Source organism: Bombina bombina, chromosome 3 (genome assembly GCF_027579735.1).
Source record: "Bombina bombina isolate aBomBom1 chromosome 3, aBomBom1.pri, whole genome shotgun sequence".
In the NCBI taxonomy this organism is placed as follows: domain Eukaryota; kingdom Metazoa; phylum Chordata; class Amphibia; order Anura; family Bombinatoridae; genus Bombina; species Bombina bombina.
Genome location: NC_069501.1, coordinates 494638972 through 494711060, shown reverse-complemented (window position 1 = coordinate 494711060; position 72089 = coordinate 494638972). Strand labels below are relative to the sequence as shown.

At 38.6% G+C, this 72089-nt stretch overlaps 1 protein-coding gene across 1 annotated transcript; it reads right to left on the bottom strand.

The window, feature by feature from the left end:
* Nucleotides 1-25796: 25796 nt before the first annotated feature.
* Nucleotides 25797-63446, bottom strand: SMIM29 (small integral membrane protein 29). Its single transcript, XM_053706850.1, has 5 exons — nucleotides 63113-63446; nucleotides 62353-62523; nucleotides 58115-58140; nucleotides 27931-28030; nucleotides 25797-26199 (listed from the first exon to the last, which is right to left on the bottom strand). Exons 2-5 carry the CDS (start codon nucleotides 62461-62463, stop codon nucleotides 26131-26133), a joined length of 306 nt encoding a protein of 101 aa, XP_053562825.1. The 5' UTR covers nucleotides 62464-62523; nucleotides 63113-63446; the 3' UTR covers nucleotides 25797-26130.
* Nucleotides 63447-72089: the final 8643 nt, after the last annotated feature.

Genomic DNA, 72089 nt, shown 5'->3' with positions numbered 1-72089 from the left:
AATCAAACAATGTTGTTCGCTATAGTGGGGGGTAAAATATGCAGATGTTAAAGAGACATTACAATATTTCCCCCTTTATTGTGTTCCAAATTATCAATTTGAGATGCGTTTCTGGGGGACTCCTCCCCCTTCCTCAGATGTGTCTGGGTTGCAGTCCAGAAACACGTTGTGGGGATTGTCTAACCTGGCCAGGCAAGCAGACTTATTGTCTTTCCTCAGTGTTTTTCAGTAGTAATTGTTAAAAGCCAAGTGTTTTGACTTGCTGTTTATAATTCAATCCATGCATTTAAATTATTGTATACAATTTTTGTGACAATTTTTATTTTTTAACAATAAATCATTTTTTTAAAATTGTTCCTTGTCTTTGGCGCTGTCAATATTTGAACATCTTTATATATAGAAATATGTATTTATGAATAACTAGAACATATTCTTCTATGTAAGGAACATTGGAATGATAAATATTAATATTTTATGTAGGGTAAGCGCACTTGAAAAAATGCAATCGTGTTTCTGCAACTTGTTGGGTGTTTTTCAACTTTTCACACTCCATTGAAGCCTATGGGAAATAATCGTGGTCGCGATATTTGCACTTTGTTTTTTTTGCACACAATCAAAAACATTTTACTTTCAACTTGTAATACAGGCATCATTTGACGTGCAAAAAGACAAAGTCTACCGCTCCACTCGTAATCTAGCCCTCTGTCTCTCTGTCCAAGGTTAGCCATCTTTCAGCAGCAGGAAAAGAGAAGAGAGAGAAACTAGTTTGGTTTTCCAATTTTATGCCCAATTCACTAAGGTGTACCCTATTATATGCCATTTAAAGTCTATATGGGAGTATCCTTAGACTAGCCCAAAAGCCTTGTCTAGGTTACAAAGGTGTTTAAGGGGGGGTAAATAGGAAAGTTGTTTAAAATTGTATCCTCTTTCCCTTAAAAGCCCCTATCTAAAGTAAAGTAAAGTGGAAATCATGCTAGACAGGGAATACCACAAGTGTGTTTCACCCCTTAGTTACTCAGTGTGAAAAAAACTCACACATGATTTACAACGTTGTTTATTAATATTTTAATAGAAATTTGCATTTTTTTATTTTTTTTAAATCTTGTATAATCGTCATGATATATACTTATATACACAATAGTATAGTGGGTTACTTACTGAAAATGATCTACAGTAGTGCTTAAAGGTGACCAGATTTTTAAAATGAAATCCGGGGACATTTTTTTTTTATTGGCAAATGGTAAAAAAATATTTTATTAGCATATTTTCCTCAAATTATATATGCAGTGTATTAGGTATGGGTTTATGAAGTGATTGTATAATATATATACGTTATTTCTCACACACACACAAGCATACATTTACACACAATCACATACACAAGCATACATATACACGCATGCACACACACAAGCATACATACAGTATCTCACAAAAGTGAGTACACCCCTCACATTTTTGTAAATATTTTATTATATCTTTTCATGTGACAACACTGAAGAAATGACACTTTGCTACAATGTAAAGTAGTGAGTGTACAGCCTGTATAACAGAGTAAATTTGATGTCCCCTCAAAATAACTTAACACACAGCCATTAATGTCTAAACCGTTGGAAACAAAAGTGAGTACACCCCTAAGTGGAAATGTCCAAATTCGGCCCAATCAGCCATTTTCCCTCCCCGGTGTCATGTAACTTGTTAGTGTTACAAGGTCTCAGGTGTGAATGGGGAGCAGGTGTGTTAAACTTGGTGTTATCACTCTCACTCTCTCTCATACTGGTCACTGGACGTTCAACATGGCACCTCATGGCAAAGAACTCTCTGAGGATCTGAAAAAAAGATTTGTTGCTCTACATAAAGATGGCCTAGTCTATAAGAAGATTGCCAAGACCCTAAAACTTAGCTGCAGCAAGGTGGGCAAGACCATACAGCGGTTTCACAAGACAGGTTCCACTCAGAACAGGCCTCGCCATGGTCGACCAAAGAAGTTGAATGCACGTGCTCAGCTTCATATCCAGAGGTTGTCTTTGGAAAATAGACGTATGAGTGCTGCCAGCATTGCAGCAGAGGTTGAAGGGGTGGGGGGTCAGCCTGTCAGTGCTCAGACCATACGCTGCACACTGCATTAAACTGGTCTGCATGGCTGTCGTCCCAGAAGGAAGCCTCTTCTAAAGACGATGCACAAGAAAGCCCGCAAACAGTTTGCTGAAGACAAGCAGACTAAGGACATGGATTACTGGAACCATGTCCTGTGGTCCAATGAGCTATTATAGATGTGTGGTGATATATGTGCAGGACTCAACTGTGCAGCCCCTAATTCTGATATGCTCCCAGTATCAGAAAGTGAAAATCTAGAACAAGTGGGGGGAGGGGTGCGCTCAACTACAGAGCTGTGAATGGGACTTATTTATTATGTATGACTAATATATATTTAGACTACCTGGTGTAGGAACATATGATATAGTGATAACATACAATTGAGATATTTCTATTATTTTATATATTCTACCCGTGGTCTCTTATGATTATAAGGTGGGAGAATATTAGATGTGAATCCTTATATAAGGTATATGTGTGTGTGCAATGATTATTATAAATAGTGCTACAATATGTTGCAATATGTTGCAAGAAACAATGCTTGAAGTGCAATATGTGCAATAAATACAGTGAAAGTAACGATATGTGCTTCTTAATAAAACCAACAATAAAACCAACAATATGTGCTTCTTAATTAAATGTGCTTCTTAATAAAACCAACAATATGTGCTTCTTAATTAAAACAAAACAAATGTACAATTGACTTATTAATCAGTTTATATAAGTAAATAAAAACAAATAATAACAAATAAAATGGTCATATCATTGCATTGGAATACAATAACTGGTTCACTGATTGTGTCGGTGAAACTGATTTATCAGCATAGACAAAAGTACTGACATTGGTCAATAGACACTTGAAGACAAAATTGGTCCTTAAAAAGATACGATGATTATAGTTCAGCTTAAAGTATAAAAATTATAGGTTAAAAGTTGTGGCCACAACTATTTGTAAAAGATCCAAAAAAGCTCCAAAGAGCTGTTTCCTGTTGGGATAGCTTGTGTAGCTTGTAATGTCCCGTTATAAAAAAGTAGTAGTATGAAATTCTTATGGTGCTCACCCCTACCGGACTACCGATATCCCTTACCTCCTCTTGTACTAGCGTGGGTTATGGGAAGGATTGCAATTAACTCGGGATATGTCTCAGTTCGGCGTTTGCCGTGTAGCTGTGGTAGTGTGTGAGCGTCTCACCTTCAAATTGCCCGGTCAATCCTTCCTACCCTGACGTCTACGTTGAGTAGTCACGTGGTCCTCGGAGGTCCAATCGGATAGCCGGGTCGTTGGGGGGAGTGGTGCGATAGCGATTCTGTCTGTTTTGCTTGCTGGAGCCAAATTCGGTCACACTGGATTGTCAAAATCTACGCGTTTCAGCGCTGGATATGCGCCTTTATCAAGACTTCCTATTATTGTGTGAGATCTGTGGCTCTATTTCTAGTATTCTGGGCGTAAAAAAACTCCTCCCATAGTGTCATATTTCAGGAGATATTATCGCTTACTTGTCTATGCCTTTATTAAATCAGTTGTTATATAAAATAAAAACTAGTAATAACAATAGCACATTATTGTGTACTTAAAACGACAGTTTTAAGTACACAATAATGTGCTATTGTTATTACTAGTTTTTATTTTATATAACAACTGATTTAATAAAGGCATAGACAAGTAAGCGATAATATCTCCTGAAATATGACACTATGGGAGGAGTTTTTTTACGCCCAGAATACTAGAAATAGAGCCACAGATCTCACACAATAATAGGAAGTCTTGATAAAGGCGCATATCCAGCGCTGAAACGCGTAGATTTTGACAATCCAGTGTGACCGAATTTGGCTCCAGCAAGCAAAACAGACAGAATCGCTATCGCACCACTCCCCCCAACGACCCGGCTATCCGATTGGACCTCCGAGGACCACGTGACTACTCAACGTAGACGTCAGGGTAGGAAGGATTGACCGGGCAATTTGAAGGTGAGACGCTCACACACTACCACAGCTACACGGCAAACGCCGAACTGAGACATATCCCGAGTTAATTGCAATCCTTCCCATAACCCACGCTAGTACAAGAGGAGGTAAGGGATATCGGTAGTCCGGTAGGGGTGAGCACCATAAGAATTTCATACTACTACTTTTTTATAACGGGACATTACAAGCTACACAAGCTATCCCAACAGGAAACAGCTCTTTGGAGCTTTTTTGGATCTTTTACAAATAGTTGTGGCCACAACTTTTAACCTATAATTTTTATACTTTAAGCTGAACTATAATCATCGTATCTTTTTAAGGACCAATTTTGTCTTCAAGTGTCTATTGACCAATGTCAGTACTTTTGTCTATGCTGATAAATCAGTTTCACCGACACAATCAGTGAACCAGTTATTGTATTCCAATGCAATGATATGACCATTTTATTTGTTATTATTTGTTTTTATTTACTTATATAAACTGATTAATAAGTCAATTGTACATTTGTTTTGTTTTAATTAAGAAGCACATATTGTTGGTTTTATTAAGAAGCACATTTAATTAAGAAGCACATATTGTTGGTTTTATTGTTGGTTTTATTAAGAAGCACATATCGTTACTTTCACTGTATTTATTGCACATATTGCACTTCAAGCATTGTTTCTTGCAACATATTGCAACATATTGTAGCACTATTTATAATAATCATTGCACACACACATATACCTTATATAAGGATTCACATCTAATATTCTCCCACCTTATAATCATAAGAGACCACGGGTAGAATATATAAAATAATAGAAATATCTCAATTGTATGTTATCACTATATCATATGTTCCTACACCAGGTAGTCTAAATATATACTGTGGTCCGATGAGACCAAGAAAAACTTATTTGGTTCAGATGGTGTCAAGCGTGTGTGGTGGCAACCAGGTGAGGAGTACAAACACAAATGTGTCTTGCCTACAGTCAAGCATTATGGTGGGAGTGTCATGGTCTGGGCCTGCATGAGTGCTGCCGGCACTGGGGAGCTACAGTTCATTGAGGGAACCATGAATGCCAACATGTACTATGACATACTTGAAGCAAAGCATGATGATCCCCTCCCTTTCGAGACTGGGCCGCAAGGCAGTATTCCAACATGATAACGACCCCAAACACACCTCCAAGACGACCACTGCCTTGCTAAAGAAGCTGAGGGTAAAGGTGATGGACTGGTCAAGCATGTCTCCAGACCTAAACCCTATTGAGCATCTGTGGGGCATCCTCAAACGGAAGGTGGGGGAGCGCAAGGTCTCTAACATCCACCAGCTCTGTGATGTTGTCATGGAGGAGTGGAAGAGGACTCCAGTGGCAAATCTGGTGAACTCCATGCCCAAGAGGGTTAAGGCAGTGTTGGAAAATAATGGTGGCCACACAAAATATTGACACTTTGGGCCCAATTTGGACTTTTCCACTTAGAGGTGTACTTACTTTTGTTGGCAACGGTTTAGACATTAATGGCTGTGTGTTGAGTTATTTTGAGGGGACAGCAAATTTACACAGGCTGCACACTCACTACTTTACATTGTAGCAAAGTTTCATTTCTTCAGTGTTGTTACATGAAAAGATATAATAAAATATTTACAAAAATTGTGAGGGGTGTACTCACTTTTGTGAGATACTGTATATACACATACACAAGCATACATATACACACATGTACATACACACACACATACATACAAGCATACATATATACACATTCACAAACACACAAGCATACATATACACACATACATATACACACACAAACATACATATGCACACATACAGACACAAGCATAGATATACACACAAACACATACATATACACACATACACAGACACAAGCATACATATACACACACAAGCCTACATACACACATGCACACCTATATATATATATATATATATATATATATATACACACACACACATATATATATATATATATATTCACACACACATAGATACATACACACGCAAGCATACATATACACACATGCACATACACACACACGCATAAATATACACAAATGCACTTACAAACATACACACACAAGAATAAATATACACACATACACAAGCTCTTCCCTCCTGAACTGCGCGCTGCCTGCCATACGCTGAGACGATAGTTTAATTAGGTTTATTGCATTGTGGGGGGTGGCAGTTTAGGGGTTAATAGTTTTAGTTTAGTAATAGCGTAGCAATGTGGGGGCCGGCGGTTTAGGGGTTATTAGGTTGATTTTAGTAGTATCGATGTGGGGGCCGGTGGTTTAGGGGATAATAGGTTTATTTTAGTAGTAGCGATGTGGGGGGCCGGCGGTTTAAGGGTTAATAGATTTAGTGTTGTTTATTATACTATTTGCGATTTGGGGATGGCGGTTTAGGGGTTAATAGGTAGTTTATGGGTGTTAGTGCACTTGGTAACATTTTAGTTAGGAGTTTTGTCAAACATTTTTGTTTTGCAAAATTCATAACTACTGGTCTCAGATAACGGAATGGATTGCGTGGTATAGACTATAACTTTAGTGTAATAGCCGGACCGCACAACCTGTAATACAGGCGCAGTGAAAATCCCTCACTCAAAAGCCATTTTTTGAGTGCGGAATAGAGAGTTGCGTAAAGGCTAAAACGCTAGCAGTATAGCCATACATAATACGGAAGACCTGCATATTCTGCATGCAATGGCCAATTTTTCAGCGGTATAGCTGTACCGCACAACTTGTAATTTTGCGGATTGGTAGTAACAGGTTAGTTCAATAAAATGAAAATCAGCTTTTCATAAAAAATTTTAGTATAAAAGATTCAGGGCTACGTTACTAACGTTAGCGTGGGCACATATACACACACACACATATAGTGGAAAATTTTCTTTCTATTTTTAAATATATACATATTATTAAATATTAAAAAAAATGTGTGCTCAAGCGCAACATATGAGTCACAAAAACGATGTTTAGCGCTTCCACACTATCCATTGAAAAGAGATTCTGTTTTACCATGGACTTGAAATACAAAAGCACCCTGAGCTATCAATAGAGCTCCACTTGTACTCTAGGACAGAATGGGCTGAGCTTGTAGGGAGAGCAGACCTCATTATCTTATCTGTCTAAATTTTAACACAAAGTCCCCTTATCTTATTTCTCATTGCTCACTCAAAGACCAATCCCTTGATATTAGCCAAATTTTTAAAATTCAGGAAACAGAAACACTAGACATGGAAGCGCAAAAGACTGAACACACTTAAAGGGACAATTAACACTAAAATTGTTATTATTTAAAAAGATAGAGAACGCCTTTACTACCCATTCCCCATCTTTGCACAACAGGAGACTGCTAATTCATGTGAGCCATATAGATAACATTGCGCTGACACGGTTGTACACAACACAGCACTAATTGGCTAAAATGCAAGTCAATAGACAATAAATAAAAAGTCATGTGATCAGGGGGCTGGAAGAAGGTTCCTAGATACAAGGTAATCACAGAGGTAAAAAGTATATTAATATAACTGTGTTGGTTTGTGCAAAACTGGGGAATGGGTAATAAAGGGATTATCTAACTTTTTAATCAATAACAATTTTGGAGTTAACTGTCCCTTTTAAGCATATTATTTTTTATCCAAAGCTAAAATGTTAAAGGGACAGTCTACACCAGAATTCTTATTGTTTTAAAAGATAGATAATCCCTTTATTACCCATTCCCCGGTTTTGCATAACCAACACAGTTTTATTTATATACTTTTAACCTCTGTGATTATCTTGTATCTAAGCCTCTGCAAACTGCCCCTTTATTTCAGTTCTTTTGACAGACTTGCAGTTTAACCAATCAGTGCCTGCTCCCAGATAACTTCACGTGCATGAGCACAGTGTTATCTATATGAAAAACATGAACTAACACCCTCTAGTGGTGAAAAACTGTTAAAATGCATTCTGAAAAGAGGTGGCCTTCAAGGTCTAAGAAATTAGCATATGAACCTCCTAGGTTAACCTTTCAACTAAGAATACCAAGAGAACAAAGCAAAATTGGTGATAAAAGTAAATTGGAAAATTGTTTAAAATTGCATGCCCTATCTGAATCATGAAAGTTTATTTTGGACTAGACTGTCCATTTAAAGGGCCACTGTAAGTAAATATCTTCTATGCCTGTTACTAACTAACTACCCCAAATACGCTTTTTATCAATAGCATTTCATTAACATATCGCTACCGTATATCAGAAATCTTGTCTGCAAATTTAATTGTTTTCCAAACCCACTCCATGGGTATCCTTTGCTCTGTACCAATCCGCTTACAATACCTAGGTTTCAAAATGGCGCTTTAAACACAAAGTTATTGGTTTAAGTATTTTGAACAAGCAGTGCTGAAAATAGTGGGCAGGATAACGTGACATCATCGGCGAATAAAAGATATAACTTTTAGAACGTTATGAAACTTCGTTTTGGAGAAAATATAGGTCAGTAGGTTTTAATTAATGTTTATTAACTTTAATATGTTAGTTATTTAGCTTAAAAATTATAACAGAAAGTAATCCTTTAAGTAGACTAGTAGACTAGTAGTCAAAGAACTCTTTCCAAAATTTCCAGGGGCCCCCATTTAATTCACCAGCATTCCCATGCAAAGGCATCATAAGGATGCTTAGGTGTCATGGTATAACTCCAAATACTCACAGAAAGAGAACCATTGTATCTGTTGATGCCATCACTGAGCAGGGATTGGTTCATCCTCAGACCAAGCATGGACAAGATGCAAATCTGGCAGTTTGCCCAGCTGCCCAGCGTCCCAGCCACTCACCTTGAGGTTCCTCTCCTGTCACCCTCGCCTACCTCTTTTTATATCTGCTACATCTCTGCTCATTCTGCCATTATTCCAGTCCTCATGCTTGAGGCCTACAGCACAACAATGTACAGACAGGAACATGAGCACCACCAATCTATGTGGTGAAAGTGAGGTACTGCAAGATAGCAAAACTCCCAGTGAACCTACAACTGCATTCACTTAAAGTGATGGTAAACTCTCCCCTTTTTAAAATCAGATCTGGGATGTAAGTGCTATTTTAGATGGAGTTTAATTCATTAGCTGTAATGAAGATGCGCTATAACTTAGTTATTAATATAGATATGAAATTCAAATACTGCATGCTCCTCCGCCCACTTCAAAAGTAAAAATTTCTGTGAGCTAACAGATTGAATTGATGTCCAATCAGCGCTCTCCCCATATGGCACTTTTGTTGTAGCTAGAGCATTGATTGGAGAGTAATTCAATCATTTAGCTGACAGGAAAATTGACTTTTGAAGTGGGTGGTGTAACATGGGGTATTTGAATTTCATATCTATATTAATAACTAAGTTATAGAGCATCTTCATTGCACATGATGAATAAAACCCCATCTAAAATAGTGCTTACATACCAGATCTGATTTTAAAAAGGGGAGAGTTTACCATCACTTTAAAAAGGATCTATACTTGGCATTGGCTCTAATCCTACTAGGCCACTCCCAGAGATGGTGTATTCTTTGATAAAACTCTGCAGCTCACTCTAACAATATGTACCTGTGTTATTACATGGATTCCTGACCTGTCTTTGTTTTCCCTATACATCGTCCCCCTGCTTGCTCCTTTTGTATGGAAGCCTTGTTTAGACTGTCTTCCTGTATATGACCCCCTGACCTTTTAACTGGACTTTTTCTCTTGTTCCCTTTGTACCTAAGCTTGTGCAGACTGATCATCAGTGTATTACATAACCTGCTGCTCTGGACTGTTCTCTGCTTTACTATGTTTCTTCAGCACAGAGGGACCATCACCCAACACCCTACATGTCAATCACCGCTCAACCTCACATTAGATGGTATTTGGCTGCCTTTTAGAAAACATTCCAATACTATAGAAACGTTGTCTGAGTTAGTAAAACTATTTTAATTAATAAACAAAATAACATTGACATATAGTAATATTATATACATTTTAAAGCAAATAAGAGAGCGCCACATAATAAAATGTGCTAAACCTAGAGTGAGATACTAGAATGAATAACACAAATTCCTAATACAGGTGGCCCTCGGTTTACAACGGTTCAATTTGCTCCGTTTCAGAATAACAACCTTTTTTTTCAGTCATGTGACTGCTATTGAAAAGCATTGAGAAGCAGTGCATTGATTAAAATAGCCAGTAGGTGGAGCTGTCCGCTTGTGTTGCAGCAAAGATATGCAAGCCAAGCAAGCTGAAATTAATCAGTTTAACCAGACCTGAGCTATCGAGCAGCTTGCAACGGAACAAGATCTTCCTGTCTATAAATCAGTCCAGATTGGAATGCATAGAAAAAACTGTTTGCAGAAAAATGCAAGTAAAGTCTGTGTTGTGTGATTATTTTATTAGGTTTATAATGCTGTTTAGCAAATGTTTTTGTTCATTTAACTTAGTTTAATTATATATTCTGTGTTGTGTGATTATTTTATTAGGTTTATAATGCTGTTTAGCATTTAAAGTCTTCATTTCAAAGCTTTAAAAATAATGTATTAGGTATTACTTAGGCCAATTTTGAAAGGGGCCTGGAACCTAACTCCCTCACTTCCCATTGACTTACATTATAAACTGGGTTTCAATTTACAACAGTTGCGATTTACAACCATTCCTTCTGGAACCTAATCCCGGCGTAAACTGAGGGCTACCTGTATTAGCATTCTGACTATTCACAATTCCCCTGCTGAACTGGCTAAATGTTTCACACTGACCCTTTGACGAAAGGCTCAAAAAGCAGAAACCAGCAGCCCAACAGCCTTGGAGGTGAGCAAATAAAGTACCCCATGCATGCATTGATGATAAGTTATCATCTCTTGGGAATATTAGTAAAGCATATATTTATTTAGTTATCGTCTCTTGGGAATATTAGTAAAGCATATATTTATTTAGTTATCATCTCTTGGGAATATTAGTAAAGCATATATTTATTTAGTTATCATCTCTTGGGAATATTAGTAAAGCATATATTTATTTAGTTATCATCTCTTGGGAATATTAGTAAAGCATATATTTATTTAGTTATCATCTCTTGGGAATATTAGTAAAGCATATATTTATTTAGTTATCATCTCTTGGGAATATTAGCAAAGCATATATTTATTTAGTTATCATCTCTTGGGAATATTAGTAAAGCATATATTTATTTAGTTATCATCTCTTGGGAATATTAGTAAAGCATATATTTATTTAGGTATCATCTCTTGGGAATATTAGTAAAGCATATATTTATTTAGTTATCATCTCTTGGGAATATTAGTAAAGCATATATTTATTTAGTTATCATCTCTTGGGAATATTAATAAAGCATAAACTTATTTAGTTATCTCTTGGGAATATTAGTAAAGCATATATTTATTTAGTTATCATCTCTTGGGAATATTAGTAAAGCATATATTTATTTAGTTATCATCTCTTGGGAATATTAGTAAAGCATATATTTATTTAGTTATCATCTCTTGGGAATATTAATAAAGCATATATTTATTTAGTTATCATCTCTTGGGAATATTAATACAGCATATATTTATTTAGTTATCATCTCTTGGGAATATTAATAAAGCATATATTTATTTAGTTATCATCTCTTGGGAATATTAGTAAAGCATATATTTATTTACTTAACTCTTGGGAATATTAGTAAAGCATATATTTATTTAGTTATCATCTCTTGGGAATATTAGTAAAGCATATATTTATTTAGTTATCATCTCTTGGGAATATTAGTAAAGCATATATTTATTTAGTTATCATCTCTTGGGAATATTAGTAAAGCATATATTTATTTAGTTATCATCTCTTGGGAATATTAATAAAGCATATATTTATTTACTTATCTCTTGGGAATATTAGTAAAGCATATATTTATTTACTTATCTCTTGGGAATATTAGTAAAGCATATATTTATTTACTTATCTCTTGGGAATATTAGTAAAGCATATATTTATTTAGTTATCATCTCTTGGGAATATTAGTAAAGCATATATTTATTTAGTTATCATCTCTTGGGAATATTAATAAAGCATATATTTATTTTGACCTCTCCCCTGTGCCCAGTGTATTAAAAGACCAAGAATATTGGTTCTTATGGTATTCTAGAAAGTCACAAACCTTCTGCTCTCTGAGATTATATTGATTTGGCATCTTTCATTTAATTTACTGATATGACTATGCTTTATAGTTTGTCCTGAATCTTTGGGTCATGACTCCTTTCATAAAACCTATGATTCACCATCTGCAAATAAAAAAAAAAAAAAGGATGCATTATCCATGAAACTTAGATATAAACCTGTTGTGAATACTCAGAAATTCTGAACTTGATATTTGACAATTTGCTATAAACTTATAGGGACAGTCTAGTCAAAACGAAACTTTCAAGATTCAGATAGGGCGTGCAATTTTAAACAACTTTCCAATTTACCTGTATCATCAAATTTGCTTTTCTCTCTTTGTATTCTTTGTTGAAAGCTAAACCTAGGTAGGCTCATATCATATGCTAATTTCTAAGCCCTTGAAGGCTGCCTTTTATCAGTGCATTTTAACAGTTTTTCACAGCTAGGCAGTGCTAGTTCATGTGTGCAATATGGATAACATTGTGTTCACTCCCAAGGAGTTATTTAAAAGTCAGCACTGATTGTCTAAAATGCAAACCTTTCAAAGGGGGCAGTCCGCAGAGGCTTAGATACATTTATAATCACAGAGGAAAAAAGTATATTAATTTAACTGTGATGGTTATGCAAAACTGGGGAATGGGTAATAAAGGGATTATCTCTTTTATTAAACAATAAAAATTCTGGAGTTGATTGTCCCTTTAAAAAGAAAGAAAAACAAAAATGAATTACCTGGATGAATGGAAAAAAAGCAGATACTGCAGATATGTATCATTTACTGTATGTAAATATAAAATACAATGTAAAGAAATATAATTTACTAATTGATTAAAAATAAGGTATTGCCAACAACTACAATAATCTAAGAGTGGCGAAATAAACTAGGAATCTGTGGAGCTCCCCCCCCAGATATGTATCTTTGAATTTGCAAGAGATCCTTATAAGGTGAGGTAGAAAGCCAGCCCTACAATAAATTTACTGGCTCGTGCATTTGCCTGATGAAACTGCGTTTGGATGTGCAGAGAAACGCGTTGCCGAGCCTATGGAGGGTGAGATCCTAGACCCTCAGTCAATATTGATGATTCATTGTTTTCTAATAAGTCTTTTTATTTATTTTAATAAATTGTTTTTACATTTATATACATTGGACCTTGTAACTATTATTGAGCATCAGCTACCTAGCTTGGTTGAGTACTGCAGCTTTGGATTCCTGTGATCCTGTGGACCGGAACTCAGCAAGCTGGTTTGCTGTAAATATCCAGCATGTGTTTATAGCACTACAGGGTTCTCTGTTCAAATGTGAGTACCCTGTGTTTGATTGTTTATATTGGTGATGATCCTCTGAATGATACACACATGGGGCGCCTCTTTCTATTTGAATATTTTTCAGTAGTGTGGAATATGTCCCGCATGTTATGAAGCTATGGACTATCATCAGCTAAGAAGGAAACTACTATAGGTTGCATGTATCAGCTGTATTATGACATGCAAATATTGCCTAAATTACTTAAAGGGACATGAAACCTCAACATTTCCTTTTCATGGTTCAGATAGAGAATACAATTTTAAATAGCTTTCCAATTTACTTATATTATCTAAAACGCTTCATTCTCTTGGTATTCTTTGTTGAAGAAACAGCAATGCACTACTGGGAGGTAGCTGAATGCATTGGGTGAGCCAATAACACGAGGCATATATGTGCAGCCACCAATCACCAACTACTCAGTCTACCTAGGTATTTGTTTTATAACAAAGGATATCAAGAAAAGAAATTAGGTAATAGCAGTAAATTGAAAAGTAGTTTAAAATAACATGCTCTCTCTGAATCATGGGGGGGGGGGGGGGGGGGGCAAGATTCATGTCCCTTTAAGATATTGTTGTTTACACTTTGTCACATGCCCTGTTCCATTTTACAGATATTCCGAAAACCAAACCAGTCAGTTTGGATGAAAGGTTTTGTACCTGGATAAAACTCCAAACACTATGTTGCAGTCATACATAGACATAAGGCTGATCTTATTTAAATTTGTGTGCAAGATTTATAGATTTATATTTAAATTTGTATGAAACAAAAACATCTGGTTTATTTACATGTGAACTGAGCTACTAACCTGATTTCCTTGTTTTCTCCAATCTGGTTCCACAATAATACAGAAAGCTTCCAAAGTGTCTGGCTGATTGGGTTTGCTCTGGAATTTTGATAACATACACTCTTAGCTATGCTTTTTAAATGCTGTGATGGATGGAAGATATTTTCACTTGTCTTCCTTACTTTGATATCCTTTAGTATAGCACAGGTTTCATGTGTAACATTTGTTCTCTGACAGGTCAGCTTTCTACCCTACCAGTATTAATTCAGTGGAAGAGATTTCTATACTTCTCTTTCTCATTCAAGAACACTCATCAAGCATTCTATTGCTTCTTGAGTTTTGAAGTCTCTTTAAAGGGACATAAAACACTAAATAAATGCTAGATAGAATGGTGCATTGAAATAAAAGATTAGTCTGAGAATAATACCTAGATGTATTTTTTTTAAAGTTTCATTAGTTGTTTAAATCAGTGATTTTCAAACTTTTTTTTTGCCAAGGCACATTTTTTTACATTAAAAAATCCCACGGCACACCACCATTCCAAAATCACATACTGTAGCCTAATACAGTATATATATATATATATATATATATATATATATATATATATATATATATATAAAACAATTTAGTAAATGTTATTCAATTCAGCTTTATTAGCATGGCAGTTACTACAACTTTTTTGCACTTGTATGCCCATTTAATTTCCTTCAGAACAGTCATTCCCAATTTAGATCAGTCCCACTTTGATGTTAGTATCTATTACTTTGCTCCACAAAGAGTTCCACCTAGTGACAGACTTACATGGAAGCTTCCTATTCACAGCAGTTCTGTTCTCCCTGTCTGTAGCTAGAAGCCATGGTTCTCACACCCAGCACCAGAGGGTTACTTACTGGGCTTAGCAAACCTTCCCGGCAATGTGTTAGCCGTTTCCACCGGCTAGGGTAGTACTGATAGAGGCTCATGCACAACATCAGATGGCTTGAAATAATCTGACCACTGTATTAGACACAGTGATGTGAATTTGTGACTGAGTGCACAGAGACAGTAGTTTAATTTACCGGTAATCCGGATTCCGGTCCCCACAGATGTCACTCACTCTGATCCACAGTACACAAATTGCTTGCTGCCAACCAGCCGCCTGCTGTTCCGCCCTCTCTGAGTTCCTCTCCTCCTCACAGTTGCGCATACGCAGTATGTGCGTAGCACTTGCTCCTCCACCCCTAGCCTGTTCATTCATCTCTAGTCACATTCCTCACAAGGTGGTGGACTGGTGCAGCAGCGCCAGCAATAGTTGGGAACATGACCGGTCTAGAGCGGAGGGACAGACTGGTCTGGGAGGGTGTGAGGCGATTGATTGCTCATGGCTGGGATCTCTGAGATGGTGCCAGTGGTGGGGCCATGATCATCGATAAGACTGTGCGTGAGTCCGCCAGCTGCCATGTGTGTGCGGGGGGCGGTGCTGTGCAGCGCACACTAAAGTAAAGTAATATATTAATAATATAATAGTTTAATACAGCCAGGCAGCTTCACAGTGCAGTCATGCACAGCACTTGACTCATAAACGATAATAAAAGTATTATATACAAATTAGTCTTGATGGTGTGTGAATCGATCGCAGCATGTTCTGCCTTGAGGGAAGGGACAAATTCACGGTGGCACAACTGATGATCTCTCACGGCACAGTGGTTGAAAATCACTGGTTTAAATAGTGACAAAATAAGTGTAAAGTTTTAGGGGCCGATTTATCAAGGGCCAAATGGCCCCTGATGCCTGTTTCCGTGCGAGCCTTCAAGCTCGCCGGAAACAGCAGTTATGAAGCAGCTGTCTTAATACTAAACTAACTAAATAACTTGTCTGCTGCCTCTGGACTGCAGTCTGCAATCTGCCCGGTCCTATATGATCGGGTTGATTGACACCCCCTGCTAGCAGCCGATTGGCTGCGAATCTGCAGGGGGCAGCATTGCACAGTAGTTCACCTGAACTGCTTGTGCAATGTTAAAATGCACAGCATATCATGTCGGACAGATAATGATAAATCGGCCCCTTAGTGTCTAAAAAAATAATGGGAGCTGCCATGTTGTAACTTAGGTTACTTACTCTGCTGTGACCAATTACAGACAGTTATAAATAGGTCACTAGAGTGTGCAGCCAATGGGGCCGAATTATCAAGCTCTGAATGGAGCTGGATGCCCCTGTACCCGCGCAAGCCTTCAGGCTCTGCGGAAACAGTAGTTATGAAGCAGCGGTCTAAAGACCGCTGCTCCGTAACTTGCCCGCTGCCTCTGAGGCTGCTGTCTTCAATCCGCCTGATCCTATATGTTTAGGCTGATTGACACCCCCTGCTAGTTTGGCCGCAAATCTCCAGGGGGCGGCATTGCACAAATGTTCACCTTTTTCCACTCTTTAGCATAAGTTTATCAGAAGCAGATAAACAGTCTGTATTAAAAGGACATTATACACTAGATTTTTCTTTGCATAAATGTTTTGTAGATGATCCATTTATATTACCCATAAGGCTTTTTTTTATTTTTTTTAAATTGTATAGTTTTACTTATTTTTAAATAATATTGCTCTGATTTTCAGACTCCTAACCAAGTCCCAAAGTTTTAGGAGAATACCGACGTATACCTACTCCAGCTTGCTCCAGTTTGTGTAAAGAGAATCTTTTCATATGCAAAGGAGGGGGGAGTGTCTGATATTTCCCACTTGCAGTGGGTGTTCCAGCTACCTTTTTAACAGAGCTAAACTGGGAGTTTCTAAGTAAGTTTTTAAACAGATTTATACTGGATTTTTATATCAGTATCTGTGCATATTATTATTTATAGGGGTGTCTATCACATGCAGTTAAATGAAAATTGGTATATACTGTCCCTTTAATGATTGACAAATACTAGGCGACAGGAAGTCCCAACTAGAATTTTACTTTTTGCTTTTGTCTTGTAAAATAATTCTACTCTACATAAATTAATATACCCTTGACTGTCTCCAATAAAAAGATAATAAAAAATTGTATACCTTACTCATCAATATTCTTGTTGCTTTCTAAATTTAAAAAATCTTTTAGGCATAGTTATGGATTATATTAAATACTTAGGAGTCTTAGCAAGAGATGCTGTTTAAAAAAAGGACATGAAATACAAAATTAATCCTTTTTGATTCAGATAGAGCATGACATTATAGAAAACTTTTCAATTTACTTTAATTTATCAAATCTACTTTGTTCTCTTGGTATCCTCTGTTGATAAGCAAAGAGTTCACAGTTCATATAGGCTGTCGTATGAGACAGGGGATAAACTGCTTTTTACCTGAGACACGTTAGGGCTACAAAAAACAGAATTTATGTTTACCTGATAAATTTCTTTCTCCTACAGTGTGTCCGGTCCACGGCTTCATCCTTACTTGTGGGATATTCTCTTCCCCTACAGGAAATGGCAAAGAGAGCACACAGCAAGAGCTGTCCATATAGTGCCCCTCTGGCTCCGCCCCCCCAGTCATTCGACCGACGGTTAGGAGAAAAAGGAGAAACTATAGGGTGCCGTGGTGACTGTAGTGTATGGAATAAAAATTTTCAAACCTGACTAAAAGCCAGGGCGGGCCGTGGACCGGACACACCGTAGGAGAAAGAAATTTATCAGGTAAACATAAATTCTGTTTTCTCCTACATTGGTGTGTCCGGTCCACGGCTTCATCCTTACTTGTGGGAACCAATACCAAAGCTTTAGGACACGGATGAAGGGAGGGAGCAAGTCAGGTTACCTAAACGGAAGGCACCACGGCTTGCAAAACCTTTCTCCCAAAAACAGCCTCCGAAGAAGCATAAGTATCGAATTTGTAAAATTTGGCAAAAGTATGCAGAGAAGACCAAGTCGCTGCCTTACAGATCTGATCAACAGAAGCCTCATTCTTGAAGGCCCATGTGGAAGCCACAGCTCTAGTAGAGTGAGCTGTAATTCATTCAGGAGGCTGCCGTCCGGCAGTATCATAAGCCAATCGGATGATGCTTTTCAGCCAAAAAGAGAGGTAGCAGTAGCTTTCTGCCCTCTCCTCTTACCAGAATAAACGACAAACAAAGATGATGTCTGTCTGAAATCCTTTGTTGCTTCTAAATAGAATTTTAAAGCACGGACCACATCTAGATTGTGTAACAAACGTTCCTTCTTCGAAACTGGATTCGGACATAGGGAAGGAACAACTATTTCCTGGTTAATATTCCTGTTGGAAACTACTTTTGGAAGAAATCCAGGTTTGGTACGTAAAACTACCTTATCTGCATGAAATACCAGATAGGGAGAAGTACACTGCAAAGCAGATAATTCAGAAACTCTTCTAGCAGAAGAAATAGCAACTAAAAACAGAACTTTCCAAGATAGTAACTTAATATCTATGGAATGCAAAGGTTCAAACGGAACCCCTTGAAGAACTGAAAGAACTAAGTTTAGACTCCAAGGAGGAGTCATAGGTCTGTAAACAGGCTTGATTCTGACTAACGCCTGTACAAACGCTTGTACATCTGGCACGGCTGCCAGACGTTTGTGCAACAAGACAGACAGAGCAGATATCTGTCCCTTTAGAGAACTAGCTGACAGACCTTTCTCCAAACCCTCTTGGAGAAAGGAAAGAATCCTAGGAATTTTGATTTTACTCCAAGAAAAACCCTTGGATTCGCACCAACGGATATATTTGTGCCATATCTTATGGCAAATCTTCTTAGTCACAGGCTTTCTGGCTTGAACCAGAGTATCTATAACTGAATTTAAAAACCCACGCTTAGATAGAATCAAGCGTTCAATTTCCAAGCAGTCAGTTGCAGAGAGACTAGATTTGGATGTTCGACTGAACCTTGTACTTAGAAGATCCTGTCTCAAAGGTAGCTTCCATGGTGGAGCCGATGACATATTCACCAGGTCTGCATACCAAGTCCTGCATGGCCACGCAGGAGCTATTAGGATCACCGAGGCCTTCTCCTGTTTGATCCTGGCTACCAGCCTGGGAAGGAGAGGGAACGGTGGAAACACATAAGCTAGATTGAACGACCAAGGAGCCACTAATGCATCCACTAGTGTCGCCCTGGGATCCCTGGATCTGGACCCGTATCGAGGAACTTTGAAGTTCTGACGGGACGCCATCAGATCCATATCTGGAGTGCCCCATAGTTGAGTTAACTGGGCAAAGACCTCCGGTTGGAGTTCCCACTCCCCCGGATGGAAAGTCTGACGACTCAAATAATCCGCCTCCCAGTTGTCTACCCCTGGGATGTGGATTGCAGATAGGTGGCAGGAGTGATCCTCCGCCCATTTGATGATCTTGGATACCTCTGTCATCGCCAAGGAACTCTTTGTTCCCCCCTGATGATTGATGTACGCTACAGTCGTCATGTTGTCTGACTGAAATCTTATGAATCTGGCCTTCGCTAGGTGAGGCCAGGCCAGGAGCGCATTGAATATCGCTCTCAGTTCCAAAATGTTTATCGGGAGAAGGGACTCTTCCCGAGACCATAGACCCTGAGCTTTCAGGGAGTCCCAGACCGCGCCCCAGCCTAAGAGACTGGCGTCGGTCGTGACTATGACCCACTCTGGTCTGCGGAAACTCATTCCCTGAGACAGGTGATCCTGAGTCAACCACCAACGGAGTGAGTCTCTGGTTACCTGGTCTACTTGTCTGGGGAGACAAGTCTGCATAATCCCCATTCCACTGTTTGAGCATGCACAGTTGCAATGGTCTTAGATGAATTCGAGCAAAAGGAACCACGTCCATTGCTGCAACCATTAGTCCTATTACCTCCATGCACTGAGCTATGGAAGGCTGGGGAATAGATTGAAGAACTTGACAAGCGTTTAGAAGTTTTAATTTTCTGACCTCTGTCAGAAAAATCTTCATTTCTACAGAATCTATTAATGTTCCCAGAAAGGGAACCCTTGTAGACGGGGACAGGGAACTCTTTTCTACGTTCACCTTCCACCCGTGAGACCTGAGAAAAGCTAATACAATGTCTGTATGAGCCCTTGATCTGGAAAGGGACGACGCTTGGATTAGGATGTCGTCTAGGTAAGGTGCTACTGCAATGCCCCTCGGTCTTAGAACCGCTAGTAGGGACCCTAGCACCTTTGTGAAAATTCTGGGAGCAGTGGCTAAACGGAACGGAAGAACCACGAACTGGTAATGTTTGTCCAGATAGGCGAACCTTAGGAACTGATGATCTTTGTGGATAGGAATATGTAGGTACGCATCCTTTAAGTCCACGGTAGTCATGTATTGACCCTCCTGGATTGTTGGTAAAATCGTTCGAATGGTTTCCATTTTGAATGATGGAACTCTGAGGAATTTGTTTCAAATTTTTAAATCCAGAATTGGCCTGAAAGTTCCCTCTTTTTTGGGAACTACGAACAGGTTTGAGTAAAACCCCAGACCTTGTTCCGCTGTTGGAACTGGGTGTATCACTCCCATCTTTAATAGGTCTCCTACGCAATGTAAGAATGCCTGTCTCTTTATCTGGTCTGAAGATAAGCGAGACATGTGGAACCTTCCCCTCCTCCGGGTAGACCGATTGTGGCTGGAATTGGCTCACTATTTGAACCTATAGCTGAATGTATAGATTCTATTTTACAACCCATTGCCACATCACAGTTGAGCTACCTACAGGACACCTCGCATCTTATCCTAACTTTGGAGAATACTCAGTGGCACCCCAATTTTTCTTGGGGCATCATTGACATCACCTCACTTTATACTTCCATCCCACAGGGTCAGGGTATTACAGCTGTCAAATATTTTATGCAGAGGGATTCTCTTTATACACAGGAGCAAGTGGATTATATTTGTGAGATCTTAAAGTTCTTGTTGTCTCACAACTATTTTCTTTTTGATAATGAGTTTTATATACAGACATGTGGCACGGCGATGGGGGCAAAATTTGCCCCCTCGTTTGCCAATATTTATGTGGCATGGTGGGAGCAACTTTACCTTTATTCACCAGACAATATCTGGAGCGACAAAATTGAATTGTATACACACTATATTGATGATTTGCTTTTCATTTTTAAGATCCCTTTAGATGATAATATTTTTAAAGAATTTCTTCATTTTTGTGACAATAATGAATTGAATTTAAAATTTACAGGGGAATACAATTTGAAAGAAATCAACTATTTGGATTTAAGTATACAAATTGATAATAATTCCATCATCACTAAAACATATAGAAAGCCAACAGCAGGCAATACTATTCTACATTTCAAATCACAACATCCACAACATCTCATACACTCAATTCCTAAGTCACAGTTCTTAAGAATTAGACGGAACACAAAATCCAATGATATTTATGATAAACAATCTATCGAATTGAGGGACAGATTGGTCCAAAGAGGATACAAATTTAAAAATCTGGAGGATGTGAGAAACAATGTAAGACATCATGATGATACTGTAGTGGTTAAAAAACAAGACAAAAAAACAAAATTTGATGATGCTATAGTGTTTTCTACACCCTATAGTCAGCAGTATGATCAGATAATTAATATCATAAAAAAACACTTAGATCTTTTGAAAGCAGATGAAATTTTACAACCATTCATTAAAAATTGCAAATTTGTATCGAGAAAATCTAAAACTTTAGCACAAATGTTGTCTCCAAGTTTGGTGAAATCGGATACAGTTTATTCCCACCATACAGGTACTTGGCTAAATAAAAAAGGAAACTTTAAATGTGGAACAAGAAATTGTTTAGCCTGTCCTAATATATTACAGGATGATCATTTTGTCTGTAAATTTAATAAAAAAGTTTATCCAATTGACTTTTATGCCAATTGTGGCTTTACATTTGTTGTGTACCTGCTGACCTGCAAAATTTGTTTTTTGCAGTATGTAGGTAAAACAACAAGAGCAGTAAGAACACGATATAATGAGCATGTTAGAGACATTAAAAATTACAGTAAGGATTCTGCAGTAGCAGACCATTTCAATAATTTTCATTTCACAAATCTAGCAAATCTCTCATAGCGAAAATACCCCTACGGGGTGGCAATAGGGATAAGATTTTGGAAAAAAAGGAACTCTACTGGATCCTTAAATTGTGTACTCGCTCACCATATGGAATGAATCGTGAATGCGATATAAATTATTTTATTGATAACTGATACATATGGTTAGCGTATATTGGATTATTATATACATATATTACTTATTTGTATTACTCTGGATATCTAATCAAATCTAAATGTATATCATGTCTTTACTTTTTTTACTCTTTTAGTATCAGTATGTAGTTGAATAATTAATAATATATCTTCATTATCTATGTTGTCAACAGGTTTCTATACATTTCTTTTATGCTTTATTATAATGAAGAGTTAATCTAAGTATACTACTTTTTTGTATTATGGCAAACTAACTTCAGTGTCACACCAGGTTGTAGTTGTTTTTATTCTTCTTTTTCCCTTTGGGGGCGTGAAGTGGTTAATTCTGACTGCTTCCTGCCCTATAAAGGGTTGGAGTTTAAACACAGACATTAGTCTATGAGTAAGCACCCCTGGTGGTGCGAAACATGTTAGACCTTTTTGTCCACCTTGCCTGTCTGCATGTATAACTTTTCTATGGAATACGAATAAAGCACCTTCTGTTTTCAATTTAAAGCGGTTTTTCAAGTTGTGCCTGCCTCATTTTTCCTCTTTGTACCCTTGGAGGAAGTTCCTTAAACTCTAGAAGATACCCCTGAGAGACTATTTCTAGTGCCCAGGGATCCGGAACATCTCTTGCCCAAGCCTGAGCAAAGAGAGAAAGTTTGCCCCCTACTAGATCCGGTCCCGGATCTGGGGCTACCCCTTCATGCTGTCTTGGTAGCAGCAGCAGGCTTCTTGGCCTGTTTACCCTTGTTCCAGCCTTGCATTGGTTTCCATGCTGGTTTAGGCTGGGAAGCGTTACCCTCTTGTCTAGAGGCTTCAGAGTTAGGAGACGGTCCGTTCCTGAAATTGCGAAAGGAACGAAAATTAGATTTGTTCTTAGCCTTGAAAGGCCTATCCTGTGGGAGGGCATGGCCCTTTCCCCCAGTGATGTCTGAAATAATCTCCTTCAATTCTGGCCCAAAAAGGGTCTTACCCTTGAAAGGAATATTAAGCAGTTTTGTCTTGGACGACACATCCACCGACCAAGATTTTAGCCAAAGCGCTCTGCGCGCCACTATAGCAAAACCTGAATTTTTCGCCGCTAATTTAGCCAATTGAAAAGCGGCATCTAAAATAAAGGAATTAGCCAACTTTAGTGCGTGAATTCTGTCCATGACTTCCTCATATGGAGTCTCCTTATGGAGCGAATTTTCTAGTTCCTCGAACCAAAAAGACGCCGCCGTGGTGACAGGAATAATGCACGAAATTGGTTGGAGAAGGAAACCTTGCTGAACAAATATCTTTTTAAGCAATCCTTCCAATTTTTTATCCATAGGATCTTTGAAAGCACAACTGTCCTCAATGGAAATAGTTGTGCGCTTGGCCAACGTAGAAACTGCCCCCTCAACCTTAGGGACTGTTTGCCATGCGTCCCTTCTGGGGTCGACAATGGGGAACATTTTCTTAAATATAGGAGGTAGGACAAAAGGTATACCTGGCTTCTCCCACTCCTTGGTCACTATGTCCGCCACCCTCTTGGGTATCGGAAAGGCATCAGCGTGCACAGGGACCTCTAGAAATTTGTCCATTTTGCACAATTTCTCTGGAATCAGCAAAGAGTCACAATCATCAAGAGTAGTTAGCACCTCCTTAAGCAGGGCGTGGTGATGTTCTAACTTAAATTTAAATGCCACAATATCAGGTTCTGCCTGCTGAGAAACTTTTCCTGAATCAGAAATTTCTCCCTCAGACAGACCCTCCCTCACTGCCAATTCAGACTGGTGTGAGGGTATAACAGATAAATTATCGTCAGCGCCCACTTGCTCATCCTCTGTATTTAAAACTGAGAAATCACGCTTTCTGGGAAATGCTGGCAGTTTGGATAAAAGATTTGCTATAGAATTATCCATTACTGCAGTTAATTGCTGCATAGTAACAAGCATTGGCGCGCTAGATGTACTAGGTGTCGCCTGCGTGGGCAAAACTGCTGTTGACACAGAAGGAGAGGATGATGAATTATCCCCACTGCCTTCATTTGAAGAATCATCTTGGGCAACCTTATTAAATGTGACAGTATTGTCCTTACTTTGTTTGGACGCCATGGCACAATTTGAACATACATTTAAAGGGGGAACCACCTTGGCCTCCATACACACAGAACATATGCTATCTGAAGGTATAGACATGTTAGACAGACTTTGGCAGGCTATTAATGCAATAAAACCGTTTTTAAACAAAACCGTTACTGTCTCTTTAAATAATAAAAAGAACACACTTTATTTCTGAATGTTTGAAAAACTATGAAGGAAATATCCGATCTTTACAAAATTTGCACCCTAGTGTCTTAATGCTTTGAAAGTTTTGCACACCAAATTTCAAGTCTCTAACCCCTTAAATGAGCAAACCGGAGCTAATTGTTCAATTTACCAGTTTAACCCACTACAGTCCCTGCCACAGCCTTTGCTGCGGCTTTTACCTTCCTTGGGGGTTATTCACCACAGAAATAAGCCTTCTTGAAATCGTTTTTATGGCCACAGGACCCTCTCACATGAAGCTGCATGCACTGCTTCCAAAAGTAACTGCGCAACTGAGGCGCGAAAATGAGGCCTCCTCCCTCTGCATACCATGGCCTTCCTGACTAGATTAGGTGTCTAAACAACTGCCAGGTGTAATAAAAACGTTCCCAAAGGTGTTTCAAAGTCACAAAACACTCCAAAAGTCATATAAATAATATATAAATCAATAGATTTAGCCCACAATAGTGTCAACCAGTATAGAGCCCATTTATAAGCCTTCATTCTGTTATGAGTCTAAGAAAATGGCTTACCGATCCCGTAATGGAAAATGACAGTCTTCTAGCATTACTATGTCTTGTTAGAAAAGAGACTAGTCATACCTGGAGCAGAAAAGTCTGCAAACTGTTCCCCCCCAACTGAAGTTCTCTGGTTTCAACAGTCCTGCGTGGGAACAGCAATGTATTTTAGTTACTGTTGCTAAAATCATACTCTTCTTTTAACAGAACTCTTCATCACTTTCTGTTGTAGAGTAAATAGTACAAACCGGCACTATTTTAAAATAACAAACTCTTGATAGAAGAAATAAAACTACAACTAACACCACATACTCTTTACCATCCCCGTGGAGATGCTACTTGTTCAGAGCAGGCAAAGAGAATGACTGGGGGGCGGAGTCAGAGGGGGGGACTATATGGACAGCTCTTGCTGTGTGCTCTCTTTGCCATTTCCTGTAGGGGAAGAGAATATCCCACACAAGTAAGGATGAAGCCGTGGACCGGACACACCAATGTAGGAGAAAACATGATATTGTATGAGCCATGCAGAACAACACAAAACACTGACCTTTAAAAAAAAAAAAAAAAAACACAGAGTCAATGTTTTCACACATTGTTTATAAAATAACTTAACATGTTTCTCCTTAATTACAAATGAATAATTAGGCAGCAGATAAAGAAGGGGAGGAGAAATACACAGCATTATACCCAAACCTGTACATGGTAGTGCTTTTAATCTCCTTACTGCTTAAGATACTACTTTGTTGGCTGAGGCTTTGCCAGGGATATTTATATAAATAGATTTACATTTTAAAATCAAATTGCTATAAAAGCAACATCTGCAATTCCTTGGCATAAGAGTGCTGAACGGAGCAAAGCTGTGCGGGGTCTCCATCTTCTTTCGGGGGGGAGTGGAAAAGACGCACAGGTGTCAAGCGGTCACGTCTCTTAATGATGCCCTCTTATATTGGTGGTATCCACTGTTCCAGCCATGTACGACCTGTAGGGGGTGGAGCAATAAAAAAAATAGTAAATTAGATTATTAGGGAAAGGCGGGTACATTTATGTGTATGTCAGACTGGACACATCAGTCAAGTTCTTGAAAAATGGAGATGCTCAAGAACAAAACCTATTCATATTTTACACGTTACGCTTTATAAAAAAGGTACTTTTTCTTACGGTTCTTCCAATGAACCTTTGCTTTGCCTGTGTGCCTTTAATTGTGCTAATAATTATATCAGCGCATAATGAATATAAAATATGCATTTTATATAAACTCACCTTTTACCTCCCCCTAATTTTAAATGTTGTTCTATCTATACCTCTCCTAGTTCTCAGCAGAAGACAGAGATAAATAGAAAACGAGTTCAAACATAGCGACAACCATTACTTTATAGAACCTAAACCTTAACACTTACATTGTCAATATTTAAACTAATATAAAAAGGTAAAAATACAGTTACATATTATTCTATAGGTCTAGCGTGTATTTACTGTTTATAATAAATTATAAACAAAATGTATAGGTTATATATAATAAAACAACAAAGCATGTTTAACCTTTTAATGCTGTTATGCCGTTCTATTCCGTCATAATTACACTGGGCTTTAGAGCAGTTATGACGGAATAGAACGTCACAGCCAACGGCTGTCCTGAAGCCTTCTGTGCTTCCAGGATTTGATCCCGGTCTGGAGGGCGTTCCTAGGGTTGTAGGGACGCCCCTCAGACGCGATCCAATAACTGAAATCTCGTGATCGTGTGTTTTCAATTTGTCTACATCGGAACAGCTTTTACAAATGTGTTACAAATGCATGATTAGCCTATGTCACTATAGGATATAACAAGAACTTTTATACCAAGAAAATAATTAAATTATAATGATAAAAATTATAAATTAAAAGGGATATGAAACCCAAAACGTTTGTGAGATTCAGACAAATTATACCATTATTAAAAAAAGTTACCAATTTACTTCTATGATCAAACTTGCTTTGTCCCCATGATATTCGGTGTTGAAGCAAAACCTAGGTAGGCATCTGGAGCACTGAATGACAAGAAATTGCTGCCATCTAGTGCTCTTGAAATGGATAACATTCTTGCAAAACTGTTGCCACATAGTGCTCCAGAAATGGGCCGGCTCCTAAGCATACATCCTCTGCTTTTCAACAAAAGATACAAGGATAACAAATAAAATTTGATAAAATAAGTAAATTAGAAAGTGGTTTATAATCGCATGCTCTATCTGAATCATGAAAGAAAAAGGTTGGGTTATTATATCCCTTAAACATAACAATTAGATTTATACATCACATATAATAAAACAACAAAGGCTATCTTGTTTATGAGACTTCAATGCCAATATACTAATAGCTCTTCATTTCGGGTCTCAAACCTTCAGCACTACAGAATCCCGTACTAACCCCCCCCCCCCCAAAAAAAAAAATACATCCTAGTTTGGGGAAAACAATTAGGGTTCTATTTAATCACAATTGCACCACATTTATATTAAGAAATGTCCTGGGCTAAATTGGCCTTTCTGCTTCACTCCAAATATTAGTGTAAATATAAAGATGAATAATTATACGTATGTATGTAAACGTATACGGGCCTGGAAGGCCTCCCTAAATCTATGGGCCTGGTAGCAGCTCTGGTGTTTATACCTAAGGTTTATATATGGAATGTTACTGTTCCTGTTAAATGAGAGCAATGATCACTGGGAACGTCTAATACCTTGGTTTCTTGACCCAGAAGTTCTTGCTCAGCTTCGTGTATTTCCTCTGCAGGGTCATAGCTATATAGCGGCAGCAGATGATGCCTGAGTCGATCAACTCTATATAAAAATAATATTAAAAAAACAGGATAATTAATTCCATAAAAGCTTAGAATAAACTACAAACAAAATAAGCACCTACAGGTACAAATACGGAATATCCAAACTTAATTTAAAAAAATAAATATAAAAAAATTAAAAAGTTTTTTTTGTGTGCGTTTTAAAATGCAAATAATAGTCAATATTTATATAAAACAACTATTACCTTTATGATTACAGTACTATCTTTCTGAGGGTACTATGTATAAAAAAGTAATAAAAATGAAATAAAACTAACTTTAGGTTACATGTATAAGCTGTATAACATGTAAATATTGTCACATTTTACAGATACAACTATTTCAAAATCCAAACCTTTTCTGGTCCCAGGTAGTTTGGATAAAGGGTTTTCTACCAGTATTAACAAAAGCATAATACTTTTTATTTTAAATAATTATGTTGATTGGAGTGCTGTACTAGTTAATTGATTCAGATGCAAAAATAATGAGTATTGTAGGAAGTAGTAACACCTATTGTGGACTAAAGGAAGTGTACAAATAATATATTAAAAAAATATTATATATATATGCATACAACATAGTGTTCTTTGTAGAAGAGCGTTCCTAGGTAGGTAGCATGCACAGAGCACTATATGCTCTTTAACAAAGAATATTATGATAAAGCAAATTTGATTTTAAAAGTTTCATGCTCTTTTAAAAGGTAAACATCAAAAATGTTATTGTTTAAAAAGATAGATAATCCCTTTATTTACCATTTCCCAGTTTTGCATTACAAGGTAATTACAGAGGTAAAAAGTATATTTCTATACTAGTATAGATATATACTTTTTACCTCTGTAATTACCTTGTATCTAAGCTCCTGCTGACTGCCTCCTTATCTCAGATCTTTTGATAGACTTACATTTCAGGCAATTAATGCTGACTCTTAAATAACTCCACGTTTATGAGCACACGGTTATTTATATGAAACACATGAACTAACTCTAGCTGTGAAAACTGTTACATGCATTCAACTAAGAGGCGGCCTTCGAGGGCTTAGAAATTAGCACATGAGCCTACCTAGGTTTAGTTTTCAACAAAGAATACCAAGAGAACAAAGCAAATTTTATGATAAAAGTTGTTTAAAATTACATGCTCTATCTGAATCATGAAAGTTTATTTTGGACTTCACTATTCCTTTATGGGATATTATTCTTGTTAAAAAGGATATTGAACGGTGTTAGGAAAAGAAAATGTTTTCATGTGTGGAACACTAATGTCAGACGTTACAGAAAAATAAAAGGTTTTGTAATAAAATAGCTTACTTAACAAACCAACGAACATAGAGGTATTTATATAGGGACGTTCTGATGGATTGGAAAATTGCCTCAAATGGTTTTTCAAATTTGAATTCATACCAATCCTTTTAAAAACCCTGCAATGACTCATTTATCACAAGCTTTTTAACTGCATTTGTGGTATTAAAATGCAAGGGGACAATTCAATGTGATATTCAGAATCAGATTAATCCAAACAAACCAAAACAGCATTTTTTTTTCTATTGAATTTTGGACTTCACAAGTCCCAAGGCAGAACATGCTGTGATCTGAGATGTCATTGCAGCACATCTCTGGCTGTACTGTGTACGTTTTCTTGAACACAAGCACATCCAGAGCAGACTGGCTCTCAGAGATTTTTTCAACCCTAGCCTTTCCTGATCTGCAAAGCTGTGACTTCAGAATGCAAGATGTTCTTGTGAGCAATGCGCCTTTTTTATTACTACAATTTTACCTTGTGATGTTAGACCAAGAAAGAAGGAAACACATTTTTGAGAAATATTAAAAACTTTGCTTTATTCTCCAGTTAATCAACACATTGCAATTGAGCTGGTGCTTTAGTGTAACTGCCTAATTTAAAATTACATTTTATTTCAAAATAACCTGCAGAAAAAAATTCAAAAAATAAATAAATAATAAATCGCAGAAAGTGAAGAAAAGTTCTGCCTCTGGACACACGTTGATACTCTGCTTCCCTTTCAAGGACCACTGAAGGTGAAACGCACGTCGGATCTACCACTTGTCACTGAAAAAGATAATCATATAACGTGTCTATCTACTTCAATACAAAAACAGTGTGCAGGAGTTTCTGAGCAAATTATACTTACTCCATTAATGCTTATATAGCAGTTTATCCTGTGGTTCCCAGAGTGAATATTTTTAAATTAGTTTCTAATCATTTGTGCGTTTCAATAAATATCCTCTTAAAAGGGACAGTCTAATAAAAAAATGATTTGATCCCCTGCTGATTTTGTATGTTTGACCACTGACAAAGAAATGATCAGTCTATAAGTTTAATGGCAGGTTTATTTGAATAGTGAGAGACAGAGTAACAAAACAAAAAAATTAAAAAAAAATTGCATTTCAAAAAGTTATAAGTTGATTTTAATGAGTGAAATAAGTATTTGACCCATTTTGAAAACACATGACTTAGTACTTGGTGGCAAAACCCTTGTTGGCAATTACAGAGGTCAAACGTTTGTTGATGGCCACCAGATTTGCACACATCTCAGGAGGGATTTTGTCCCACTCCTCTTTGCAGATCCTCTCCAAGTCATTAAGGTTTCGAGGCTGGCATTTAGCAACTCGAACCTTCAACTCCCTCCACTGATTTTCTATGGGATTGAGGTCTAGAGACTGGCTAGGCCACTCCAGGACCTTAAATGTGCTTCTTCTTGAGCCACTCCTTTGTTGCCTTGGTCGTGTGTTTTGGGACATTGTTATGCTGGAATACCCATCCATGACCCATTTTCATACAAAGAGAGAAGCGCTCTACCAGGAACGAACAACAGCTCAGTTGCTTGTTCTATGGCGATTTACCACCCGGAAGCAGCCTCTTTTAGACCAGTGTGCTTTTCACAGAAGAAAAAACTTTCCTGAAGTATATCAGTCTGATCCTGCCAAGTAAGGTCAGTCCAGCCCCGAAATACCAGGCAATTCTCCTCTGAACAAGGAACATGACAACCCCAGACGATCGTTTCGGCCTCCTATGGGCCTCGTCAGTGAGGTGCAGCCACATTCCTCTAAGCACACTGGGCAAGGAGTCCACGTCTGGTTTCCCCCATCACCCATAGGGAGACTTCCCCAGGGTCATAATAATTTGCATACAAAGAGAGAAGCGCTCTACCAGGAACGAACAACAGCTCAGTTGCTTGTTCTATGGCGATTTACCACCCGGAAGCAGCCTCTTTTAGACCAGTGTGCTTTTCACAGAAGAAAACTTTCCTGAAGTATATCAGTCTGATCCTGCCAAGTAAGGTCAGTCCAGCCCCGAAATACCAGGCAATTCTCCTCTGAACAAGGAACATGACAACCCCAGACGATCGTTTCGGCCTCCTATGGGCCTCGTCAGTGAGGTGCAGCCACATTCCTCTAAGCACACTGGACAAGGAGTCCACGTCTGGTTTCCCCCATCACCCATAGGGAGACTTCCCCAGGGTCATAATAATTTGCATACAAAGAGAGAAGCGCTCTACCAGGAACGAACAACAGCTCAGTTGCTTGTTCTATGGCGATTTACCACCCGGAAGCAGCCTCTTTTAGACCAGTATGCCCTGGCTGAGGGAAGGAGGTTCTCACCCAACATTTGATGGTACATGGCCCCATCCATCGTACCTTTTGATGCAGTGAAGTTGTCCTGTCCCCTTGACAGAAAAACACCCCAAAGCATTATGTTTCCACCTCTATGTTTGACGGTGGGGATGGTGTTCTTGGGGTCATAGGCAGCACTCCTCCTCCAAACACGGCAAGTTGAGTTGATGCCAAAGAACTCGATTTTGGTCTCATCTGACTACAAAATTTTCACCCAGTTCTCCTCTGAAGTTTGCCATTGAACATCTGAATGATTCAGACGGGCCTGTACACGTGCTTTCTTTCTTGTTTGGCAATGTCCTACGAGTACAACAGTACCAGCCATGTACAGGTTTTTTGGGGTTTACAGAAGTTACAGGGCCAAATATAGGATCTGCCCATTTACATGGAAATTTGGCACAATTTTCTAAGCCTATGTCCTCTTTGAGGCATTATAGCAGCCCAAGAATAAAGATTACCCCATGATGGCATACTATTTGCAAAATAAGACACCCAAGGGTATTCAAAAAAAGACTATCATCCTTATATATATATATTTTACTGCTATAATACACCCATATTTGTGTTCAGCGATGTCCCATGAGTACAACAATACCCCACATGAACAGGTTTTTTGGGGTTGCAGGAAGTTACAGGGCCCAATATGGGGTCTGCCTATTCACACTGAAATTTGGCACATTAATTTTCTGGACCTATGTTGCCTTTGAGACAGTATGGCAGCCCAGGAATGAAAATTACCCCGCTCATGACACACCATTTGCAAAAGCGGATAACTAAGGATATTCTAAAAGGAGTATTTAAGTTGTTTTGTTTAACTTATCATGTGGATGGGCTTAACATATAAAGGGGCAGGACAAGGTCAGGGGACCCATAAAGTTAGGAATACAGAACAATAAAATAAATTAGGAACACATACAGATTGATTTCAAATTAAAACTAAAAGTTTAACTCTGTGTGATATATTTGAAAGCAATTAGTGATACAGAGGCCAGGTAGAGGGGCAGTCAGGGCAATGGTAACTAGAATCCTTCCTCACTCCTTTTTTATAGCAGATTTTTTCTGGGATGTTCTTTTGCAGGCAGTGGGGGATCCTAGTGGGAAAATGCCTGCCGCAGGGTCGCTGGACATTTTCAGAATGAACTGTGGGAGGATTAGGGGTCTGGTTAAACAAAATATCGGATCTTACATTTAACAAAAATTCCAAAAAAGTAAAAGGTTTCCCTGTGCCTGCTTTTTTGTAGAGCACATACGCATTATACACTGCGATCTGTAGAATGTAAAAAAAGGCTACTTTTTTGTACCAGGTTCTTGTCTCTTTGAATTAGATATGGCTCCAGTCACTGGTCAGCTAATTCTACTCCCACCCCCATGTTTTTGTTGTACTCCACAATGCACTTTGGCTTTAGGATTTGTGCAGATCTTCCCTTTACAGACACTGGCACTGTAGCTTCCTCGTCCATTGTGGAGAGCATGTACACATCTTTTTTTTTTTTTATCGGTGTACCGAAGGGCCAGAAGCTCATTGTGGCTTTACTGATGTTGTGCCCCTACTTTTCTTATCAGCTTCTGGGGGAAACCCATGCGATTTTTTCGCGTTGTGCCACAGGCCAGGGTTTCAAAATAAAATAAAAAATTTGAATAGCTCTGTACTTTTATCCTTGTACCCATGGGCATCGCTGCGAAATCTGTTGCCGCTTTATAAATAATAATAATAATAATAGTAATAATAATGGTGTAAAAATTGAGCCACAAATTGTACCCTTTGTTTAGCAAGGGTAGTAGGATATCCCACACAATTTTCCCACTTGTGCCAACTGAATCTGGGCAGCCAGGTGGATCTAAGTGGCTAACTTTACCCTGGTAGATGCAAAATGCCCAGGTATACCCAGTACTGCATTCACACAGTTTATAAAATGTTACCCCATAGCGGGACCTCTTGGTTGGTATATTTTGCTTGAAAAGCAATCTCCCCTTAAATTTCATGAGGGACCCATCAATGCATATGTCCTGGCCAGGGATGTAAACTTCTTTAAACTTTTGTGACACGTGGTTTATCAGGGGCCTTATTTTAAATAACCAGTCATGAAAGGGGTAATTTCTGGGAGGGCGCACTGGGCATTATCATTAAAATGGAGAAACCGCAACTGTTCATATCTATCCCTCTTCATAATCCCTGGAAAAAGAGGGGTAGCCAGAATGGGGTTCTGGCTCCAGTATGGTCGTATGTTGGGTATCTTCACAATCCCCATTACTAAAGTCAGGGCCCAAAACTATTTAATCTCAGATATGTCAGTGGGGTGCCAGGTATTTTTTTTCTGACATAATGAGATTGTGGATTCTCTGACAGATACTGGCTAGCTTATACATTTGTTTGAGCAACTATATGCTCTAACATGGTATCTGTCAGAATCAGGGACAGAGAATTTATTGGCTCACATACTGGAACATTAGTTGTGATAAAAAAGGGGGGGGGGGGATGGGAGCGCTGGAAATCTGTGGGAATGGATACTTAGTTATTCTGTGATTGAAAACATCTACTTATCTGGAAATTGACCTGTAATCTAAAATGATACACCTAGAAAGTGATATTCTGCATAGGATAAAAGAATATAAAGATTAAATATAAGACCTTATCAGAAAGGTAAATTAAACAATCTATTCTACAGTGCTGTGAACTGAAAACATACAATTTTTTAGGTTAATGTGCATATTTGTACATATAAAAAACACAATCTATTATTTTAAAAGTTGTGGCCACAACTATTTGTAAGAATCCAGATTTATTCGCTAAAATCCTCCTTTAGAATTGGAAACAAAGTCCCACCGTTTGTTCCGTATGAAATAACAGTGATCAGTAGTTTTGGTAGTTCCTTATGTTTGATAACCTATTTTCCAATGCTAGATATCTGTGCAGTTTGGCTGCTTTCCGTAAATATCTCTTAATTATGTGTGCCCTTTACCGGACCTCCGATGGCTTTATAACCTCCTCTCCTTCGATGATGGGTTATGGAAGGGTTGCTCTGCCTTTTAGGTATGGGTTTTCCGTTAACTATAAGGCTTCTCTTTTCTTTCAGCGTCTTACCGGTTGAATTTCCCGGCAACTTCCTTCTACCCAGTCACGTATGTCTCAGTCTCACGTGACTCCGGAGGGCCAATCGGGTAACCGGACACAGGGGGATGATTCCTCTCACTGATCGATATTGATGTTCCGTTCTTTAGGAGCCAATGTTATACTCAATAGATTAATAGTCTGACAGACTACAGGCCACAACTTTTAAAATAATAGATTGTGTTTTTTATATGTACAAATATATGTTTTAGTAAAGAGAATTTATATCCGGTATTAATATTGTTTTTAGCCTCAATTTAGATTATTTAAGGTAATCATATGTTTCACATCTGTAGACACATATTAGAATAGAAACATAGTAACATTTGGAATCGATAGCAACGAAGATACACCATACGCATAATTGTGTTGACACACGTTTATTTGATTATCACATTTGTTTATAAATAAGAGGTTTCACTGTATCCATGGAACACTACCTCTGAGAGGCACAAAATTAGTTTCAAGCACATTTTAACTCCCTGAATTTTCGGCAGGAATGGCATAAACCTCTTCTGCTGAATAGTGTGCAGCCATAAAGGATTATTTTTCTACCAATTCCCACATCACCTCCCCAAAATCCCACCTATTCCCATCCACCCTATTCCCCTTTATTTATTTATTATTTCTCTTCTCTTTTTTCGAATCACACAAACACGCTGATCTGCCTTCCTCTCTCCCTCAGATAGCAGTGAGGGAAGAGAGGAAGCGAATACACTTTTAACAGCCAACGATTACACTCATTGGCTGTTACAGTATTGCAGGGGACGATCGATACACCTTCTGCGTGCTAATTGGATCCTGGCGGAGTGCCTGAGGTGCTAGGCACGTCCCCCAACCGGATCCAGCACGGAGGAGGCAACAGAGGGGGCACAGAACATAGAAACCGTTAGGATATTCTATTCTGTCCTAAGGGAGCTAAAGCCCAGCGCTATTCGGACGGAATAGAACAACATAACGGCGTTAAAAGGTTAAAGAACAAATAAAGCAAATTGTGAAAATAGACACATCTAGTGAGCCAGTGACAAGAGGCATGTGTGTGTAGCCAATCAACCAGCTAGCTCCCGCTAGTGTTTTGCAGTTCCTGAGCCTATCTTGGTATGTTTTTTAACAAAGGATACCAAGAACAAAATGTAAAATTAATAAAATAATTACAAAGTCTTTTAAAATGTCATGCTCTGTCTAAAATCATGAACGTTTTTAAATGTCCCTTTAAACACTCATTAGCTTGCGGTATCAAATGTCCTATCATAATGCACTTCTTTATCAAAACAATACAATCAGGATCTCTACAATAGTCCCTCCTGTAATCCAGTGGTTCCATATTAAAACATTTTGTCAGTCTAACAAAACTAGGAACTGCACAGGTAAATGATCAAAAGCCATGCATTTGTGTAGCAATTTATAATCACATGACTAATACACCTCTCATTCTAAATGTTATAACTGAAATAATCAGGATCTCTAACCTGGTAGCAAAAAAATTTTAAACAACTTTCCAATTTACTTCTATTATCTAATTTGCTACATTCTCTCTGTATCCTTGCTGAAAATCATACCTAGGTAGACTAAGGGCCAGTGCAGCATTACTGTGAGCTAACTGCTGATTGGTGGCTGGACATATATGCCTCTTGTCATTGGCTTATCTGGATGTATTCAGCTAGCTCCCAGTAGTGCATTCCTGCTCCTTCAAAAAAGGATACAAAAAGAACGAAGTGGATTTAATAAATAGAAGTCAATTCGACATGTGTGTTTAAAATGGTATGCTCTATCTGAATCATGAAAGAAAAATTCAGAATTTCATGTCCCGTTAACACCCAATACAAATATATAGCAATTAACGAGACATTAAAAAGGGACATTCCAGCCAAAATTGGAATTCACATTGATGCATTTCAGTTTTTAATATAAGCATTTTTGTAATATACAGGTATTAGCACAAATGCTTCTAATAAAAGTTATAGCTGTTTTAAAAGTGTATTTAAATATGCACCAGCATTTAAAACACAACACTTGCTGATAGAGTCCAAGGTGCTTGTACCATCAGGTAATGACTAAATCTGTTAATTGCTGACATGATTACAACCCCCACTGGTACTCAGAACAGCTGTAGTATTTAAAATACTGGTGCACTGAATATCTAGCTATGCTTCCTTCACATGAACGTGCAGAGACAATTGACATCCCTAATACAGTGATAACTTTTACTAGCAGCATTTTTGCCAGTACAAGTAAATTGCAAATATGTTTCTATTTAAAAGATGTACGTAATTCATCTATGTGCATTTAATTTTTGACCGGAATGTCCATTTAAACACCAAATACATTATTTTTTTTTTAGAATAGTACTGAGGTTATTCCCTGCCGCCCTCTAGAAATGGGTGCCACCATGTGGAAATCTAACTTTTACTACATTCCAGTGCTGACCAGTTTGCACATGTGCAGCAACTCTGCTTCAGATACTTGCAGTGTAACCCAGTTTCCATAATAGCAGCACATATGATTAGTGGGAGGTACATCCCATTTATTAAGAGTTTATTGTCCCTTTAAAGGGATAGTAAACATACAAAATAATGTTATATGATTCTGCACTATGTGCAGAATTATATAACATTATCTTAGTGGCAGCATTATAAAGCTAAAGCATTTCCTGATTTTTTTTTATTTCAAAGTTGGACTCCGCTCAAGGTTCTACTGAGCGGGTCTTGTTGTTCAAAAGCGCTTTGCGGGCGCGCTGTCTAGTCACAGTCCACCTGATTGCGCCATTGAAATGAATGTAGCTCGCTCCCGCTCTGATACAAAATAATGTTATATAATTCTGCACATAGTGCAGAATCATATAACATTATTTTGTATGTTTACTGTCCCTTTAAAGGGACATAATACCCAAATGTTGAAGCACTTGAAACTGATTCAGTATAACTGTAAAAAGCGGACTAGAAAATATCACCTGAACATCTCTATGTAAAAAAGGAAGATATTTTACCTAAAAATGTTCTAAGTATTCACACCCCACTGTAAAGAGATTTTAAGCAGCCAATTAGATTGCTAGTCCCAGAACTTGCAAAGTAAACAAGAGATGGTCATTGTGTAGAGAAGTAGATTTAGGTGTCTAGAACAAAGGTGATGCTGAAACTCATATCATTTGATTAGGGAACCTACAGATGTCAAATGAAAAATAAAGAGAACAAGAATTGAATTCTGCAAAACTTCATCTAAGAGTGGTAAATGGGCCGAGGACGTATCAGAAGAATACACTAAATATATAGTTACAAAGATTAAAAGAGTGCCATGAGAGAGATTTGTCCCAAACGCTAAAGGATTTTAATAAGGAGAGGGTAATCAATCATTTCAAAGGAGGCAGATGCTCTTTCTCTCCCTGATGATCATCAGCAACCTTTTAGATGTTGGCTTGAAGTCATTTGTCACCTTAGTAACTGCTACATTTGTAAAATGCTGGGGAGGAAAACCAGATTGCATGGAGTCATGAAGAGATTGTGACGCAATGAAGCATGATCAAGCTTTGTAACCACGCCTTTTGAGAATTTAGAGATTAGAGTAGAGAAATAGCACATTTGAAGCAAGAGGCTATGTCATAATAATTTCTTAAAAGGACCAATAAAATACAGCAGAATTTGCATATTCAACAAGTTTACAATAAAACAAACAAACAAAAAAAAAACAATATCACTTAGTCTGAATTTTTTTAATGAGCTGTGAATTTTTTTTTCTGACAAATTTCAAAATCTACTTTAAAGTGCCAGCCCAGTGTTTCATGTGACAGCCATCAGCCAATCACAGATTCATATACAATGTCAAATCTCGCACATGCTCAGTAGGAGCTGGTCCTTCAGAAAATGTGCATAAAAAAAGACTGTGCGCAATTTCATAATAGAAGTAAACTGGAACAGGTCTTAAAACGGCATGCTTTATCTAAACATGATCGTTTATTTTTTTACTTCTGCGTCTCTTTAAAGGATAAGTGTGACTAAGGCTAATTTTAGGGACAATGGAAATTTCTTTGAACAAAAAAAAAAAAAAGCAACTAATTATTTTGGAATGTTGAACGAAGCATTTATTATTCCAAAACCTTAACATTAAAATATCTCAATTTTATTAGAATATAGATCATTGGCTGTCTGAATTATAAATAGTTGCACTAGACAGTGTGGTAAAGTTTATTATTTTAAAATATTTATCTGAATTTGTGTAATATTTAATGGAAAGACTAAATGTGTGTGAAAATTTGTCCAACAGAACATAAAAAAAAGGGATAAAGAAGTTTTGAGGGAATATAATTAAAGGGACATAACCCCCAAAATGTTCTTTTATAATTCAGATAAAGAATACAATTTTTTTAAAGTTTCCAATTTACTTATATTATCAAATTTTCTTCATTCTTTGTTAAAGAGATATCCAGATAGGCAGCATGCACACGTCTGCAGCACTACATAACAGGAAATAGTTATTTCCTTGCATCTAATGCTCTTGTTAATGTATAACATAGGTGCAAAACTGCTGCCATATACTGCTGCAGATGCGTGCTTACCTTCCAGCTTTTCAACAAAGGACAACAAGAAAACAAAGAAAATGTGATAATAAAAGTAAATTGGAAAGTTGTTTAAAATGGTATGCACTGTCTGAATCATGAACAAAAGCATTTGGGGTTTTATGTCCCTTTAAGGGGAAAGATAATAAGATAGGGGATGTAGCAGGTGCAAGGGACCAGGAATGTGATATTAGGTGTATGCGTTTATTTGCAAGAGTGCAAATTGTTGCCAATTTCAGGTTATTTATTTCTTTTTTTTGCCTAATAAAAACAATTTTATTTTTGTAGTTGAGCGAAGAGGCCAGTGGCGAGGAGGGGTTGACCAGTGGAGGGCTTTTTAAAATGGAGGATAGATATTTGAGGTGAAATTACAGAGATGATATATGTGTTAAAAAGTAGTTCTGTTAATAGACTGAGAGCAAAGGCTTGGGAGTAAGATACAAGATTTCCTCCAATGTCACTCAGCAGGCTGGTAGCATTTCTGCAAGTAGTGTGTCAGTTTAATATGCTATAACCAAGGATGAATGCGCAGGATGCCAGCCACGATGTAAAACAGAGATAATTCGGTTGGTAAAGTGTAATAAAAATAAATTGACTGCTTAGGAAATGGAATGGTAGAGAAAAGGGGCCTTAGGGAGTGTAAATTTATTGTAAATCTAATGATTTTAGTCTTTTCTGTTGATCTTTTTAAAAAGGCTTAGTTGTTGGATGAGCTGTGGTTATGCCGCATTTTAGAGATTGTTTAAATCTTGTCAAGGTATTTGAAATGTTATTAAATAATATATAGAGGTATATTTGTCTTTATTTAATAGATCTGTGGATATGAACATGGTCTGTAGACAAAGGTTTGTTCCTAAGAGATCTCCCACATTCATTATGTAAAATTATGCTGAACACACAGGGGGAGACAATGGAACATTTGGCCTGCCAAATTTCAGAACAGTCACTTAGAGGAATGTTGGGGGAAGTAATTTTGAAAGGAAATGGAAACTAACACAGTTTCAGGATACAGCAAATATATGGATTTCCTCCAAGAGAAATGCCGATCCGTCTGAAGAAATGTGAGAGATACAAACATTCTTCAAAGGAACTGATAATTGGCACAGACTTGTTGAGTGACTCAGGCTGTTTGGATGATAACATCAGAATACACGTAACACAGACGTTGTGTCGGGGGTTAGAATAACACAGTGAAGACAAATGACTTACATTATGATTTCAAAGCAACAGTATATGTTTTAATGGACATGAGATGTGTGTGTGTATGTGTATATATATATATATATATATATATATATATATATATATATATATATGATATATATATATGTGTATGTTTTGAAAGCATGAATATCTTAGCCTCTGTGTGTTTAAGAACATGAATAGATGTTTATGGACCTGAAGAGAAGTGATTATTAACATTTATTTTTATTTCAGATCTACATAGACAGGATTCACTTGGAATACAGTACAATACTGAATTAAAAATAAGCTATTATTCACATATAAATGCCAGGATACCGATAACATTGTAATGCATTTTAAGCTAATAATTAGCAGTGTTAAATTACCTTAATATAATAAAATGTTAATAATATAACATATTTGGTATCAGAATAATCAGAAAAAATAACCTAATATTAACCATCTGTAATTGGGGTTATATATGATTAATGCAGAGAGTGTGATCTGATTAAATAACCATTTTATAAAAAAAAAATTAACTTGCTTAAAAATGTCAGAAATGCTGTATTGTATTGCTATGTTGTACTGTATGCTGCCACCTGGTGTTATGTTGCGAGAACTACAGCCAGAAAGAACCTTCTGGCTGTTAAAAATGAAATTTCCAAGGGCCAATCCGATTTAGACTTCCCAGATAACCAATGGGAAGGTCAGCTCCCGTAGTGCCACCCACATGATGTCATCAATGATTATATAATGGGAGTGTTGAATGCACAGGGGAGAGTTGTCTGTAACTTGTTGAAAATTAGTGATCTGATTTTGGCTGCGATATACCTGAAAAAAAAAAAGTTCACTTCAGCAAGGAGCTTAAAACTTATCCTTGATTTGTGCAAAAACCTTCTTTCAAATGAGATGACCTAAAGACCGCTACGAATTGGTTCAAAATTGGTGAAGTATATTGTATTTTAAATTGGTAGTTATAAGCCTAGGTATTGTTCAAATCTGTGTCTGAATTGGCTAAGTAACTCATCTATACAAGTTCTGATATTGTCGGTTAATTTTGTATTAGGATAAATTGCAGTTAAATAGCAGAATATATATTTTATCCTATTGTTTTATAAACACTGTTTAGAATTGTATTGCTTGGATGTTAAAGGTTTTTAGTCCCATTGTGTTAAATAAATAAGGCTGAATTGTGAAGGTATATTGTTCTGGGTTTTGTAAGAAGAATAGCATATCTTAAGAGTTGGTTCTAACGCATATAAACTTTTATTTAGTTTCCTTTTATTGCAAATATAGTTCAATATGTTTATGGATATTAACTAAATAAAAGAATTCAGATATTTATATTAATTGTATGGTCTAGTAGGTGCATGGTTGATAAGGGTTTCTATTTCTTTGTATTGTGTTTATAACCCTGCCATAAACTTATATATATTATTTGGATAGCACTGCTAAGATTTTCATAAATATACTGACATAATAATTGGAGGCATTGCATGAGATTTATTAATATCCATCATAATTGATATAATATATTTGTAAGTAAATAGAAATTATTATAAAAGAGAAAAAATTCATATTTCGATATTAATATTTTGAAGATATATTTTTTTTTGAAATGTTGAAATATTAATTTTCATATTTCGAGATTGACATTAACATCTTGAAATATTATTAAAGATTAATTTTGAAAAATTAATAAAAATATTAATTTTTCATATTTCAAAATTGGTCAAAAATATTGGTTTTTCATATTTTCAAAATAAATCAAAAATATTAATTTTTTCATATTTCGGAATATTAATTTTTCATATTTCAAAATTAATAATATTTTTTTTTTTAAATATAAAATTTTTCTCTCTTTTTATTGGCAAAAAATTGTATTAGCATTTTAGTTAAATAAATACTAAACCAATACAATAATGTCTGTAGCCAGAAGTGACTCATTTAATTCTATACATAGCAATGAAATTGGTCCCATAACCATACCTATTACTAAAGGTCAGGTCCTTAAGAAAGATATCTTAAGTTACCTTAAAGGGAAGTTTAATATTGCGGGTGAATTAAATGATTTTATGGATATGCTTGAAACTAGGGCTAAAAATATTACCGTTAATAATAATATGTGGAATGAAGAGAATGAATTCTTCCAGGAATTATTAATGATTAATCAATGCAAAGCTCCCATAAAGCGAGACGAACTAATACTAAAATCCTGGCCCCTTTTAATATGCATAATTGACGAAATGTCGTTTTGTGTCACAGACAAACGATTGCAAATACAGGAGCTAGAAAATAGTATTCGTTCCTCGCGCAGACGCGAAGAGGGTTTAAAAACAGCCAAAAATAAAATGGATGAATTTGCCCAAAACCTAGCCACCTTAGATAAGCACAATATGGACTTAATCGCGCAGATACAAGATTTAAATAAACAGCTTGCGCAAAGCCAGAGAGAATTAAGCGATTTAAAAAGGTCATATCGCCATAATGAAAACCCCTATATTAGCAATGAGAATAATACAGATAATGCTAACTCCTTTAGCGAACGCGTCAGGGACGAGGTACGAAAATATATAGAACAACATAGACAAATGACCCCTAACGGGTCAGAAGTAGATTTCCCAAATAGACAATCCCCTCAGGATGTAAATCCAGAGGACAGCTGTAGCGCAGCTGATGCGGGGGAGGGAAACTCTAACAGAGAATCCCAAAATAAGTCTGATAAAGTCTATGATTCCCATAAAATAATCACTTTCGTACAACGCGCAGTACCTATATTCTCCAATAAGGGAACAACATCTGTAATTGATCATTTACAGGCTTTTGAAAATGCGTTAGCTATAATGAATGTTACAAGTGAGAAATTGAAAATTGAATTTCTTCCTTGGGTATTTGACAGTAAGCATCACAAATTCTTTGCTTCACTAAAGGATATGAATATTCATTCCTGGAATGGGGTAAAACAACAATGCAGAAAAGAATTCGGGCAATATCGCACTAAAACTGCCGCGAAAATAGCGGTATATGGTTTAAAGTGTCGTGCGAATCAGAGTCCAGTCGAATTCCTTTCTGTATTGAAAAATGCGTACAGTATGGCTGAAGATAATCCCAGATTTGATGGCTCAGAATTTGTAAATTTATTTTTTGAAGCATTGCCTACACCCGTCAAAATCAACTTAGCTAGAGATTTTGATGAGGACTGCTCATTGGAATGGCTGATCAAAGAGAGTACGAAGTTATACTCTATTCAGCAGTCCAGTGAGCAGGGGGTTAAAAAGGAGTCAAAACCCAAAATTGTGGCAGAAACTAGGGTGTCACCTAGCCCCCTCAATTTGGAGTCTAACAAGAGGACTTATGCAGAGGTGGCCAGTCAAAACAGGCCATCTCCACAGAGGTTTAATTCTGCCCCTCCCCCTACACAGGTTGAGGCGCAGGGAGACTATAACCAAAGTGGGGGACATAATCAGGTGAATAATTACTCACAAAGAGAATACTCACCAAATAATTGGTATCCGCGCAAGGGTAGATACAATAGACGGCGAAGATATTCTCAGGGTAACCAGACACCCCAGGTATATAATGCTCCCCAAAGTACTAATGCTGAACAAGCTGAACCCCAGGGGCAACCACGCCAGAATAGAAATAGTGGCCCTGATTCGGAGGGAACCCAATGGTCCAGGAATCAGTACAATGGGGCACCAAGAGATAGGCCCAGGGGTAGAGGTAATTTGTACAATCAGGTCGATATGCTGTTTACCCAATTAAATCGGTTGAGCGAACAAATCGCTAATATGAGTCAAAAATCTACGGCTCAGCAACCGAACAATACTTTTTTAGGGGTACAGCCAGTGGTCAGCAGTGGACCACAGGCACAGTCATAAATACTGCAGTATCACCTGAAGGGGAGGGGAGAGATATACAAAATGTAGTAATAAATATTAATGATACTAATCATGTTATCTCCCCACAGACCGGAAACGGACAAATTAGCTGTGACAATGAGCGACATCAGCCGGGAAAAATTAACCAAACTTTTCCTCTGCAGTGTTCTCTTAACATTATTTCCACAGATGCAGTACACAAGAACCCAGCTGACCTTGTCATAGGGGAAACAGGTAGGTATGAAATTTCCTCTGCATCGAATGACACAGCGGATCCAGGTAAAACGTGGCAAAGCCCACAGATGTACAAGAATGCAAATTTTATGTGTGAAATGATAGAAACTGCAGGAAGATATTATGTACTAGTTGAGCTGCAAGATTCAGTCTCCAACCCTATCAGGGGATTAATTGACACTGGGTCACAGGCAACTATCTTATCCCACAGGTACTACACACAGCTAAATGAGCTAACACCCCACAAACCCAAAATAAGAGAATTTGACGGTTCTCTAATAGGTGTTGGGGGTGACTCCCTAAAAGTCTACGGTACTGCCTGGTTAAAATTTAAATTGGGGAACAGGGTCATAAGACACCCTGTCATTATAGTGGATCTGCCAACTGATCGTTTAATTATTGGTAGTGATCTCCTGAAACGATTAAGCACCATAATTGATTGCATAAATAATGTAATTTGGTCGCAAGTTAAACGGCCTATCAATTATGAAAAATCTGGTACATCTCGCACCCGACACAGCTGTCACGTGGTGGAAGAGAAACCAGATGCTGTGGAGATTCATTTCAGGAATAACTCTACACCTGAAATCACTATTCTACAAATAGATGATCAGACTCCTTTTAGTGGCTCTGATGGTAATACTTTTAAAATTTCGCCCGGAAAAATAGCGAATATCTCCCTAGATGGCGATATATTAACCATATCACTCCACAAGGGGGATCCTAAAATCCCTAAAGGGGGAGACCATGCTCAATACCTCACAGGGATTGAGAGAGTTAAAGAGGATCTATTTATCCCTATACAAGTGCATGACCTTGGTAAAACCAAGTATGCTAAAATAAATTTAAAACAGGAAGCTAGCTATATAAGCGAAGGTTTATTAGCGCAAATAGCTGAACCTAAAGTGATTAAATGTCTTTCTCCCCAAGACCACTGTGTCAACGGCCTGGATGACAGGTCTGAAAGCTATAACATCACAGCTAAGTGCTTATTATCTATCTCTATTGGTAATAAGTCAGTGAAGCACCTGTTTTTAGTTTTAAATACTCCCCATAATCAAATATACATTGGCAATGATATCTTACATAGATATGCCATACAAATAGATTTGATTAATTCTTGCCTCTGGAGCAGGTTAAAGGGGGACCCTGAAGTATTTCAGGATGAAAATACAGCCCTGAAATCAAACCAGCAATTGCCATATGCTGTGAATATGCAGGTATCTAGCGATGTTATAATTCCTGCTGGGGCTGATAAATTTCTTTTACCCTTACAGGTAAAGAGAGGTCAGAAATTAAAAACTTCTGAAACACTGATTTGCCTCTCCCATAGAATACAAAATCTGGGTGTCTCAGTAACCTACACTCCTATGGTGAATATTGGAACTGTTCCAATAAATATTATTGTGCATAACATGACCCCACAGGATATAACATTATCCAAGGGAACTACCATAGGATATGCACTGGAATCAAGTTATTACACTTTTGGATTCCAGAATAATGTAATTGGGCTAATACCTGAAGGATACCTAACTGAAGAACAATTAATAGAACAATCCTTTGCATCTATGCCAGAGGGTCTATTTAATATTCAGTCTATTTATCCCTTCAGCTCAGAGGAAGGCATCTGTAAAATTGAAGAAGCCTCTCTAGTGTTTGATCAGCCAATCAAACAGCAAGATTACCCCAATACCCAGAATCATGGGAGCAATGTAAATTATAATCAAGGGGACCTCACCTCTAGATTGGAAGAAGCCTATGAAATAGGACAGCCTGAAATATTTCCAGGATTTCAGCAAATAGTCGAAGAGCAAATATCCTTAGCTAATGGCTGTTCCAGCGATGATGAACGCCAACAGCTGCGAGAACTCCTAATGGAATACAAGGATATTTTCGCTAAGGATTCTTATGACTGTGGTACTACAGACTTGCACATTGCAAGAATACAAACAGATCCTAATGCGCCACCTGTATTTGTCAAACAATACAGACTTCCCTTAGCCTCATATGATTCTCTTGCAGAGATCATAAGGAATTTGGAAGAAAGAGGTATTATCAGACAGGTGCACAGCTCTTATAATAATCCTATTCTAGGTGTCCTTAAGCCCAATGGACAATGGCGTTTGTGTGCTGACTTAAGACAGCTAAACAAACGAGTATACATGTCTGGCTGGCCTGTACCATACATTGACCAGTGCCTAGCACAAATGCAGGGATCCAAAATATTCACTGCCATTGATTGTGCACAGGGATATTGGACCATAAAGGTACATGAAGAGGACCAATATAAGCTGGCATTCTCTTTCCAAAAGGTCCAATATGCATTCCAGAGACTTCCATTTGGATACATAAATTCTGGACATGAATTTGCTGTATTCATGCATAAGGCTATGCCTGACGCACTGGAAAGGGGGACCTTATCTTATGTTGATGATGTTTTAATCAAAAGCACAGACTTTGAAAAACACATCACAGAACTTAAACACGTCCTCAGCCAACTTAAAAGGGCAGGTGTCAAATTATCCCTGCAAAAAGCTCAATGGTGCCGCACTCGTGTAAACTTCTTGGGACATGAAGTTACCTCTGAAGGATTAAATCCCCAAAAGAAAAAGGTGGAAGCTATAGTGAATTCTAAAAACCCAACTAACTTAAAGGAATTGAGATCATTCCTGGGTATGACGAATTATTCTCGCAAATTCATTGATAATTATGCGGAATTAGCTAAACCACTACTACTTCTTCTAAAGAAAGATGTGAAATGGCACTGGGGTGAGTCTCAAGAGACAGCCATCAGAGAGCTGAAGAGAAAACTCACTCAAGCACCTTGCTTAGCGTACCCTGAAGGTGGTAAACCTTTCTTCTTAGAGACAGGTTACACAGATATAAGCATGAGTGCTGTGTTATACCAAAAGCATGATAATTTGAACAAAGCCATTGCTTATGCGAGCAAAAATCTATCCCCAGTAGAAATAAAGTTTAACGATTGCGAAAAAGCCCTCTTATCTACTGTATGGGCTCTACAAAATTTCCGCAGCTATATACAGGGCGAGAAAATTATTGTAGAAACGGCCCACCAGCCTTTGCTATATTTGCAAAGTGAGAGAATAAGAGATGGGAATTTGTCTAATAGCCGCATAACAGCGTGGACTCTTTCCTTGCAAGGCTGGCCATTAGAAATTCGCTACAAGCAGAATAAAAAGAATCCAGTCGCACAAGGACTTGCTGAGCTCCACGACTGTACTGATAGAGATCCTGGGAAAGAATTATCAGAAGATGATTTTCTGGAGGAACAATTGCTTTCCCCATATAAAATGTACAATGAGGACCATTGTCAAACATTACCTTGGGTATATGTTGATGGTTGTTCTTACCATGCCACTATTGATAATGAGCGCAGATTAGTCGCTGGCATTGGTATAACTGGGGCAAATGGATTCCCAAATATATCTATAGGTTTCAACATTGGACCAAGATCCAGTCAAGTTGCAGAACTAACTGCTGTTTTCAAAACCATTGAAATGGCTATTGAACATGATATTCATGAATTTGTGATCATAACTGACTCAAATTATGTGCGTGACAGTTTTGTTGAATACCTGCCAACTTGGAAAAGAAATGGCATGCAGAAAAGCAATAACAAACCAGTCAAGCATGGCAAGTTGTTCTGCGAGATTGATAATCTGGTAGTATCCAATGATTTAACCATACACTGGAAAAAGACCAAGGGTCATTCCAGAGTTCTAGGTCCTGATAAGGAAGGCAATGACCTTGCGGATTCATTAGCCAAACAAGGAGCCATAACTGGAGAACTCCTTAATATTGACCACTTAATGGGTGCAATTCAGGTAGAAGCCATTACCAGAAACCAGGCAAAACAACAGAGTGAGCCTAACTTGGTACAATGGAGTCAGGATTCTCCTAGTGAGGACCTGATCACTAGTCAAAAAGAAGACCCCATTGTAGGCATCTTCTATAAACACATAGAAGATCCTGAAAGCAACCCCATCTCAAAAGATGATTGTATTGGCAAAGAAGATCTGAGAATCTTAATACAATCTAAATCACAATTCAAGTTACAGGATGGTTTGTTAATTAGAACCTCCAAAACTGGCATCCAGCAGTGGGTAGTACCCACCAAGTTCAGAGGTCTAATGCTTCAACATGCCCATGATGCTCCCACATCTGGTCATCGGGGTGCCAAACTCACGTATGAAATATTGCGTGATTATGCTTTTTGGCCACACATGTTGAAAGATGTTCAAACCTACTGTCAAGGGTGTTTAATCTGTCCACAGTTCCAACCCACTGCACCAACGCATAGAGCGCCATTGCAGAAAAGGGGGATGGTAATGCCATGGTCAGATATACAAATTGATTTTATTGGCCCGGTAACAAGATCATCAAGAGGTAACAAATACATGTTAACCGTAACATGCCTGTTCACTAAATGGGTAGAGTGCATTAGTGCACCTAACAATAGTGCTGAAACATGTGCAGCATTGCTCATCAACCATGTATTTTCCAGATTTGGTTTGCCCCAAAGAATCGAATCAGATCGGGGGACCCACTTCACTAGCGAAGTGATGACAAAAATGTGGAAAATACTAGGGGTTAAAAGAAAGCTCCATATTGCTTATAGAGCTGCTTCAAGTGGTGGTGTAGAGCGTTACAACCAATCCATTGTTAAAATCCTCAAAAAGTTTGTGAGTGAAACAGGTAAAGACTGGGATATAAAACTACCTCTAGTCTTAATGGCATTAAGAGCAACTCCAAGTAGTGCTACCAAGATGTCACCTTTTGAGCTGATGACTGGTAGAAGAATGGTTCTACCTCAGCATCTGCTGTACCGTACATCAGACCAAAATTTGATAAACGCTGCCAATACACATCAATATGTGGAAAACTTAAGAAAGCACCTGCAATATGCCTTTGCATTTGCTCAAAGGAATTTAGAAAGAGCCGCAACTGCCACTAAAACCTATTATGATCTCAAAACATCCAAAAAGGAATATGAAATAAATGATAAAGTTTATCTTTATAACTTTGGAAGAGGTCAGGTTAGGGAGAAGAAATTTCTTCCCTCATGGAAAGGTCCTTTTGTCATTACTGACAAAATATCTCCAGTGGCCTATAAAATACGGATCCCAAAAAATGAAAGTTTCATAGATAAATGGGTCCATATCAATCAATTGCGAGCGTGTCATCCCAGATCCCAACTACAAGTCATAGAGGGAGAATGAAGTGTCACATCCCCAAATGAACTAAAGACATACTATAGTTTAAAGATGCCTAACTGATAAACATGAAGGTTCAAAATTGACAGACTATCTACATAGAAGACTGTCCATGATGTGTACGGTCAACATCCTCACCAAATACCACTAACTTTGATCCAATTCAAATACATGTGTCCTACATATTTTTGAATTGGAAAGGGGGATTTATGTCAAGGTATTTGAAATGTTATTAAATAATATATAGAGGTATATTTGTCTTTATTTAATAGATCTGTGGATATGAACATGGTCTGTAGACAAAGGTTTGTTCCTAAGAGATCTCCCACATTCATTATGTAAAATTATGCTGAACACACAGGGGGAGACAATGGAACATTTGGCCTGCCAAATTTCAGAACAGTCACTTAGAGGAATGTTGGGGGAAGTAATTTTGAAAGGAAATGGAAACTAACACAGTTTCAGGATACAGCAAATATATGGATTTCCTCCAAGAGAAATGCCGATCCGTCTGAAGAAATGTGAGAGATACAAACATTCTTCAAAGGAACTGATAATTGGCACAGACTTGTTGAGTGACTCAGGCTGTTTGGATGATAACATCAGAATACACGTAACACAGACGTTGTGTCGGGGGTTAGAATAACACAGTGAAGACAAATGACTTACATTATGATTTCAAAGCAACAGTATATGTTTTAATGGACATGAGATGTGTGTGTGTATGTGTATATATATATATATATATATATATATATATGATATATATATATGTGTATGTTTTGAAAGCATGAATATCTTAGCCTCTGTGTGTTTAAGAACATGAATAGATGTTTATGGACCTGAAGAGAAGTGATTATTAACATTTATTTTTATTTCAGATCTACATAGACAGGATTCACTTGGAATACAGTACAATACTGAATTAAAAATAAGCTATTATTCACATATAAATGCCAGGATACCGATAACATTGTAATGCATTTTAAGCTAATAATTAGCAGTGTTAAATTACCTTAATATAATAAAATGTTAATAATATAACATATTTGGTATCAGAATAATCAGAAAAAATAACCTAATATTAACCATCTGTAATTGGGGTTATATATGATTAATGCAGAGAGTGTGATCTGATTAAATAACCATTTTATAAAAAAAAAATTAACTTGCTTAAAAATGTCAGAAATGCTGTATTGTATTGCTATGTTGTACTGTATGCTGCCACCTGGTGTTATGTTGCGAGAACTACAGCCAGAAAGAACCTTCTGGCTGTTAAAAATGAAATTTCCAAGGGCCAATCCGATTTAGACTTCCCAGATAACCAATGGGAAGGTCAGCTCCCGTAGTGCCACCCACATGATGTCATCAATGATTATATAATGGGAGTGTTGAATGCACAAGGGAGAGTTGTCTGTAACTTGTTGAAAATTAGTGATCTGATTTTGGCTGCGATATACCTGAAAAAAAAAAAGTTCACTTCAGCAAGGAGCTTAAAACTTATCCTTGATTTGTGCAAAAACCTTCTTTCAAATGAGATGACCTAAAGACCGCTACGAATTGGTTCAAAATTGGTGAAGTATATTGTATTTTAAATTGGTAGTTATAAGCCTAGGTATTGTTCAAATCTGTGTCTGAATTGGCTAAGTAACTCATCTATACAAGTTCTGATATTGTCGGTTAATTTTGTATTAGGATAAATTGCAGTTAAATAGCAGAATATATATTTTATCCTATTGTTTTATAAACACTGTTTAGAATTGTATTGCTTGGATGTTAAAGGTTTTTAGTCCCATTGTGTTAAATAAATAAGGCTGAATTGTGAAGGTATATTGTTCTGGGTTTTGTAAGAAGAATAGCATATCTTAAGAGTTGGTTCTAACGCATATAAACTTTTATTTAGTTTCCTTTTATTGCAAATATAGTTCAATATGTTTATGGATATTAACTAAATAAAAGAATTCAGATATTTATATTAATTGTATGGTCTAGTAGGTGCATGGTTGATAAGGGTTTCTATTTCTTTGTATTGTGTTTATAACCCTGCCATAAACTTATATATATTATTTGGATAGCACTGCTAAGATTTTCATAAATATACTGACAATCTTTATTAGTTGCACATCAAATATAGCTTTCGGATTTCTCCAGTTACGGAAGGCGGCGTTCCCTTTGTGCTGTTCAGCCAATTTAGGAGTAGAATTTATACTTGAGAAACAGCAACACACTAAAATATCTGGATTTGCACAGATTTTAGTGTGTTGCAGATTCAGAAGTATAAATTTGGAGCCGAAAATAGCCGACCAGCATGAAGGGCTGCTTTCTTCCACATTTGTAGGGATCTGAAACCTCTGAATGCCCACGTCTACTAAAGAGGTCAGTTTAGCTGATATATTCCACAGTTCTAACTCCACCTAGAATCACCTTAAAAGGGACATTCAATTCAAAATATTCTCTAAAAAAAAATAAAATAAAAAAAAATATATAAATTAACTATGCACGATTAAGCCCTTCCTGCGGGGACGCATTTGTCTACATCGGCAAGCCCCCCACCCAGTGATTCCCATATAGAAAGCGGCTATTGTTTCAGGACAGCCAAACGGTTAGGATGTTCCATGCTGTCCTAACGGCTCAAAAGCCCAGCGCCTTTAGAATGGCATAGAATGCCCTAGCGTCTGAAAGGGGTTAAAAAAGCCTTGAAATTTGCTTTCATTATTTATTTTGCCTGCTTTTCCTGTAATTTAACTCTGCACATTAACTAGTTGATATGTTTATATCTTTCCCTGATTGGGCACAGCAAAAGAAGCAAGATAAACAACATTCAAGAGGCTTTTCAGAAGATGTGTCCTGAGACTGCAAAACAATGCACATTCTTCTAACAAAATTACAGTTTTAAATACTTTTAAAACATTCACTGTTCATGTAGATATCTTTCAATGCAGTGAATAATTTCTGATGCGTTATTAAAAAAATACTTTATATTTCCCTTTAACTTGAACCAGGAGCACTCTCTACTAAGCAATTTTGTTTTTTTCACGCATATTTCTGCCTATAAACGATATATTTAACCCCTTAGTGACCAGAGCACTTTTACATTTGTTGACCTTTGGGACCAGGGCTATTTTTACATTTCTGCTGTGTTTGCTGTAATTTTCCTCTTACTCATTTACTGTACCCACACATATTATATACTGTTTTTCTCGCCATTAAATGGACTTTCTAAACATACCATTATTTTCATCATATCTTAACATTTGCTATAAAAAATAAAATTAAAATATGATGAAATAATGGAAAATAAAATACACTTTTTCTAATTTGGACCCCCAAAATCTGTTGCACATCTACAACCACCAAAAAACACCCATGCTAAATAGTTTCTACATTTTGTTCTGAGTTTAGAAATACCCAATGTTTACATGTTCTTTGCATGTTATAGGGCAATAAGTACAAGTAGCACTTTGCTATTTCCACATTTTGTTTTTCAAAATTAGCAATAGTTACATTTGAACACTGATACTTCAGCCACACTCCTAGGTCTGGTAATAGACAAGACGGTGGTGTCGGTAGTTTACTTTCCTCTCGTTGCACCTTTCAACAAATACATCCCATCTCTTCCCTCACATTTTCCTCATTTGAAACCCACATGATTCGCTTATTCTCTCCTCTTTCTATATGTGTTGCAGTGATATACCATCCTCCTGGCTCCTCAACTCAATTTCTAGATCACTTGGCTGCCTGGCTACCTTATTTCCTTTCTTCAGACACCCCTTCCCTCATTCTTGGTGACTTCGACATCCCTCTTGAAAATCCCACTGCCTCCTCTGCAAAACAACTTCTGCAACTCACTTCCTCTTTCGGTTTATCACAATGGACTGATTCTACCACTCACAAAGATGGTCCCTCCCTTGACCTGATCTTTAGCTATCGATGCACCCTCTCAAACTTCACAAACTCCCCCTTTCCTCTTTCTGACCACCATCTCCTTACTTGCAACATATCATCCCTCCCTACAACTCTCCCTCCTTCTGCTCCTCACACCAAATTTCACAGAAGCATTATGTCATTAGATCAACAACAGCTTTATAATTCCCTCAAACCTCTCCTCTCATCCTTCTCCTCCTTTTCATGCCCTGACCAATCTGCCACTATAATTCCACCCTTACATCCATCCTTGACAATCTCGCCCCTCTTACCATAGCTCGGAAATCAAACACTCATCCTCAGCCCTGGCATACTCCTCTGACACGATACCTATGCAGATGTTCCCGTACTGCTGAGCGGCACTGGAGAAAATCTAGGAGTTCAGCTGATTTTCAACATTACAAATGTATCTTGAACTCCTACTACTCTGCCCTTAATTTCCATAAGCAACACTACTTCTCTACTCTTATCGCTAATCTTTCTTCAAACCCAAAACGTTTGTTCTCCACTTTCAATACTCTTCTCGGCCCTCCCCCACCTCCTAATACAACTTCTCTGTTAGCTCAAGACTTTGCCAACCACTTCAATAACAAAATCGACTCCATCAGAAATGAAATCAGCTCTCAACATAATTCCTCTCTCTCACCCCCTCAAATGCTCTCATTCAACCACAACCCACATAACCTTAAACTTAGTTCATTCTCCCCTGTTACTGAGGAAGAAGTTTCTGCACTTATACTGCGCTCTCACCTCACTACCTGTCCCCTTGACCCTATCCCCTCACAGCTACTCCCCTCCCTCTCTGCCACCCTTACCCCTATACTCGCACGCACTTTCAACCTCTCTCTCAGCACCGGTATATTTCCCTCATCGCTGAAACATGTGCTGGTCACACCTATCCTCAAAAAACCTTCCCTTGATCCTACCTCCCCATCCAACTACCGCCCTACTTCCCTCCTCGCTCTTGCATCAAAGCTTCTCGAAAAACTAGCTTATGCACGCCTATCCAATTTCCTTACAACAAACTCCCTCCTTGACCCATTGCAATTTGGATTTCGTCCCCATCACTCCACAGAGACAGCAATTGTTAAGGTTACCAACGACCTACTTACAGCAAAATCAAAAGGCCACTTCTCTCTGCTTATCCTCCTTGATCTGTCCGCAGCCTTTGACACTGTTGACCACCCTCTCTTGCTCCAAACCCACCAATCCTTCGGCATATGTGACACAGCCCTCTCATGGCTCTCTTCCTACCTGTCAAACCGTACCTTTAGTGTAGCCTTCTCTGGGGCCTCCTCTGCCCCGTCACCACTTTCTGTCAGAGTATCGCAAGGCTCTGTCCTCAGTCCCCTTCTCTTCTCAATCTACACGTCATCACTAGGTTCCCTAATAAAGTCCTACGGTTTACAATATCATTTGTATGCCGATGACACCCAAATCTACTTCTCTGCACCAGAACTTTCTCCTTCCTTGCTAACCCGTGTCACTAACTGTCTTTCTCACATCTCCAACTGGATGTCCTCTCTACCTCAAGCTAAATCTCTCCAAAACTGAGCTTCTTATTTTCCCCCTTCTTCTAAACTCTCCACCCCCAATCTCTCTATAACTATCGACAACTCCATCATTACCCCTACCCCGCACGCCCGATGTCTAGGGGTCACATTTGACTCAGATCTTTCTTTCACTCCTCACATTCAGTCATTGGCTAAAGCCTGCTGCTTCCACCTTAAAAAATCTCTAAAATTAGACACTTCCTTACACAAGACACAACTAAGATTTTAATCCACTCTCTCATTCTCTCCCGCCTCGATTACTGCAACTCTGTCCTCTCTGGTCTCCCCACCTACCGCCTAGCTCCTTTACAATCCATAATGAATGCCTCTGCCAGACTCATCTTCCTTACACGTCGCTCTTCATCTGCTGCACCTCTCTGCCAATCCCTTCACTGGCTTCCTCTTGCCTCTAGGATCAAACACAAAATTCTCATTCTGACATACAAAGCCCTCAACTACAATGCTCCCCCCTATATCTCAGACCTTGTCTCCAGATACTCTCCGTCCCTTCCCCTTCGCTCTGCTCACGACCTCCTCCTCTCTTGTCACCTCATCACACTCCCGTTTACAGGACTTCTCCAGACTGGCTCCCATCTTGTGGAACTCTCTGCCTCGCTCCACAAGACTCTCTTCTAGTTTTAAAAGCTTCAAGTGCTCCCTAAAGACTACTGTTCAGGGATGCATACAACCTACGCTAACCTTTCTTTATACCAGTTCCTCTCCTCCATTGCTATCCCCTGCACCCCCTTAGCATGTAAACCTAAGAGTCCAGCTGTTTGTTGATCACCTTCTCAAGAGCTGACTACAACAGTGCAACTCTTGGCAGGGCCCTCTACCCATTTGATCCCTATAATTGTTTTGTTGTACTCCGCCTTTGTTAATAGCGCTCTACAAATAACCATTATTATTATTATTATTATTAATAATAATAATGATATCTGTCAGGAATCCCTGAATAACCCTTCACGTGTATATATATATATATTTTTTTAGTAGATAACCCCAAAGTATTGATCTAGGCCCATTTTGGTATATTTCATGCCACCATTTCACTGCCAAATGCGATCAATTAAAAAAAAATCATTAATTTTTTCACAAACTTTAGGTTTCTCACTGAAATTATTTACAAACAGCTTGTGCAATTATGGCACAAATGGTTGTAAATGATTCTCTGGGATCCGCTTTGTTCAGAAATAGCAGACATATATGGCTTTGGCATTGCTTTTTGGTAATTAGAAGGCCGCTAAATGCAGCTGTGCACCACATGTGTATTATGCCCAGCAGTGAAGGGATTAATTGGGGAGCTTGTAGGGTTAATTTTAGCTTTAGTGTAGAGATCAGCCTCCCACCTAACACATCCCACCCCCTGATCCCTCCCAAACAGCTCTATTCCCTCCCCCACCCCACAATTTTCCCCGCCATCAGAAAGTCTGCCAGTACTAAAATAAAAAAGGCTTTCTTTTGATAGATAGATTCAGCAGTGATGATCCCCCCTTAGCCCCCAAGCAGCTCTCTACCTATTTGCACCCATCTTGGGTACTGGCAGCTGTCTGCCAGTACCCCTCCCTCCATCAATTACACTTTTTATGTTCCATAGTGTAACGGTCTACCGCGCTCCTGGTGCCCCTGTGCACAATCCCGCCCCCCTCTGACGTATTTCCTGCAGCGATGGGCCGCCCACCCACCAACGATCGGCACCATCGCTGGCGGATGTAGAGAGGGCCACAGAGTGGCCCTCTCTGCATCGGTGGGTAAAAAAAAGGTATTGTAGTGATGACACAATATCGAGGCATCACTGCAATACCTTGAAAGCGGCTGTAAGCAATTACGATCGCTTCCACCGATTGAACCCTTAGAGGACATGCCAGGCACGTCCTTGGTCACCAACTGACACCCCATGTAAGACGTGCCTGGCACTTCATTGGTCGTTAAGGATTTAAGAGAGCAAAGGAATGTAAAATCATTGAGCTGCATTTAAGAAGTTTTGGATATAACTTTGGAGCCCTTGTGGTCTGATCTGTCTCATTCATCCAGGATGATTGACTAACTCTGCTCTGGGATACAGCATTGCTCGTGGACACGTTCCCTCTCTGAGAACTTTGTCCATCCACAGTACAATAAATGTATAAAGAAAATGCCCATTCATTTCTTAGTCCAAAATACATTAAATATCAGTTTCTAGTATGGTGATTCTCAATCTTAGGGCTAGATTTATCAAAGTTGAGGCGGACAGGGGCGCGTATACGCGCCCCAGTACACCTCAGCTCGCCTGTGGCGGGGCGAAATTACTCGCAGGTAATCACCATTGCACACGAGTGCAATTTTGCACTTGCGTGCAATCACGCCCCCTGTCCGCGCACAGCCAATCACGCGTGGGAAGGAGCTGTCAATCTCCTCGGTCGGACTAGACTGCGGAGATTGAATTTAGCCACCTTAGAGGTGGAGAAGAGGTTAGAGAAGCGGCGGTCTGGCGACCACTGCTTGTTAAGTTACAGCGAGCAAGTTCTTGTGAAAACTTGCAGCCGTAGGGCTTTGATAAATCGAGCCCTTAATGTCAGGACACCTAATTATGCCACAACCGACGGCATCAGGGAGAGTCAGGATAGCGATAATATAGGCGACTATACATTAATCTAATGGGTAATAATCTATCAATAGTTTTATAGTAGTATACAAGGATGTATCCATATTTTCTGCAAGTCTTTATACAGTAATTATTCTCCACTTATTATTCTTGGAATATTTTTAGACAATATGGCTGGCAACAGTGAAACTGATCATACATACCTTTTTCTCTTCTTTATATACATGATCTGCGAAGAAAATATAGTATATATGGTTAATCCTTCATTCATTAATAAAAGAATTCAAAGAAAACCAAAAACACAATGAAGTTAACTGTGATAAAATGAGTATTTTGGTGAGGAAATATATATATATATATATATATATATATATATATATATATATATATATATATATATATATATATGTGTGTGTATGTGTGTGTGTGTGTGTGTGTAACGAGTGGAAACTGCGAGTGGAAACTGCCACTGACCTAAACAACAGCGCTTTTTACACAAAAGGGTTAAGCACATAGGCCGCATTTAGATGGTTGCTGATAATGAATTAGTCGCTAAAGGGACATGAAACCCAAGCGCGTTTTAGTAATTTTTATTAATATGTGTTAATATTTTATATTTCAATAATATATAAGATAACTTAGTGTTCATGTGCGCCAACTCAATACTGCGTTAGACCTACATAGCAAAACCTGAAGCACGATACGCATAGTTAACATTCCTATGTTCCTCACACACATACAAAAAAAAAATTTATATATATATATATATATATATATATATATATATATATATATATATATATATATATATATATATATATATATAAAACGCACATCGGGTTTCGCTTGAGAAAAACTTTTACTTGTAATACGCACTCTAACCTGCATGCGCAAAAATATTACTTCTAGCGAAGTTTATGCTGGAGTGCTAAATACCATACAACTTGTAAACTAGCCCTAAACTGGAGATAGTTCACTTCCCAATAATATCATAAATGATCTATGTATTTCTAATGGTATACAACTAAATCAGTAATATTCTAATATAACTGGAAATAATAAATCTGAAAAAGGTATTTTTTTTTTTTTTTTAAATGAAACCTTTATGTAGAGGTTAGTACAAATTACTACAAATATGGTAGAGTTTGGACTGATCTCTTTGTATGGCATTTTAGGAAAATAATCATTTATACATATAAAATTTAAGGGACATGGAACACAATTTTACCTTCATGATTCAGATAGAACATACAATTTTAAACAACTTCCTAATTTACATCTATTATAAATTTTTGTTTTGTTCTCTTGGTTTACTTTGTTGAAGGAGCAGCAATGCACTACTGTGATCTAGCTGAGCACATCAAGTAAGCCAATGACAACAGGAATATATATGCAGCCACCAATCAGCAGCTAGCTCCTAGTAGTGCTTTGCTGCTCCGGGGCCTACCTTGATATTCGTTTTAGCAAAACGTAGTAAGAGAACGAAACAAATTAGAAAATAAAAGTAAATTGGAAAGTTGTTTAAAGGGACATTCAACACTTACTGTAACATGTTTTGATATTATAAATAAAAAAAAAAACGGAGGTCCGCGCGTGCAATTTCTGTCCGAGAACTGGATTCTGATTTGCTTATCAGTTGAAGAAGAAGGCTGCTACGTAATAGTGAGGGGAGTTCGGCATCCATATTGACCGGGTATTAGAGTAGTTAGCGCCGCTGATTAGGACAGAAGCAAGGCGGCAAGGGAGGAGGGGTATAGTGTAGGCGGACCTCCATTTTTTTATTTACAATATCAAAACATGTCACAGTAAGTGTTGAATGTCCCTTTAAATAATATTCTCTATGTGAATCATGAAAGAAAAATGTAGGGTTTTATATCCCTTAATCCATCCTGATAAGTGCTAAACAATCTGAATGTTATCTGTATATGGGCATGATTAGGTATACTGGGCTTGTTTGCTAACGGTTTTCATTTCTTTTTTTTTTTTTTAACGTTTTAATATTTTACAAATTATTTTTTTTTCAATGTTTACAATAGGAAAACACTGGCTTCCGAATTAGCGAGATATTAATCTGAAATAAAAAAGCGTGGGAAATTATTTACCATGAAAAGAAATGGTCAGCAACTAATATCACCTTCTATAATGGGATTTTATCTGTTCTCATACTGTATAAATCGTGAAACCTCTAAGTTACAAAATTTGAAAATATTGCAATAAGTTGCAAACCTCATTGTACAAAGTGCGGTTTGTCTTTGCCGAATATTATTCCTGCTACTGTAACAAGTTGGCGACACAATGTTCTACATATTGCAAATCCCAAATATTTCATACACAATTTTAAGACTTATGTGTTTTTTGCAGAACCTATACAAAAGATCTTGTTGCCAACAAACATGACGAAAAGGCAAATGGTTAAATCCTGATCACAACAAGATTGAAAAGACAATAATAGCAATCATGAAAATGAGAGCGAGAAAAAAAAAAAAAAGAAACATTTGAAGAAAGCGATTGCTAAACACCATTTGCGATTGTGATTTACTTGATCTTGCATTTTCAACAGATCTCGTTAGAGGTACAAGATATCGACATTAAACCCATATACATGTATAAATGTCTGTAATATCCAATACCGGAAGACTATACAATAGCAATGTTAGATATAAACATAGCCTGTTTTGCACTTATCCCGTGCTGAGTTTTTTGCAATCGTATGTAAACTGTCTGTGATATGAAAGCTGAAGCGGGATTTAGTGGCACAATATTTGTATACCTTATTGGCAACAATGTAAACTAGAGTGGCAAGGTCGCTAGTGATAAAATGACATGCACTAACCTAAGAGCATGGAATTTTTCCACTATAATGGCACTTTAACAGCAGTAATGCCTGCTGGACTAAAGTACAGGTGACGACACTGATCACATTGTGACCATGGCATGCTTGCAGTGCTTTGGGTTCCCAACAAAAACCCAAGCTAGAGGCACACAAACAATGCTGTACAAGGCTGGTGAATGCAAGCATTGCAAGATGGGTGAGCAAAGAAATGAAGAATCCAAGAGTATTAGTAGATCTGTGCAAGGGAAAGGGGTATGAAGTCACAGCTACATACTGTACGACGATGGCAGATTATGGAAGTAGCCAGACTATTGACCAATCAAACTCGCTTCTGCAACATAACACCTGTTCTCCACTCCCTTCATTGGCTTCCAATTAAATGGCAAACAGATTAAAATTGGCCTGCTGACCTTTAAAGCCTTAAACAACCAAGGCCCACAGTACCTGAAAGAGCTCCTGACACCCTACATCCCATCCCGCTCACTTAGGTCAGCCAACACCCGCAAACTCAGGCTCCAGAGCATTCGGCCACATTGCCCCTACTTTCTGGAACTCTTTACCATGCGCAATCAGAGAGGCACCGTCCTTACAGACTTTTAAAAAAAATGCTAAAGACCCACCTCTTCCAACAGGCATTCAGTCCGCTTATCTGACCTTAAGAAACTCCTAACTTTTATGTCTTTATGTTGATATATTTGTAAAGTGCTTTGAGTCTCACAGGGAGAAAAGCGCTATATAAATCGCAAAATATTATTATATTATTATTATGGCGGCTTAGTGACAGGTGTGTGTGAGAGAGGGCAATGTATGGATACCAAGCAACAGAGCTGTGTGAGGGATTGCAGTATGAGGGCATAGCAAAATAGTGTGTGAGGAGGTGCAGTGACAAAGTTGTGTAAAGGTGCAATATAATAGCACAGTGACAGCTATGCAAGATGTGCAAATGGTCATAGCAGTGTGATGGGGTCCAGTATGGAGATGCAGCAGTAGAGCTGTGTAAAGGGATGTAGTATAAAGCAGTGTAATGGAATGCAGTATAGAAGCATAGTAACAAATGTATGCTTGGATGGGCAGTGTTGCAACAGGGAGTATGTGGAAGTGTAGTGCATAATGTGTGAAGTACAGATGTGAAAGGGTGTGCAGTATGGCAGGGTAATATGACAGTGTAGTAACATAGCCATGCAGTGGGGTTAGGGTTGCCACCTCGGCCATGTTTTCCTGGACACTTATGAGTTACACATGCTGCAGGGTAAGCAGGGAGGAATATGTATTGTGCTGTTCATCACATGATATCCAAAGACACAATATGTGTTCCACCCTGCAGCATGTGTAACTTATAAGTGTCCAGGCAAACATGGCCAAGGTAGCAACCCTAAGTGGGGTGCATGAGGCGCAGTAATGCAACATGAGAGCGGTCTGGGGCAGTGTAATATGGTAGTGTAGCAACAGCGCTGTAAAGAAACTGCAGTTCAGAGGAGGAGCAACAGAGCTGCATATGAGGGTGCAATAAGAAGGCTGGATGCACAAAAATGTTAGTGTGTCAGGTCAGGATAAATAAGTGTTGGGGGGGAGGGAGATGAATGGGAATAGAATAGGCTTGACACTCACCACAGCAACTACTACACCAAGCACAGTGATAAGGAAGAAAGGCACCAGCACAATCCCTCCCATAGAGTCACCAGTGATATTACTGGGTCCCAAATCAGTGGAATTCTTCATGACTGCTATAATGTGGACATGAGGATTGGTCAACAATGTGTTCTTGTGGCAGAAGGAAATCTGATAAATAAAAAAAACATAATAATTTATTAAACACAAACAGAGGAGCAGATAATAGATTGAGTAGAATAGCTGGCACAATGCAAAAAGAACAGCCACAGATCTGATAATATGATAAACAACAATAAAGAAAAGAAAATAGCAAAACTAACAATATAATACACCCATAACACATTGTCAGTATTGCTGCTATTGATATCCACTCAATATAGAGATGGGAAAGATCATTAACAGTCTGATACTAACATACAGTGCACAGAGAGGAGCAGCAGGGCTGACAGAGTAAGGGTAATAGAAGCCACTAATATAAAGAAGCATAAGAACTTTCAATCTTAAACGCACACACAGATGAGCATCAGAAATCCTATTCTTATACCAATATAACACAAAGAGAAGCAGCAGAGCCTATAATGCAATACCCACACAACGCACAGAGGAGCAGCAGAGCCGACACAAACAATACAGACAAGCAGCAATCTACACTCAGATGAGCTGCAGAGACCGTATTCTAATACCCACGCATAACAGAGAGACCAATAGGTAATACACACAATAAAGAGCGGATCGCCGAGCTTATTATCTAATTCACCTGCTATTCTCTATTGAGTCCGTTTGGTTTGGAACCCGGAAGCAGAAGTCAGATACCCGCAGCCAATCGGCGTGGGAAGGGTGTGGCCAGACCAGAGAAATGCCTAGGGTGTGGGAGGGAGAGTGTTATGGTTATAGAACGCAATTCAACGCAGCTTATTGTAGATGACATGTCAGGTGTCTGGGTCCCAGAGAGAGAGGTGTATGTGATGTTTTCTCCCTCCCAGTCACACTGTGTTCCTTCAAACCTACAATATCATAACTGTATTTCCTGTAATCTATAGTGTGGTTAAGAAGTCTCTGGTTGTGCAAGAGAGCAGCAGTGATTGGAAGACGCACACCCAGGTCAAAAGTCTAAACAAGGGTGTCATCTGGTGGTTTATATAGAACTGTCAAGCAGCCAGCGGCCATCATTTTTTGTATCTATATTAGAACAGGAATTTAGTGTACGCTTTGGTGCCTGGTATTTTATTATGAGCCTTGTTCCTTAGCTTTAGAGGTAATTAACCCACGGGATCTTGTTTTGCCTGCTACGGATTTACAACACATGATATACTTTGTATCTTCTTTATAAATAGATATTTTTAAACAGGTTAGCTAATTAAAAAAAAAACTCCAGACAAACTGCCATACCAAGCTGGCACACTTTGTTATAGGGTCAATCAATACTTGTTTATAGACAAAGTAAAGGTTAGAAATTATTTAGTCACAAATAAATTAATGTTTTGTAAGAAGCCATTCTTCCTGTGACTGGAGAATACAAGGCCTCAAAATAGCCCTGTACTGTTCTTCTTTCTCAATATATAAAAATGTAATTTCTGCTTTTAGCATTAGCTCCAATCCCCTGTATTGACCCACAGGGTATTTCTAGTCTGTTGTGGAATGGAAGAGCTGTGTGTACAGTGACTCACATGACTTTTTCCAGGGTTTTCAAATTGGAGGCCATCCCATTAAATCCATTAGAAAACCTAATTATATCTTGTGGTTTTGCAGAAGCTTTGCACTACATTAGTGTCACCAATCATTTTTATTAACTCCTTAACTGCTGGGTCATGTCAACCCTTGTGCTGAGCCGTTTTGGATTTTATTTTTACACGTAGGTCACGTTTAATCCCCACTGATAGGCCATTTTTCAGTGAGAAACCCACACATTTTATATATTGTTTTATTTCAGCACATGCAAACTATAATGTTATTTTATAAATATATCATGACGTGAGAACTGCAACAAAATGTGTGAATTTTTTTTTTAATTAAAATTTTACTTAAAAAGGTTGCAAACAATAGTGTGTGTTTTTTTCTAAACTCTATAGTCAAAAGGAAGTTTTTTTCTCATATAAATAACATAATTTATGCTTACCTGATAAATTTATTTCTCTTGTAGTGTAGTCAGTCCACGGGTCATCCATTACTTATGGAATATATCTCTTCCTAACAGGAAGCTGCAAGAGGATCACCCAAGCAGAGCTGCTATATAGCTCCTCCCCTCACATGTCATATTCAGTCATTCGACCAAAGCAGACGAGAAAGGAGAAACCACAGGGTGCAGTGGTGACTGGAGTTTAATTAAAATTTAGGTCTGCCTTAAAGACAGGGCGGGCCGTGGACTGACTACACTACAAGAGAAATAAATTTATCAGGTAAGCATAAATTATGTTTTCTCTTGTTAAGTGTAGTCAGTCCACGGGTCATCCATTACTTATGGAATACCAATACCAAAGCTAAAGTACACGGATGAAGGGAGGGACAAGGCAGGAACATTAAACAGAAGGAACCACTGCCTGAAGTACCTTTCTCCCAAAAATAGCCTCCGAAGAAGCAAAAGTGTCAAATTTGTAAAATTTTGAAAAAGTGTGAAGTGAAGACCAAGTTGCAGCCTTGCAAATCTGTTCAACAGAGGCCTTATTTTTAAAGGCCCAGGTGGAAGCCACAGCTCTAGTAGAATGAGCTGTAATTCTTTCAGGAGGCTGCTGTCCAGCAGTCTCATAGGCTAAACGTATTATGCTACGAAGCCAGAAAGAGAGAGAGGTAGCCGAAGCCTTTTGACCTCTTCTCTGTCCAGAGTAAACGACAAACAGGGAAGAAGTTTGACGAAAATCTTTAGTTGCCTGCAAATAGAACTTCAGGGCACGGACTACGTCCAAATTATGCAAAAGTCGTTCCTTCTTTGAAGAAGGGTTAGGACACAGTGACGGAACAACAATCTCTTGATTGATATTCCTGTTAGTAAAAACCTTAGGTAAGAACCCAGGTTTAGTACGCAGAACTATCTTGTCTGAATGAAAAATCAGATAAGGAGAATCACAATGTAAGGCAGATAACTCAGAGACTCTTCGAGCCGAGGAAATAGCCATCAAAAACAAAACCTTCCAGGATAACAGCTTGATATCAATGGAATGAAGGGGTTCAAATGGAACGCCTTGAAGAACATTAAGAACTAAGTTTAAGCTCCACGGCGGAGCAACAGTCTTAAACACAGGCTTAATCCTAGTTAAAGCCTGACAAAAAGCCTGAACGTCTGGAAATTCAGCCAGACGTTTGTGTAGAAGAATAGACAGAGCAGAAATCTGTCCCTTTAACAAACTAGCAGATAAGCCCTTTTCTAAACCCTCTTGTAGAAAACATAATTTATGCTTACCTGATAAATTTATTTCTCTTGTAGTGTATCCAGTCCACGGATCATCCATTACTTATGGGATATTAACTCCTCCCCAACAGGAAGTGCAAGAGGATTCACCCAGCAGAGCTGCTATATAGCTCCTCCCCTAACTGCCATTACCAGTCATTCGACCGAAAACATGCAGAGAAAGGAAAACCATAGGGTGCAGTGGTGACTGTAGTTTAATGGAAAAATTACCTGCCTTAAAGTGACAGGGCGGGCCGTGGACTGGATACACTACAAGAGAAATACATTTATCAGGTAAGCATAAATTATGTTTTCTCTTGTTAAGTGTATCCAGTCCACGGATCATCCATTACTTATGGGATACCAATACCAAAGCTAAAGTACACGGATGACGGGAGGGACAGGCAGGCTCTTTATACGGAAGGAACCACTGCCTGAAGAACCTTTCTCCCAAAAACAGCCTCCGAAGAAGCAAAAGTGTCAAATTTGTAAAATTTGGAAAAAGTATGAAGAGAAGACCAAGTTGCAGCCTTGCAAATCTGTTCAACAGAAGCCTCATTCTTAAAGGCCCAAGTGGAAGCCACAGCTCTAGTAGAATGTGCTGTAATTCTTTCAGGAGGCTGCTGTCCAGCAGTCTCATAGGCTAACCGTATTATGCTACGAAGCCAAAAGGAGAGAGAGGTAGCCGAAGCTTTTTGACCTCTCCTCTGACCAGAATAAACGACAAACAGGGAAGACGTTTGTCGAAAATCCTTAGTTGCCTGTAGATAAAATTTCAGGGCACGGACTACATCTAGATTGTGTAGCAGACGTTCCTTTTTCGAAGAAGGATTAGGACACAAAGATGGAACCACAATCTCTTGATTGATATTCCTGTTAGTGACCACCTTAGGTAGGAACCCAGGTTTAGTACGCAGAACTACCTTGTCTGAATGAAAAATCAGATAAGGAGAATCACAATGTAAGGCAGATAACTCAGAGACTCTTCGAGCCGAGGAAATCGCCATTAAAAACAGAACTTTCCAAAATAACAACTTGATATCAATGGAATGAAGGGGTTCAAACGGAACCCCCTGTAAAACATTAAGAACTAAGTTCAAACTCCATGGTGGAGCAACAGTTTTAAACACAGGCTTGATCCTAGCTAAAGCCTGACAAAAAGCTTGAACGTCCGGAACTTCTGACAGACGTTTGTGTAAAAGAATGGACAGAGCTGAAATCTGTCCCTTTAAGGAACTAGCGGATAAACCCTTTTCTAAACCTTCTTGTAGAAAAGACAATATCCTCGGAATCCTAACCTTACTCCATGAGTAACTCTTGGATTCGCACCAATATAAGTATTTGCGCCATATCTTATGGTAAATCTTTCTGGTAACAGGCTTCCTAGCCTGTATTAAGGTATTAATAACTGACTCAGAAAAACCACGTTTTGATAAAATCAAGCGTTCAATTTCCAAGCAGTCAGCTTCAGAGAAATTAGATTTTGATGTTTGAAGGGACCCTGGATCAGAAGGTCCTGTTTCAGAGGTAGCGACCAAGGTGGACAGGATGACATGTCCACTAGATCTGCATACCAAGTCCTGCGTGGCCATGCAGGCGCTATTAGAATCACTGATGCTCTCTCCTGTTTGATTCTGGCAATCAATCGAGGAAGCATCGGGAAGGGTGGAAACACATAAGCCATCCCGAAGGTCCAAGGTGCTGTCAAAGCATCTATTAGAACCGCTCCCGGATCCCTGGATCTGGACCCGTAACGAGGAAGCTTGGCGTTCTGTCGAGACGCCATGAGATCTATCTCTGGTTTGCCCCAACGTCGAAGTATTTGGGCAAAGACCTCCGGATGAAGTTCCCACTCCCCCGGATGAAAAGTCTGACGACTTAAGAAATCCGCCTCCCAGTTCTCCACTCCCGGGATGTGGATTGCTGACAGGTGGCAAGAGTGAGACTCTGCCCAGCGAATTATCTTTGATACTTCCATCATTGCTAGGGAGCTTCTTGTCCCTCCCTGATGGTTGATGTAAGCTACAGTCGTGATGTTGTCCGACTGAAACCTGATGAACCCCCGAGTTGTTAACTGGGGCCAAGCCAGAAGGGCATTGAAACTGCTCTCAATTCCAGAATGTTTATTGGTAGGAGACTCTCCTCCTGATTCCATCGTCCCTGAGCCTTCAGAGAATTCCAGAGAGCGCCCCAACCTAGTAGGCTGGCGTCTGTTGTTACAATTGTCCAGTCCGGCCTGCTGAATGGCATCACCCTGGACAGATGTGGCCGAGAAAGCCACCATAGAAGAGAATTTCTGGTCTCTTGATCCAGATTCAGAGTAGGGGACAAGTCTGAGTAATCCCCATTCCACTGACTTAGCATGCACAATTGCAGCGGTCTGAGATGTAGGCGTGCAAAGGGTACTATGTCCATTGCTGCTACCATTAAGCCGATCACCTCCATGCATTGAGCTACTGACGGGTGTTGAATGGAATGAAGGACACGGCATGCATTTTGAAGCTTTGTTAACCTGTCTTCTGTCAGGTAAATCTTCATTTCTACAGAATCTATAAGAGTCCCCAAGAAGGGAACTCTTGTGAGTGGAAAGAGAGAACTCTTCTTTTCGTTCACCTTCCATCCATGCGACCTTAGAAATGCCAGTACTAACTCTGTATGAGACTTGGCAGTTTGAAAGCTTGAAGCTTGTATCAGAATGTCGTCTAGGTACGGAGCTACCGCAATTCCTCGCGGTCTTAGTACCGCCAGAAGAGCACCCAGAACCTTTGTGAAGATTCTCGGAGCCGTAGCCAATCCGAATGGAAGAGCTACAAACTGGTAATGCCTGTCTAGAAAGGCAAACCTTAGATACCGGTAATGATCTTTGTGAATCGGTATGTGAAGGTAAGCATCCTTTAAATCCACTGTGGTCATGTACTGACCCTTTTGGATCATGGGTAAAATTGTCCGAATAGTTTCCATTTTGAACGATGGAACTCTTAGGAATTTGTTTAGGATCTTTAAATCCAAGATTGGCCTGAAAGTTCCCTCTTTTTTGGGAACCACAAACAGATTTGAGTAAAACCCTTGTCCTTGTTCCGACCGCGGAACCGGATGGATCACTCCCATTAATAAAAGATCTTGTACGCAGCGTAGAAACGCCTCTTTCTTTATTTGGTTTGTTGACAACCTTGACAGATGAAATCTCCCTCTTGGGGGAGAGAATTTGAAGTCTAGAAGGTATCCCTGAGATATGATCTCTAACGCCCAGGGATCCTGGACATCTCTTGCCCAAGCCTGGGTGAAGAGAGAAAGTCTGCCCCCCACTAGATCCGTTCCCGGATCGGGGGCCCTCGATTCATGCTGTCTTAGGGGCAGCAGCAGGTTTCCTGGCCTGCTTGCCCTTGTTCCAGGACTGGTTAGGTCTCCAGCCTTGTCTGTAGCGAGCAACAGCTCCTTCCTGTTTTGGTGCAGAGGAAGTTGATGCTGCTCCTGCTTTGAAATTACGAAAGGAACGAAAATTAGACTGTCTAGCCTTAGGTTTGGCTCTGTCTTAAGGCAGGGCATGGCCTTTACCTCCTGTAATGTCAGCAATAATTTCTTTCAACCCGGGCCCGAATAAGGTCTGCCCTTTGAAAGGTATATTAAGCAATTTAGATTTAGAAGTAACGTCAGCTGACCAGGATTTTAGCCACAGTGCTCTGCGTGCCTGAATGGCGAATCCGGAATTCTTAGCCGTAAGTTTAGTTAAATGTACTACGGCATCTGAAATAAATGAGTTAGCTAACTTAAGGGCTTTAAGCTTGTGTGTAATCTCATCTAATGGAGCTGATTCAAGTGTCTCTTCCAGAGACTCAAACCAAAATGCTGCTGCAGCCGTGACAGGCGCAATGCATGCAAGAGGTTGCAATATAAAACCTTGTTGAACAAACATTTTCTTAAGGTAACCCTCTAACTTTTTATCCATTGGATCTGAAAAGGCACAGCTATCCTCCACCGGGATAGTGGTACGCTTAGCTAAAGTAGAAACTGCTCCCTCCACCTTAGGGACCGTTTGCCATAAGTCCCGTGTGGTGGCGTCTATTGGAAACATCTTTCTAAATATCGGAGGGGGTGAGAACGGCACACCGGGTCTATCCCACTCCTTAGTAACAATTTCAGTAAGTCTCTTAGGTATAGGAAAAACGTCAGTACTCGCCGGTACCGCAAAATATTTATCCAACCTACACATTTTCTCTGGTATTGCAACTGTGTTACAATCATTCAGAGCCGCTAACACCTCCCCTAGTAATACACGGAGGTTTTCCAGCTTAAATTTAAAATTTGAAATATCTGAATCCAGTTTGTTTGGATCAGAACCGTCACCCGCAGAATGAAGCTCTCCGTCCTCATGTTCTGCAAATTGTGACGCAGTGTCTGACATGGCCCTAATATTATCAGCGCACTCTGTTCTCACCCCAGAGTGATCACGATTACCTCTTAGTTCTGGTAATTTAGCCAAAACTTCAGTCATAACAGTAGCCATATCCTGTAATGTGATTTGTAATGGCCGCCCAGATGTACTCGGCGCTACAATATCACGCACCTCCCGAGCGGGAGATGCAGGTACTGACACGTGAGGCGAGTTAGTCGGCATAACTCTCCCCTCGTTGTTTGGTGAAATATGTTCAATTTGTACAGATTGACTTTTATTTAAAGTAGCATCAATACAGTTAGTACATAAATTTCTATTGGGCTCCACTTTGGCTTTAGCACATATAGCACAGATATCTTCCTCTGAATCAGACATGTTTAACACACTAGCAAATAAACTAGCAACTTGGAAATACTTTTCAAGTAATTTACTATAATATGAAAACGTACTGTGCCTATAAGAAGCACAGAAAAAGTTATGACAGTTGAAAATTAAAAAACTGAAAAGTTATAGCATCAAATCTTTGTAAAAAAAAAACACAATTTTAGCAAAGGATTGCTCCCATTAGCAATGGATAACTAACCCTGATAGCCTCCCCCTCACACATAACAGTGAGAGAGATCAGTAAACTGTCATAAATTAAATAAAACGACTGCCAAGTGGAAAAAAATAGTGCCCAAAACATTTTTTCACCCAGTACCTCAGAAAATTAAACGATTTTACATGCCAGCAAAAAACGTTTAACATTAATAAATTGAGTGTTATTAAAAAGCCTGTTGCTAGTCCCTGCAAATTAGGCTAAAGTTTTATGCATACAGTATAATTCCAGTGAAGTGCCATTCCCCAGAATACTGAAGTGTAAAATATACATACATGACAGCCTGATACCAGTTGCTGCTACTGCATTTAAGGCTGAGTTTACATTATATCGGTATGGCAGAATTTTCTCATCAATTCCATTGTCAGAAAATAATAAGCTGCTACATACCTCTTTGCAGATTAATCTGCCCGCTGTCCCCTGATCTGAAGTTTACCTCTCCTCAGATGGCCGAGAAACAGCAATATGATCTTAACTACTTCGGCTAAAATCATAGAAAAACTCAGGTAGATTCTTCTTCAAATTCTACCAGAGAAGGAATAACACACTCCGGTGCTATTATAAAATAACAAACTTTTGATTGAAGGTATGAAACTAAGTATAATCACCACAGTCCTCTCACACATCCTATCTATTTGTTGGGTGCAAGAGAATGACTGGTAATGGCAGTTAGGGGAGGAGCTATATAGCAGCTCTGCTGGGTGAATCCTCTTGCACTTCCTGTTGGGGAGGAGTTAATATCCCATAAGTAATGGATGATCCGTGGACTGGATACACTTAACAAGAGAAAGGACAATATCCTAGGAATCCTAACCTTACTCCATGAGTAACTCTTGGATTCGCACCAATATAAATATTTACGCCATATCTTATGGTAAATTTTTCTGGTAACAGGCTTCCTAGCCTGTATTAAGGTATCAATAACCGACTCCGAGAAGCCACGCTTTGATAGAATCAAGCGTTCAATCTCCATGCAGTCAGCCTCAGAGAAATTAGATTTGGATGTTTGAAAGGACCCTGAATTAGAAGGTCCTGTCTCAGAGGCAGAGACCACGGTGGACAGGACGACATGTCCACTAGATCTGCATACCAGGTCCTGCGTGGCCACGCAGGCGCTATCAGAATCACCGAAGCTCTCTCCTGTTTGATCTTGGCAATCAAACGAGGAAGCATCGGGAATGGTGGAAACACATAAGCCATGTTGAAGACCCAAGGGGCTGTCAGAGCATCTATCAGCACCGCTCCCGGGTCCCTGGACCTGGATCCGTAACAAGGAAGCTTGGCGTTCTGGCGAGACGCCATGAGATCCAGATCTGGTTTGCCCCAACGATGAATCAGTTGAGCAAAGACCTCCGGGTGAA

What these genes read in the sequence shown, in the direction of transcription:
- SMIM29 (XM_053706850.1), bottom strand. Translation starts at nt 62,463, where the DNA reads ATGAAGAATTCCACTGATTTGGGACCCAGTAATATCACTGGTGACTCT. An exon ending in TTGGTGTAGTAGTTGCTGTG is followed by an intron (nt 58,141 to 62,352) that starts GTGAGTGTCAAG and finishes TTTTCTTCGCAG; the next exon opens with ATCATGTATATAAAGAAGAG. An exon ending in TTCTGGGTCAAGAAACCAAG is followed by an intron (nt 26,200 to 27,930) that starts GTATTAGACGTT and finishes CACCCCCTACAG; the next exon opens with GTCGTACATGGCTGGAACAG.